The 72,089-nt window shown below is 36.8% G+C and overlaps 1 pseudogene across 1 annotated transcript; it reads left to right on the top strand.

Moving 5' to 3' along the window:
* Positions 1 to 24,458: 24,458 nt before the first annotated feature.
* Positions 24,459 to 71,574, top strand: LOC308622314 (developmentally-regulated GTP-binding protein 1-like; annotated as a pseudogene). The gene is made up of 6 exons: positions 24,459 to 24,464; positions 24,644 to 24,826; positions 65,388 to 65,456; positions 69,468 to 69,667; positions 70,256 to 70,355; positions 70,493 to 71,574. The product of its transcript is annotated as a developmentally-regulated GTP-binding protein 1-like (transcript).
* Positions 71,575 to 72,089: the final 515 nt, after the last annotated feature.

The raw sequence follows: 72,089 nt of genomic DNA, 5'->3' as shown, positions 1-72,089 counted from the left end.
AAATACTCACGTTATATTTTGCTGCCCTCACTCAGATATAAATCACTACTTACAATAGTAGTTCGTTCACACCATTTGTATAAGACCATTAACAGTGTATTATTAAATATTGGGCTCTTTCTAAACAGTTCCATTCACCCTTTTCAGAACAAAACTTACTTCCACTTTATTTTTTCCCTTGAGATATCAAATATGCAGTTTAGTGGATTTTTTCCCTGTCAGTATTTATTACGTATTTGTTTATGATTTTTATATGATACCACTACCTTTCTGGCATGAGGCAAGTGGTCTTTTCTGCCTTTTCTCCTTTCTTCAGAACATCTTGTGCATCGGGAGAGTGGAGGAAGAGAATGAAGTATAAATGCCGTCTTACTGACTGAACTGTAAACAGCATTCTCCTGACAGGTTTCAGACTGAATACCCCCCACTTCTAGGACTGCAGGGCATGATCACCCTGTGCAAGAAAGTCAAGTCTCCCATGATGAATAATAATCCCAAGTATAACAGACCAAAAGTAAGAATCGTCACTAAGGCAGCATTTCCACTGGTATAGGACTCCCTGAACATCTGGTCAGAAGGCTGGTTCAGAACTGAATCAAAGGTAGTCCTGCTGTTGAATTATTTCTTAAAATAGCTGTTCTACAGAAGGTGCTCCTTAGAGACATCAGCAAATACTGACCCAGTCTGTTCCTGCTTAGCTGAGTCTGACAGGTTCAGTATTTTAGTTACACTGCCTTAGCTGGGAAGAAAATCCTACCTGCTTTCTCTTAACATATGAGGAGGGTGGAAATAGACTCCTGTCACCTCTTCTTCTCAGCAGTTCAAGATGAAATTATTCTTTCAACAAGTTAGTGTTGACTGGTTGGCTTTTGTCAGGTTTTAGCTGCCAATCATAAAAGGAAAACTTTCCAAATGGATATTTATTCTTTCTCACTCCATATCAGATAATGGGGTAGATGGTCTTGCTTTCAATTTAATTGTGCAGACCATGCTTATAAGCCTTTACTACTTTGTGACTTATTCCTTCTGAAAGTTTCCTTCTAATCTCCCTTCCTTATGATCCTCTATCACAACCTGGACTTTCTTACATCTTATCTCTTACATATGAAACATCCAGCATCCCAGCCCCTCAGTTTCTGTTTTCCTTCAGTTTGAAGAAAACATCATATAAACAAAATAATGTTTAAACCATTTCTGTTCATTAAGAATAATATGATGAACACTCATGTACTTAACCTCCAGGTTAACAGCAATTTAAAGCCATTGTGTACCCATTCCCACCACATTCCCTGAGGAGCACCCCACCACCACCCTTGTACCTATGATTCCTATTCAATTTTTGTTATACCACTTTTGAGAACTTTATACACATTATACTACATGTATTCTTCTGTGAATGTCTTTTATATAAGAAATTTATGGCATAGGTCCAGGTTAAAATCTCAAAATATTCACACGCTGGCTGTGTTGGCTATTTTTCACTCATTTCATTACTATATGCTACTCAACTGTTTGACTACACCATAATTTAATAATCTGTTCTATTGTTGGTGTAGGAATGGTCAAAGGAAAAAATCCCAAACAAACAAATGGAAACAAAAAGATATTTTAAAAGTACAGTACCCCAACTAATTTTAAAAGTCATGATGGAAGAAAAATGGTATTCAAGAAATATAGTTGAGATACAGTTAAGGAAATCTTTGATAACTAGGGGGAAAAAGATGGCAAATAGAATGACAAGTGGATCAGTTTAGGATATGCAACATCTGAATAAGTATAGTTTCACAAAAAGGGAATAGAAAAAAATAAGAGTATATTATTAAGAACACAATTCTAAAAAAGATTCTCATAATGTGAGAAGGATATGAGATTTCTGATTAGAAAATGCACCAAGTGCCCGGTAAAAGAGATGACAAAAGATTGACGGCAAAGCATATTTTTATGGAAGTTCAAGAGAGAAATGCCATGGGATTCTTCCATAGCCACACTAGAAGAAAGACATTGGAGCATGTTTTCAATCATTTTAAGAAAATAATTTTCAACTTAGAATTCTATGCTGAACCACATTCTCAATCTAGTGTGAGAGTAAAATATATACATTTTTAAACATGCAGTTCTCATGTTTTCGAAATATTTACTTTCCTTGTGCTTAGGAAGTTCTTTTTAAAGGATACAATTCAATGAAATGAAAAAGTAAACCAAAAGAATATCCAGAACATCAGGGATGCCATAAAGGAGAGAAGAAAACAAAATCCCAGGATGATGAGAAAGGGAGGCTTCAAGGACATAACCTGAAAGTTAAAACATATTAACAAGAAATTATAGTTCTGGAAGAGAGTTCAGAGATGATTACATGATATCCACAGTGAAAATTATTCAAAGAAAAAAAAGACAATTACTGAACTCAAGGAAAACAAAAAGCTATACAAGAATGCAACAGTTCAGTAGCTCTGATGTGACTTACTCCTATATACCTAAATTATACCTACTTGCTGCTCTCATCCACCTCTAATTTCTTAACTACACCTGTGCTTCCGGCCTGTGAGTGGCTTTGCCAAAAGAAGAAGACTAAAAACACAGTGTAAAAATCTTAAACTCCAACAGCATCTCATTCTATGCTAGACTCTACTTTCAAGATAAACTTTCATGAGAGGACTTTCAAGATGGCGGAAGAGTAAGACATGGAGATCACCTTCCTCCCCACAAATACATCAAAAATACATCTACATGTGGAACAACTCCTACAGAACACCTACTGAACACTGGTGGAAGACCTCAAATTTCCCAAAAGGCAAGACACTCCCCACGTACCTGGGTAGGGCAAAAGAAAAAAAAGAGAGACAGAGGAATCAGGACAGGACCTGTGCCTCCTGGAGGCAGCTGTGAAGGAGGAAAAGTTTCCACACACTAGGAAGCCCCTTCACCAGCGGAGACTGTGGGTGGTGGATGGGGGAGGCTTCGGAGCCACAGAGGAGAGCGCAGCAACAGGGGTGCAGAGGGCAAAGCGGAGCAATTCCCTCACAGAGGATTGGTGCTGACCAGCACTCACCAGCCTGAGGGGCTTGTCTGCTCACCCGCCGGGGCAGGGGCTGGGAGCTGAGGCTCGGGCTTTGGAGGTCAGACCCCACAGAGAGGACTGGGGTTGGCTGCGTGAACACAGCCTGAAGGGGGCTAGTGCTCCATGGCTAGCCGGGAGGGAGTCTGGGAAAAACTCTGGACCTACCTCAGAGGCTTCAACAGACCACTGTTTCGGGCTGCACGAGGAGACAGGCTTCCTGCTCTGTGTGCCCACAGATGGCAGAGCACCACCTAAGCAAGCTCCAGAGACAGGCGTGAGCCGCAGCTACTATCTCAGACCCCAGAGGCGGGCACAGACCACCACCACTGCCGCCGCTGCCACCAAGGGTCCTGTGTGCAAACGCAGTTCACTATCCACACCCTCCTGGGAATCTGTGCAGCATGCTAATGTCAGGGTCCTGTGATCCAGGGCCAACTTCCCGGGAGAACACACGGCGCGACTCAGGCTGTTGCAACTTCAAGCCGGCCTCTGCAGCCACAGGCACTCCCTGCATCTCAACTGTGACTATTGTACCCCTCCCTCTCCCCAGCCTTAGTGAGCAAGAGAGCCCTAATAAGCTGCTGCTTTAACCCCCTCTTGTCTGGGTGGGGAATAGAGGCCTGAGGGCAGCCTACACACAGAGACTGGGCCAAAACCAAAGCTGAACCCCAGGAGCTCTGCGAACAAAGAAGAGAAAGGGAAATCTCTCTGTGCAGCCTCAGGAGCAGCAGATTAAATCCCTGCAATCAGCCTGGTAAACCATGCATCTGTGGAATACCTGAATAGACGAGTGTTCCCAAAATTAAAGCTGTGGACCTTGGGGGCAACTGTGGACTTGGGGTTTGCTTTCTGCATTTGATTTGTTTTTGGTTTTATGTTTATCTTAGTTTAGTTTTTAGTGTTTGTTTTCACTTGTGGGTTTGTTTATTGGTTTCGTTGCTCTTTTCCTCTTTTTTGCTTCTCTTTTTGTGAGTATGCGTTTGTATATTTCTTTGTGTGATACTGTCTGTTTAGTTTTCTTTTACAATTTGTCTTGCGGTTCTGTCTGCTTGGTTTGTTTTTTCTTCCTTTTCTTCCATGTCTTGCGGCTGGCGGGGTCTTGGTGCTCCAGTTGGGTGTTGGGCCTGAGGCTCCGAGATGGGAACGCCGAGTCCAGCACATTGGACAACCAGAGACCTCCCAGCCCCATGTAATATTAATTGGCTAGAGTTCTCCCAGAGATCTCTGTCTCAACACTAAGACCCAGCTCCACCCAACAGCCAGCAAGCTCCTGTGCTGGATGCCACATGCCAGACAACTAGCAAGACAGGAACACAACCCCATCCATTAGAACACAGGCTGCCTAAGATCATACTAAGTTCACAGACACCCCAAAACACACCACCAGACGTGGCCCTGCCCACCAGAGGGACAAGATCCAGCACCACCCACCAGAACACAGGCACCAGTCATGACACAAGGAAGTCTACACAAGCTACTGAACCAAGCTCACCCACTGGTGGCAGACACCAAAACTAAGAGGAGCTATGTACCTGCAGCCTGCAAAAAGGAGAGCTCAAACACAGTGAGCTAAACAAAATGAGAAGACAGAGAAATATGTAGCAGGTGAAGGAGCAAGGTAAAAACCCACCAGACCAAACAAATGAAGAGGAAATAGGCAGTCCACCTGAAACAATTCAGAGTAATGATAGTTAAGATGATACAAAATCTCAGTAATACAATGGAGAAAATACAAGAAACATTTAACAACAACTAAGAAGAACTAAAGAACAAACAAACAATGATGAACAGCACAATAAATGAAACTAAATATACTCTAGAAGGAATCAATAGTAGAATAACTGAGACAGAAGAATCGATAAGTGACATGAAAGATAGAAGAGGGGAAATAACAGGTGCAGAGGAGAATAAAGAAAAAGGAATGAAAAGAATTGAGGACAGTCCCAGACACCTCTGGGACAACATTAAAGGCACCAACATTTCAATTATAGGAGTATAAGAAGAAGAAGAGAAAAAGAAAGGGTCTCAAAAAATATTTGAAGAGATTATACTTGAAAACTTCCCTAACATGGGAAAGGAAATAGTCAATCAAGTCCAGGAAGCACAGAGAGTCCCATACAGGATAAACCTAAGGAGAAACAGGACAAGACACATATTAATCAAACTATCAAAAATTAAATACAAAGAAAAAATATTAAAAGCAGCAAGGGAAAAACAACAAATAACATACAAGGGAAACCCCATAGGTTAACAGCTGATCTTTCAGCAGAAACCCTGCAAGCCAGAAGGGAGTAGCAGGACATATTTAAAGTGATGAAAGGGAAAAACCTACAACCAAGATTACTCTTGGTTGTAGACTAACCAGCAAGGATCTCATTCAGATTTGATTGAGAAATTGAAACCTTTACAGACAAGCAAAAGTTAAGAGAACTCAGTACCAACAAACCAGCTTTACAACAAATGCTAAAGGAACTCCTCTAGGTGGGAACACAAGAGAAGGAAAACACCTACAAAAACAAACCCAAAAAAATTGAGAAAATGGTGAAAGGAACATACATATCAATAATCACCTTGAATGTAAATGGATTAAATGCTCCAACCAAAAGACACAGACTGGCTGAATGGATACAAAAACAAGGCCCAGGGGCTTCCCTGGTGGCGCAGTGGTTGAGAGTCCGCCTGCCGATGCAGGGGACACGGGTTCGTGCCCCGGTCCGGGAAGATCCCACATGCCGCGGAGCGGCTGGGCCCATGAGCCATGGCTGCTGAGCCTGCGCGTCCGGAGCCTGTGCTCCGCAATGGGAGAGGCCACAAAAGTGAGAGGCCCGTGTACCGCAAAAAAAAGAAAAAAAAACAAGGCCCATATATATGCTGTATACAAGAGACCCACTTCAGACCCAGGGACATATACTGACTGAAAGTGAGGGGATGGAAAAAGATATTCCATGCAAATGGAAATCAAAAGAAAGCTGGACTAGCAATTCTCGTATCAGACAAAATAGACTTTAAAATAAACATTATTCCAAGAGACAAAGAAGGACACTACATAATGATCAAGGGATCAATCGAAGAATAAGATATAACAATTGTAAATATTTATGCACCCAGCATAGGAGCACCTCAACACATAAGGCAAATGCTAACAGCCATAAAAGGAGAAATCGACAGTAACACAATAACAGTAGGGGACATTAACACCCCACTTTCACCAATGGACAGATCAACCAAAATGAAAATAATTAAGGAAACACAAGCTTTAAATGATACATTAAACAAGATGGACTTAATTGATATTTATAGGACATTCCATCCAAAAACAACAGAATACACCTTCTTCTCAAGTGCTCATGGAACACTCTCCAGGACAGATATCTTGGGTTACAAATCAAGCCTTGGTAAATTTTAAAAAGTTGAAATCGCATCAAGTATCTTTTCCGACCACAACACTATGAGACTAGATATCAATTACAGGAAAATATCTGTAAAAAATACAAACACATGGAGGCTAAACAATACACTACTTAATAGCCAAGAGATCACTGAAGAATTCAAAGAGGAAATCAGAAAATACCTAGAAACAAATGGCAATGAAAACACGATGGCCCGAAACCTATGGGATGCAGCAAAAGCAGTTCTAAGAGAGAAGTATAGAGCAATACAGTGCTACCTTAAGCAACAAGAAACATCTCAAATAAACAACCTAAACTTATGCCTAAAGCAATTAAAGAAAGAGGAACCAAAAAACCCAAAGTTAGCAGAAGGAAAGAAATCATAGAGATCAGATCAGAAATAAATGAAAAAGAAATGAAGGAAACATTAGGAAAGATCAGTAAAACTAAAAGCTGGTTCTTTGAGAAGATACACAAAATTGATAAACCATTAGCCAGACACATCAGAAAAAAAGGGAGAAGACTCAAATCAACAGAATTAGAAATGAAAAAGGAGAAGTAACAACTGACATTGCAGAAATACAAAGGATCATGGGAGACTACTACAAGCAACTCCATGCCAATAAAATGGACAACCTGGAAGAAATGGACAAATTCATAGAAAAATACAAGCTTCCAAGTCTGAAAAAGGAAAAAACAGAAAATATGAACAGACCAATCACAAGCACTGAAATTGAAACCGTGATTAAAAATCTTCCAGCAAACAAAAGCCCAGGACCAGACGGATTCACGGGTGAATTCTATCAAACATTTAGAGAAGAGCTAACACCTATCCTTCCCAAACTCTTCCAAAATACAGCAGAGAGAGGAACACTCCCAACTCATTTTACGAGGCCATTATCACCCTGATTCCAAAACCAGACAAAGTTGTCACAAAGAAAGAAAACTACAGGCCAATATCACTGATGAACATAGATGCAAAAATCCTCAACAAAATACTAGCATACAGAATCCAACAGCACATTAAAAGGATCATACACCATGATCAAGTGGGGTTTATCCCAGGAATGCAAGGATGCTTCAATATACGCAAATCAATCAATACGATACACAATATTAACAAAGTGAAGGATAAAAACCATATGATAATCTCAATAGATGCAGAGAAAGCTTTCGACAAAATTCAACACCCATTTATGATTAAAAACTCTCCAGAAAGTAGGCACAGAATGCACCTACCTCAACATAATAAAGGCCATATATGACAAACCCACAGCCAACATCATTCTCAATGGTGAAAAACTGAAACCACTTCCTCTAAGATCAGGAACAAAACAAGGGTGCCCACTCTCACCACTCTTATTCAACATAGTTTTGGAAGTTTTAGCCACAGCAATCTGAGAAGAAATAAAAAGAATCCAAATCGGAAAAGAAGAAGTAAAGCTGTCACTGTTTGCAGATGACATGATACTATACATAGAGAATCCTAAAGATGCTACCAGAAAACTACCAGAGCTAATCAATGAATTTGGTAAAGTAGCAGGACACAAAATTAATGCACAGAAATCTCTGGCATTCCTATACAGTAATGATGAAAAATCAGAAAGGAAAATTAAAGAAACACTCCCATTTACCACTGCAACACAAAGAATACAATACCTAGGAATAAACTTACTTAAAGAGACAAAATACGTGTATGCAGAAAACTAAAAAACACTGATGAAAGAAATCAAAGACCATACAAACAGATAGAGAGATATACCATGTTCTTGGATTGGAAGAATCAACATTGTGAAAATGACTATACTACTCAAAGCAATCTACAGATTCAGTGCAATCCCTATCAGATACCAATGGCATTTTTCACAGAACTAGAACAAAAAATTTCACAATTTGTATGGAAACACAAAAGACCCTGAATAGCCAAAGCAATCTTGAGAACGAAAAACAGAGCTGGAGGAATCAGGCTCTCTGGCTTCAGACTATACTACAAAGCTACAGTAATCAAGACAGTATGGTACTGGCACAAAAACAGAAAGATAGATCAATGGAACAGGATAGAAAGCCCAGAGATAAACCCATGCACATATGGTCACCTTATCTTTGATAAAGGAGGCAGGAATGTACAGTGGAGAAAGGACAGCCTCTTCAATAAGTGGTGCTGGGAAAACTGGACAGGTACATGTAAAAGTATGAGATTAGATCACTCCCTAACACCATACACAAAAAGAAGCTCAAAATGGATTAAAGACCTAAATGTAAGGCCAGACACTATCACACTCTTACAGGAAAACACAGGCAGAACACTCTATGACATAAATCACAGCAAGATCCTTTTGGACCCACCACCTAGAGTAATGGAAATAAAAACAAAAATAACCAAATGAGATCTAAGGAAACTTAAAAGCTTTTGCACAGCAAAGGAAACCATAAACAAGACAAAAAGTCAACCCTCAGAATGGGAGAAAATATTTGCAAAGGAAGCAACTGACAAAGGATTAATCTCCAAAATATACAAGTAGCTCATGCAGCTCAATATCAGAAAAACAAACAACCCAATCCAAAAATGGGCAGAAGACCTAAATAGACATTTCTCAAAGAAGGTATACAGATTGCCAACAAATACATTAAAAGATGCTCAACATCACTAATCGTTAGAGAAACGCAAATCAAAACCACAATGAGTTATCTATCACCTCACACCGGTCAGAATGGCCATCATCAAAAAATCTACAAACAATAAATGCTGAAGAGGGTGTGGAGAAAAGGGAACCCTCTTGCTCTGTTGGTGGGAATGTAAATTGATACAGCCACTATGGAGAACAGTATGGAGGTCCCTTAAAAAACTAAAAATAGAACTACCATATGACCTAGCAATACCACTACTGGGCACATACCCTTAGAGAACCATACTTCAAAAAGAGACATGTACCACAATGTTCATTGTAGCACTATGTACAATACCCAGGACATGGAAACAACCTAAATGTCCAGCAACAGATGAATGGATAAAGAAGATGTGGCACATATATACAATGGAATATTCCTCAGCCATAAAAAGCAATGAAATTGAGTTATCTGTAGTGAGGTGGATGGACCTAGAGTCTGTCATACCAAGTGAAGTAAGTCAGAAAGAGAAAAACAAATTCTATATGCTAACCCATATATATGTAATCTAAAAGAAAAAAATGGTTCTGATTAACCTAGTGGCAGGACAGGAATAAAGATGCAGATGTAGAGAATGAACTTGAGGTCACGGGGTGGGGGGTAGGGTAAGATGTAACAAAGTAAGAGAGTAGGACTGACATATATACAGTACCAAATGTAAAACAGATAGCTAGTGGGAAGCAGTTGCATAGCACAGGGAGATCAGCTAGGTGCTTTGTGACCATCTTGGGGGGGATAGGGAGGGTCAGAGGGAGGCTCAAGAGGGAGGGGATATGGGGATATATGTATATGTATAGCTGATTCACTTTGTTATACAGCAGAAACTAACACAACATTGTAAAGTAATTATACTCCAATAAAGATGTAAAAAAATAAACTTTCACAAACTCTATTTTTCCACAGTCTAATAAACTGCATCTATGTGGCATGTGTATAAAATGTCAATATGAGAATCTTTCTATCCTCATTATATTTATCTAACAATGATGGGGAAAACAAATAAAAGGTTGCAATAAGACAGATAAGACTCAGTCCCGTATAATTTATCCTTGCTAAACTAATATCATGTTTATACTTCTTATCAAGTTGTTTTTCTTTCCTGTTTAACATACTTCATAAAGCTTCACATAAAATGAGATTGATATAATGCTATAAATAAATGTGTTGTTTTAATATGCTCTGAATGAAATATAGGAAGAAAAATTCCTTTTGATGGCTTTGAGTATTAAAAATAGACAACTACAGGTAATAGGTAATCATTTCTGGTACCAATCTGTAATATATGAGAGAGGCAAAACTCTTGATTTTACACATTGAGATGACAGGCAAACTGCTGAGGACTAGAGAAAAACATATTACAACAAACAGCCAATATGACACGGATGTCAAGGGAGAATAGTGCCCAACAGAAAGTTTATATCTGTACAAAGTGACCTACTTCATATAAAATAAAATTAAGTTACTGCAAGAGAGGAGTGTCAGGCAATATGAAATGCCTATTCATCCTATGCCACCTACTTTTGCTTTGAGCTTCTCTAAGTGATTTCTTATAAGAGAAACTAGAGTACATAGTCACGCTCATTTAAATACATACGCTATACAAAGAATGTGTATAATTCTTTTTGTAATATTTAAGTGATGCATTTTTTTGCACTGAAGATCATATTTAACAGGCAGAATGTGGAAGAATGATTTCTAAGTAGTTTGTCATGTTTTAACAATTGTGAATGGTGTGAACCTTTATTTTTCTTCATCAGTTTAATCACAGAAATTCCAGATTAGCATTTGGTTGTAGATAGTGTATCCTTTCCCTTTATTAAAAAGTAACTTTCCCATTTGTTTCTGTAATTTTGTTACTATAATCTATGGGCTCCTATATAATAATTCTAATGACTTTACTGAATTAAATTATACCTGGTAATTGGAACATGTCTATTTCATGCCTCTATTACTCTGTTCATGGTCTTTCCACTGCCAGGAATGCCTCATACCACATTCCTGTGGCTCCACATCCTATCTACCTACCCCTTAGTAAAATGTCAGTTTCTCTACAACATCACCTCTGATGGCTCAGCTGGAAGGAATCTTTCCTAGTCCCTAAACTCCCATGGCATTTTAGCTATACCACTGCAACAACAGCATGCATCACCTGCCATCCTGTACTGAATAGTCACATGGCTGTCTCAGAACTCCACTTTGAAGAAGCTTTAGTTATTTGTATATTTAAGCAAAAAGTGTTCATTGCAGGGATAAATTAATAATATTTGCTTAATAACATCTCTAGGAAAACCTGAAAAAATCCATACATTTGTACCTGACCATGAAAAGCAGTGGCCAAAAATAAATAAGAATGTTTTCTTTCAATATATTTCTTAAATTAAGTGGTCAATCATAAAACCTCAGATGATCTGAACAACCTGACCAGTTTCAGACATCTGTCACACCTAAGGCCACACAAATGCTACAAAATCACCCTCTGTAATTCCCTGGACATAAAATGGGAGTACAAGCATGAAGGTGGCAGGCAACTTCTCTACATGCAATCAATACATTAACTTTAGAGACTTGTTTCTCTCAGACCTATCCAACTCTCACAACACAATCAATTAATTATACAATCTCAAGAAACAAAATCCTAACAAAATAGTTAGAGACTTCAATTTTCAGGTACTTCTTAAAGGTGAGACAGACAGACAGACAACCAGGTTGACTGACTCTAAAAGTTTCCAAAAGCTTTATTGTTTTAGCTTTCATATGAAATGTACAAACTATCTTGAACTGATCTTTTGTGTGTATGGTATAAGAGAGGAATCACAGTTTATTTTAATTTTCATTCAGGTTTTTAACCTAGCACCATGTGTTAAAATGACCATCCTTTTCCCTCCACTCAATTGTGTCATCTCTGTCATAAATCAGGAGATCATATGTGTGATTGCATCCTGAAAACTATTTTGTTTCATTGCTCTATTTATGTATCCTTCCATTAATACCTTGGTCTTAACTACTATTGTTAAGTAATAAAGTTTGTATCTGGTATATAAATCTTCCAGCTTTGTTCTTGTTCAAGATTGCCTCATTTATTCATAGCCTTTGATTTTCCATAAAAACATTAGAAATAGCTTGTTAATTTCCTGCAGAAAAAGCTGCTAGAAGTTTGACTGGAGTCTATTAGGGAAAATTTACTTCCTTAAAATACTGATTCTTCAATTCCATTGACATATAATTCCACTGACATATAATACCATGATCAAATTAAATTTATTATTTAGGCAAAAATTGTGGCCAATACTCCCTCCCGACCTCCTTGTTTGGCTCTAACTGTAAAGGTTTGGAAATATAAATGATTTCCCAGTGTCCTTTATAGCTGGGAATGCCAAGTGACATAGGTCTGGCCTATGAGACACAGGGGAAGACTAAGGAGGCTATTTTTTAAATTAATTTATTTTTCTATTGAAGTATGTTGATGTACAATATCATATTATTTACAGGTGTACAATATAGTGATTCACAATTTTTAAAGGTTATACTCCATTTATAGTTATTACAAAATATTGGCTATGTTCCCCATGTTGTACAGTATGTCCTTGTAGCTTAATTTATACCTAGTAGTTTTTACTTCTTCATCCCCTACCCCTATATTGCCTCTCCCTACTTCCCTCTCCCCACTGGTAAACACTAGTTTGTTCTCTATATCTGTGAGTCTGTTTCTTTTTTGTTATATTCAGTAGTTCATTGCATTTTTTAGATTCCACACAAAAGTGATACCATACAGCATTTGTCTTTCTTAGTCTGACATTTCTTTTAGCATAATACCCTCCAAGTCCATCCATGTTGTTGCAAATGGTAAAATTTCCTTCCTTTTTATGGCTGAGTAGTATTCCACTGTGTGTGTGTGTATATATATAAATATATATACATTTATATATATACACACCACATCTTCTTTAGCCATTTATCTTTTGATGGGTAAAGAGGCTTTTATATTCTTAATAAAGGGGGGAAATGTGACTGGTATTATATTTTCCTCTTTCTTATGCCTTAAATACAGAGTGATCCATCACTATCCAAAGAAATCACCAACTGAAACAAACCAAGGCCAGTTGCTGCCTGCTTTCAAGCTATTTTACATGAAAAAAAAACAACTCATTTTTTAAAGTTACTATTAGCTAAGGTTTTGGTTTCTCAAAGGAGAACCCATTGTTAAGCAAAATTATGATTTTTTTCAAAAGGAAAATCACTAGATTAGAATACTGTGCCTTCTTTCCATGTAGGAAGTCTCTGATAACTAGAAATGCTAATCGAAACGATGTGACTGACAAGGGATTAGTCTCCAAAATTTACAAACAGCTCATGCAGCTCAATATCCAAAAAACAAACAATCCAATCAAAAAATGAGCAGAAGCCATTTTGGAGAAATACACATCTCTCCAAAGAAGACATACAGAGAGCCAAGAGGTGCATGAAAAGTTGCCCAACATTGCTAGTTATTAGAGAAGTGGAAATCAAAACTACAGTGAGGTATCACATTACAACAGTCAGAATGCCCATAATCAAAAGATCTACAAACAATGAATGTTGAAGAGGGTGTGGAGGAAAAGGGAACCCTCCTACACTGTTGGTGGGAATGGAAATTGATACAGCCACTATGGAGAACAGTATGGAGGTTCCTTACCAAACTAAAAATAGAGCTACCATATGATCCTGCAATCCCACTCCTCGGCATTATCCAGAGAAAACCATGGTTCAAAAGGATACACGTACCCCAATGTTCATTGCAGCATTCTTCACAATAGCCAAGACATGGAAGCACCCTAAATGTCCATCAACAGAAGAATTGATTAAAAAGATGTGGTACATATATACAATGGAATATTACTCAGCCATTGAGAAGAATGAAATAATGCCATTTGCAGCAACATGGATGGACCTAGAGATTGTCATACTGAATGAATTAAGGCAGACAGAGAAAGAGAAATATTGTATCACTTTTATGTGGAATGTAAAAAGAAATGATACAAATGAACTTATCTACAAAACAGAAACAGAATCACAGACATAGAGAATGAACTTATGGTTACCAGGGAGGAAAGGTCAGGGGGAGGGATAAACTGGGAGTTTGGGATTGACATGTACACACTGCTATATTTAAAACAGATAACCAAAAAGGATCTACTGTAAAAGAAAGAAGGAGAGAGAAAGACAGAGAGAAAGAAAGAAACAAAGAAACAAAGATACAAAGAAAGAAAAAAAGGAAGGAAGGAAGGAAGGAAGGAAGGAAGAAAGAAAAATGAGCAAGGGAAATTACCAATTTCATGAAGACCTGCCACAAATAGCTAATAAGAGAGAGTACACCTCATTAATTATTAAATAAATAAAAATTAACCCCCCAATATTTAATTAGAACAGCAGAAATTAACACAACATTGTAAATCAACTATACTTCAATAAAAAATTAATTAGAAAGCTTTCAGTCCACTATAAATTAGAAATATTAAATAACTCATCTAAACAATAATATTATTTTTCTTGGTTATGTATGAAATCTGTATGCATTAAAATTTTAAAAACATGAATTCTGTTGCCACTTTAACCCCAAACTAACTTGCTTCTCCCCAAGTGTCATCATTTCTATAAATGACACCACATTCACCTAAGTGGATTCATCTGGTAAATCTACTCTTATCTAATACCCCACATCCAAACCAACAGCAAATCCTCTCAGCTCTACTTTCAAAATATATCTTGAATCTAACCATCATCCACCACTACTACCTTACTCCTTGTCCAGTATAACACTTTAATTGGCTTCCCTGTCTCCACTTTTTGTCACCCAGAACGATCTTTTTTTTTTTTTTTTTTTTTGCGGTATGCGGGCCTCTCACTGTTGTGGCCTCTCCCGTTGCGGAGCACAGGCTCTGGACCCACAGGCTCAGCGGCCATGGCTCACGGTCCCAGCTGCTCCGCGGCATGTGGGACCTTCCCAGACAGGGGCACGAACCCGTGTCCCCTGCATCGGCAGGCGGACTCTCAACCACTGTGCCACCAGGGAAGCCCATGTGACTGTCTTATTAAGACCACACAACTAAACCATACACCAAAAGTCTGGTGTGGGGATTCTCCCAAAAGGAACAGATATTCTCAGTCTTACAGAAATACTATATATTGGGGTACAAAAAATTGTGGTTATCACTTTTATCTTTAAACCTTGATAGTGAGTTCATCTTCACTAATGACGGCATAGGTAGTATCATAATCTTCCATGTTATTTCTCACTATAATTATATATATATGTATAAAGCTAAATACAATATATATAATTGTACACATATATGTTTATCATTGTAGTGGACAGATGTTTATATATATATATATATATTGTGTGTGTGTGTATATATATATATATATATATATACACACATATATATTCATCTATCCACTAGAGTGATTCCCACAGTAGACATTATTTTTTCTTATTTCGTTCCCTTATCCTCCTTAACTTGCCCAAAGAATCTGTACTGATTCCTCTTTTCCCAAAATCTACCTGTTCTTCAAAACTCTGAAATGTACTACTTCCTGACTTGGACTCTGGGAGAATCTTATCTGCAGTGGTGACACAGAGCTGTACTGCAGATATGACATGAGAGAATAACTGCTATCAAGATCTATTAGTCTGGATTGTAATATCATTTCACAAAAGAAAAGGTATTTGACAGATAAAGCAAACTATGTTGCCAGAGAATTAATTACTGTGGGCATAAGACCTGTAACTTTTTTGTTTATGCTCTCTGTACAAAACTTGTCTGTTTATTCAAAGAAAATGACGTGTGAAAATGTCAAAATAATATTAAGTGTCCAAATTTTAGGCTAATCATGATAATTATTGATAAATATCTAAATTCCATACAGGTTAAATGGATCTTTGCTTCAGAAGTTTAAGTCTTTCATAGTGCATCATGTAATTGATTTATTGTTAAATCATTAGAAAGGATCAGCCTCACATTTCAGGGATTTAAATGTTTTAAGATCTTCACCTAAAGAAGCTAGCAAATTGAATTTTTATTTCTTAATCTTAGTTACTTAATAAATAACTTGGTTGATTTTGTTTGCTTTTTTTTGTTTTATCCATCACATCCCTCAGTCTTACGGCATAGACTCAGGGACCAAGCCAAGAGCTGGTGCCCCATGTGTGAAATCTGTGAGATGTAAAGGGAAGGGAACATCCCCGTAGTCCCTGCCTTTAACTCTCTGTGAGCATGAAGTGGACGTGACTTGTGAAGACACACATTCATCAGGGGAACTTTGCCCTTTCTGTTGCTTTTGCCTAGAGCATATTCACCCTGCCCTGTTTCTTTCTGGTTAACACCTATACATTCTTTTTCTCTCAGTTCAGTCATAGCCCCTAATTAGGTCAACTTTCCAATTATATCCTTTCATAGCACCACTAAGCTCCCCTTTACTACACTTATCCCAGTTGTATATTACACGTTCATTATTAAATAATAATTTAATTTATTTAATTAATGCCTCCCTCACCACAGAGGGTGAGCTTCCTATAGGCAATAGTGTGTTTTTGCCCAGAAATAGTGTGTTTTTGTTCACGAACATATCCCTGATAGTAATAACATGCCTGACATCTAACAGGTACAAAATCTATATACATATACCTATGGATGTGTGCATGTATTAAATGGATGAATGTATGAAAATATCTTTCCTCTCTGTCCACCATTTGAATTGAAATTTCCAAAATTATAATCATTAATAATTATACAAATGAAATATGGACTTTGTCCACTTATTCCCAGATAAAATTAGAAATATTATCTAGAAGCCTTTTCCTAATAATATAGGCAACTTATCCTAAAGATATGGGTAGCTCATTAGATTAAATTTTAATTGAATGACAGTTAAAAGAGTACAGCAGTGTCCATCAAAGCATATTCAATTATGGCCTGAGCTGAGAGCTCAGGACAGCAAGCATGGGCAATGAAGGGAAAAGTTGACCATCTAATTTGGTACACAGAGCTCTGAAATGGCTGAGAGGACTCCTCACCATATAGTCTTGTTTAAGCCCCACTCTACTAGATGTTTGTTCTACTAGATTTTTATTCTTGTTGGTAGCAAGATGCTAAGTATTAAAGACTAATATAATAACTTAAAAAGGAAAATGAATGTGACAGGACTTTTGATCCCCATTATAAAATTCTTAGCAATTAATATTTGATTAGAATCCTCTGCAATTTTTAACTCTATTTCAACAAACAACAGAATACCCTGGCCTTGAGAAGTTTTGTACGGACTGCCAGATCTCACCTTGTGGTCTGCATAAGAATGGACATTGTATTGAAGGAGAAAAACCATATGATGATCTCAATAGATGCAGAGAAAGCTTTCGGCAAAATTCAACAACCATTTATGATAAAAACCCTGGAGAAAGTAGGCATAGAGGGAAATTTCCTCAACTTAATAAAGGCCATATATGACAAACCCACAGCCAACATCGTCCTCAATGGTGAAAAACTGAAACCATTTCCACTAAGATCAGGAACAAGACAAGGCTGCCCACTCTCACCACTCTTATTCAACATAGTTTTAGAAGTTTTAGCCACAGCAATCTGAGAAGAAAAATAAATAAAAGGAATCCAAATTGGAAAAGAAGTAAAAAGCTGTCACTGTTTGCAGATGACACGATACTATACATAGAGAATCCTAAAGATGCTACCAGAAAACTACTAGAGCTAATCAATGAATTTGGTAAAGTAGAGGATACAAAATTAATGCACAGAAATCTCTGGCATTCTTATACCAGATGAAAATGATGAAAAATCTGAAAGGAAATTAAGAAAACACTCCCATTTACCACTGCAACAAAAAGAATAAAATACCTAGGAATAAACCTACCTAAGGAGGCAAAAGACCTGTATGCAGAAAATTATAAGACACTGATGAAAGAAATTAAAGATGATACAAATAGATGGAGAAATCTACCATGTTCTTGGATTGGAAGAATCAACATTGTGAAAATGACTATACTACCCAAAGCAATCTACAGATTCAATGCAATCCCTATCAAACTACCACTGGCATTTTTCACAGAACTAGAACAAAAAATTTCACAATCTGTATGGAAACATAAAAGACCCCGAACAGCCAAAGCAATCTTGAGAACGAAAAACAGAGCTGGAGGAATCAGGCTCCCTGACTTCAGACTATACTACAAAGCTACCGTAATCAAGACAGTATGGTACTGGCACAAAAACAGAAAGATAGATCAATGGAACAGGAAGAAAGCCCAGAGATAAACCCATGCACATATGGTCACCTTATCTTTTATAAAGGAGGCAAGAATATACAGTGGAGAAAAGACAGCCTCTTCAATAAGTGGTGCTGGGAAAACCAGACAGGTACATGTAGAAGTATGAAATTAGAACACTCCCTAACACCATACACAAAACTAAACTCAAAATGGATTAAAGACCTAAATATAAGGCCAGACACTATTAAACTCTTAGAGGAAAACATAGGCAGAATGCTCTATGACATACACAGCAAGATCCTTTTGGACCCACCTCCTAGAGAAATGGAAATAAAAACAAAAATAAACAAATGGGACCTAATGAAACTTCAAAGCTTTTGCACAGCAAAGGAAACCATAAACAAGACAAAAAGACAACCCTCAGAATGGGAGAAAATATTTGCAAATGAAGCAACTGACAAAGGATTAATCTCCAAAATTTACAAGCAGCTCATGCAGCTCAATAACAAAAAAACAAACAACCCAATCCAAAAATGGGCAGAAGACCTAAATAGACATTTCTCCAAAGATTATACAGATTGTCAACAAACACATGAAAGAATGCTCAACATCATTAATCATTACAGAAATGCAAATCAAAACTACAATGTGATATCATCTCACACCAGTCAGAATGGCCATCATCAAAAAATCTAGAAACAAAAAATGATGGAGAGGGTGTGGAGAAAAGGGAATACTCTTGCACTGTTGGTGGGAATGTAAATTGATACAGCCACTATGGAGAACAGTATGGAGGTTCCTTAAAAAACTACAAATAGAACTACCATATGATCCAGCAATCCCACTACTGGGCATATACCCTGAGAAAACCATAATTCAAGAAGAGTCATGTACCAAAATGTTCACTGCAGCTCTATTTACAATAGCCAGGACATGGAAACAACCTACGTGTTCATCAACAGATGAATGGATAAAGAAGATATGGCACGTACATATAATGGAATATTACTCAGCCATAAAAAGAAACGAAATTGAGTTATTTGTAGTAAGGTGGATGGACCTAGAGTCTGTCATACAGAATGAAGTAAGTCAGAAAGAGAAAAACAAATACGGTATGCTAACACATATATATGGAATCTAAGAAAAAAATAAAGGTCATGAAGAACTTAGGGGCAAGACGGGAATAAAGACACAGACCTACTAGAGCATGGACTTGAGGATGTGGGGAGGGGGAAGGGTAAGCTGTGATAAAGTGAGAGAGTGGCACGGACATATATACACTACCAAACGTAAAATAGCTAGTGGGAAGCAGCCGCATAGCACAGGGACATCAGCTAGGTGGTTTGTGACCACCTAGAGGGGTGGGATAGGGAGGATGGGAGGGAGGGAGACACAAGAGGGAAGAGGTATGGGAACATATGTATATGTATAACTGATTCACTTTGTCTTAAAGCAGAAACTAACACATCATTGTAAAGCAATTATACTCCAATAAAGATGTTAAAAAAATAAAAATTAAAAAATTAAAAAAATAAAAAACGAATGGACATTGTTTTATTTTGATTAGTTTTCTAATACTGCAAAAGTAAATACTTATTTAAATTTCATAGTATAAGGCCTTTGGTGGCTCAGATTAGAGAGCTATGTTCATTTACAATACAATTTATTTATTTATTTTTTTTTTTTCCGTAAAACCTGTTTAAATACCCATTATTTTCCTATTTACTGAGTTTCAGTGATGAGTTTTCAAAAAATGTATAGAAAAAGTAGACTATATTCCTTGATATATTTAGAATATAACATATTTTATTTTCTTCTTTTGTTTTAGTACTTGAAACTTCAAAACATTCTATGTGTTTAGCATAAGTTTACGTATGACTGCTTTGCTGTGGTAAGTTAACCAGGGATGATGAGATGATACCAGAAATTAATAGTTACTTAAGAAAAGCAACAAATTATGATTTTGACCTCAATGATAATAATGAACATTAGTTCAATTATACCTGGGTTTAATTTGCTTAAAAGTTTACTTCTGTTAATTTAACTTCCCTATTTTTAAAAAATCTTGCTCAAAAGAGTAATTTAAATCAGATAGATTTTCAAAGAAATACAGGCTTGGCTATCAAATCTATTTGAAAATATTTAAATATCATGGCATCATCAATAGCTGCAGGTTCCATGGTTTTGCATAGCCAATAGTTATCTTGGAACTTTGTTAACTGTCTCTTGAAAAGTCAGTAATGCTGAGCAGCATCCTCAGCAGTAATGCTCTCTCTTGCTGCCTCCAAGTCTCATATTGTGAGCTCCAGATTCCTCTTATAAACCACCAAAGCAGTGCTATGAGTGTGCCCTCCCTGCAAGATCAGACTGGGGCTTGTTTCAAAGTCTGATACATCTATAGATGAAACTACAATCATAACTTGATAAAATCATACAGCTTCCCTGGAGGCGTGGAAGATGTTGATGGATGTAATGCACTGTGAATGACTGGAGTTGTTCTGGAAATTGTACCTGCGTGAATATTTTAATAGCATAAACACTGTAATTAAATAACTTCTCTTTCATTAAATTAATAAATATCAAATATTTCTATCCAGTTTTATAATTTTAAGTTTACAGACATACTTTTGTAAACATTCACATATCACCAACTGGATAAATGTATCCTAATAAGGTAATCCCCCAAAACCTCCAAACTCATCCAGTTTAAAGCTAGTCTCAGCTTTAAGACTGGGAAGAAATCTGAGAGTAAGAAAATCGATTTTTCAGATATTGATGGGAGACGTGGGAGGTTAGCTAAGAAGCCCTCAGCAGCCTGATTAGAACTCCCTTTGTAGCCTTTCTTTCCTTACGATATCCTTGGTGCCCTCTGTGGAGAATTACCACCTTAATGTTACTACTTAAATAAATGTTATGTGTTAATGCTACTACTTAAGTGTATTGTATAAATAATTAGTGACACTGTAATTCAAGTAATTAGTAGTTACATATATATTTTTTTAAAAATAATACAATCCTCCATAAAAATCATCCCTACATAATCACAAACAAGATGAAAAATTTTCTTATTCATTAATAAGAGCAAATATAAAATATCAGTCACAACTTTAAAAAAATAAAATGTACAAGTTTTCTTCTGATTGCAAAAGTAAACATTAAAAATATTTTAAAATATAAAAACACAAAGAAGGAAATAAATATCCTTAATAATCTAACCCTCAATGATAAACGCTAAGAGAATTTTTGTGTATAGCCTTCCAGGATTCTTCATATATATACGATATATTTGAATTTTTACAAAAACACAATTGTTCTGTCATATTCATAACAGAATGTTATGATTATGTCTCCCATGCCATTAAGTATTCTAAGCATAAGTTTTAATGGCTGTCCACTGCATTTGTGTAGCAGGATTCGTTTAACCAATTCCATGTTGCTTTATATTTAACCTATTTCCCCCAATTTTACTATTGTTCACAATTCTGTAATAAATGTCCTTATTTGTACATATTTAGAAACATCTTCAAGTATTTTGGCAGAGTAAATTATTACAAGTAGAATGTTAGGTCAAAAGACACAGGTATTTTTAAGCTTTAAACATATATCACCAAACCAAATTCTAACATGTTATATTAAAATCACCAGCAGTGTAGGAAATGGTACTAAAGTTGAGCTCCCCAAACCCTTAAAGGATAGTTAGGAATTCTCTTTGAAAATCACCAGAAATATATATCTCCACCCATTCTTAGCAACACTGACTACAAACATTTTTATATTTGTCAATTTTATCAATGAAAAATTTTAATCTCATTTCATATTACACTTCTTTATTTGTGAGCTTGAGCATTTTTCACATATAAAGATAATTTAAATATCTTCGTTATCATTTTTTCAACTGCTATTTCTTGTTTCCTAAGAAGTGAAGCCCCCTGGGTCTGTGCTCAATAAGAATGGGAGGGAAATTCCACATACAACTCTCCCTGTACTAAAATAAGATGGGAAGAGTCTATGAGTGAACCACTCTAAGCCAATGATGAATGGGACATGGTCACACAAAAGCAGAGTACCATCCAGCATCATTTTGTAGCAGCCTCCTACAACTTCCCTGTTGTCTTCAAAGAGAGTTCCTAACCCTTCACTGAGGTTTTGTGGAGCCCAACTTTTGTATCATCTGCCTAGTGCCTCTCTAGCTGACTCATCCTAGACTACCACATGTGTCCTGCAAAGAACTACATTTTTTGGTACTCGCCCTCCAAATGTGAGCTCATTTCCTGGATTTAGTCTCCAGCTTACCCGACTTACAGTAGCCATCTAATCCCTCCATCAATACCCGGTACACTTGGTCAGAATTACTTGTCAGGTCATTCTTCCCTTTCCTAGCTTACCTCCCCAACACTGTCTTATTGTCACCTAAAAATGACTGGAGTGAGATAAACATTTTTCCATTAGACATATAGTCCTCTCCAAGCCATCTAATAATCTGAGAGACAATTCGAGAAAGATGAGATAACCAATAATAAGACTACTTAAGACCATGCTAAAATGAAGAAATCGGGGATATTTATCTTGAAATGTTAACTGGAATCACTGTGCGTGAAAGACACTGAAAGACATAGGAACTAAAGACAAGAAAACCTGTCAGAAGGTTGTTTCTCATTCTAAAAGAAAGATAATGAGTCAGGACCAAAACAGTGGCAGGGACCATGGAGAAGAGGGAAAAAGAAAGGGATTTCACATGTAGATTAACAAACATACTGAGAAATTGGCACAGAGGGAGGAGGTAGAGGTAGGAGTGATGGAACCAAAGGAAGAGAGAAACCAAGGAGGATTCTGAGGTTTCAAAGGGACCTAGGTTAACATTTATCCTGTCAGTTTATATACTTCATATGCATCCAAGCCAATTACTTTTATTCTGTGTAAAGGTTATTTCATGTACTAGAAAACCTTTCAAAAAATGTCTCAGTGGGCTTCCCTGGTGGTGCAGTGGTTAAGAGTCCACCTGCCGAGGCAGGGTACACGGGTTCGTGCCTCGGTCCGGGAAGATCCCACATGCCGCGGAGCGGCTGGGCCCGTGAGCCATGGCCGCTGAGCCTGCGCGTCTGGAGCCTGTGCTCCACAACGGGAGAGGCCACAACAGTGAGAGGCCCGCGTATCGAAAAAAAGAAAAAAAGTCTCAGTGACTCAGGTGATATTAGACATCAGAACATCTAATAAAACTTGGAAAATACTGAGAACATGTTACAATTTTGAGGACACCAATCATTTCGATCTTCTAATTAGAAACATGGCCTAGAGTGTCTTGTTTTAAATGGATCTCATTTATTACTATATCCTTTAAATGAATCCTGTTCTAGTCCTGACATTTTAGCAAGAAGCTGAATGGAAAGTCAGTTAATTGGTTCATTCTGCTATGGGAGCATAGCTACCAATTAGAATATAGGCTCTGAAAGTTTAAGTCTGGCTACACTGCAGATGGAAAAGGGACTTCCAAGGTATTTTCTAGCTTACCTCTTATAATAATTACATATAAAATAGCTATGTCTCAAAACCATAGTTTCTGGCATGAGTTAATTTATTTGTATTTCTTCTGTATTAAATTGTTAATCTGTATTAAGTAAATCTTAATTGTATTAAGTAAAAATTACCTAATTGGTCAGTATTCCTTCCTTTGCTTCCCACCTTCCATCCCTCCCTCCTTCCCTCCCTCCTTCTTTCTTTCCTTTCTTCCTTCCTTCCTTCCTTCCTTCCTTCTGGCTGACACATACAAGAGTCAATAAATAATATTAGTGGAAGAGCATAGAAAGGCAATACTGCATAGCAGATTCTGTATTCCAACCATCCTGGATTCCAATCTGAGCTGTGCTGCTTATCAGCATCCTGACAATGAATAAATTATTTATTTCTCTCAGATTCATTATTTTCTAAAATAGAGATGATGATAATATTATAATAACATCTGCTTTGAAGGGTAGTTGTAAAATTTAAATAAGAAAATGAATGTAAAATGCCAATATGCCTGGCATATAGTATACAGTCAATAATGATTAGCTATTATAATTATAAATCGTAATTTGCACTGACATTAACTATGACGGTAAAAATCATGAGAACTTGAAAGTAAAAAATGCAAAATTGTCAAAAAGATATTAGCATCTTTTTGAAGAAGTCTCTTTTTTCTTAGCCACCTCATCTTTACGGTTGATTAATTGTAAAAAAAGGCCCCAATCTGCCACCTTTTCCTACATCCACAGCCTTTACCCCATGACTTTGCAGTTCCTTCCTTCTGAAGGTATAGACTTTGGCCACGAGAGTAAAGCAGAAGTGACAGAGTGCCAGTTCCAAGCCTGGGCCTCAATAACTTTGCATGCTTCCTCATGCTGTCTCTTGGAAAGGAACCAGTCCCGGGTGGTGCACTGTAGGATGAGAAATCATGTGGATCAGAGAGCAGATGGCCAGGTGAGATAATAGACGAGCCAGCCCCCAGCTGATTTGCAGCTGACCACTGATGGGGTTCAGGGTAGGCTGCCCCAAGATGTGCCATTCTGGCATTCAGATTATATGGAGCTGAAAACAAGCAAGGCCCCAAAGACTCAGGAAGAACCCCTGAACTTCCCCTGACTAAAAGAATGGAAGAATGGAAGATGGAAGGCCTGTTCCAAGGAGTTATAACCACAGATAACTGTGGTAAAGTATGAAATAGGTGTGGTAGACAGGGAGGAACCTAGCAAGGCCCCTTTGATCAGTCTTCTCTGGGTCCCATTGTCTGTAGATGACCCAGCAAACATTTGTTTACCAAACATTGACTTTTTTCAACTTCCTGTGAATTTCCTTACTTCCCTTTGAAGTCTCAGGCCCCTAACTCCTTTTCCTTAGTCCAAAATGACATATATACCTCATCTTTCCTTACTGTCTTGGGAATCCTTCATGTTTATGTGAATTCCCCATAGGTACATAATAAATTTTATTTTCTCGTTAATCTGCCTTATGTCATTTTAATTATTTGACCAGCCAAAAGAACTACAAGGGGAAGGGGTGGGAGTGGGGGAAATATTCCCTTCTGCCACACCACAGACACAGTAGAGAGTGGCCCAGCCAGGCCCAGACGAGCAGAAACACCAAACCATGAACTTATAAGCGAAAATAAATGTTTGTGTTGTGTATCACTGAGGACTTTACTTGTTTGTTATAAGGCATTTTTGTGGCAATAGATTATTGGTCATTCTCTGTGTATATAAGAAACTGAACACACCTTTGATGAAAGAAGTGGGGGAAAATGTCTGCTTTGTGAATAAAGACTTAAAAATCATCATAGGAAAAGGAAAAGGCAAAACATCGTAATTTAGTTACCATTTGAGCACTTACTGTCAGATAGTGTGCTAAATAATATATGTACATATAAATATATAATATATATCCATATAACATACATAATTTCATTTAATTCTTATGAGAACCTTTTGAAGAAACCGATCAGAAGAAACCAAAGCTGAAGGAGTTTAAGTAACTTAGCCAAGCTCTCACTGTGATTTCTGCTCAGGTTTGTCTGACTCCAAAAATGTACTTCAGTTCTTCTGTGATACTGTCTTCCAGTATAGATTTGTTCGTAACTCACAAGGCCTCTGCATTTGTTGACTGGTACCAGTCCGTGGCCTGTTAGGAACCAGGCCGCACAGCAGAAGGTGAGCGGCGGGCGAGCGAGCCATCACTCACATTACCTCCTGAGCCCCGCCTCCTGTCAGCATTATGGTGAGTTGTATAATTATTTCATTATATATTACAATGTAATAATAATAGAAATAAAGCGCACAATAAATGTAATGCACTTGAATCATCCCCAAACCACACCCCCGCCCCCCGGTCCATGGAAAAACTGTCTTCCACCAAAACTGGTCCCTGGTGCCAAAAGGGCTGGGGACCGCTGGACTAGGGCTTGATTAATACAGTTTTATCAATGACTTATAGATGCAATTTCCAAGGTGATCGTGAATTATTACCCTAAACTTTTTGGCTCTATTTACTAGAACTGAAGGACCAAAATCAATAATCCAGACAAGTGCAAATAAGGAAAAACACTTTCTAGTAAATACATCCTTTTTTTATAGTTAGCAAAGTAATAAATTCTAAAGAATTTCAAAGCACATATACAATCTGAGGAAAACTGAGAACTAATCTAATCAGTAGATTTATAGGGACTGGAACAAACCAAGTGAAGGAATACTTAATTGTTCTGCCTTCAGAGCCTTCAGAGAGCAACTTCTCTTTTCTAAAGACCTGAATATAAATACATAAGATAATTTTCTGGAAATCATTAGAAGAGAAGCAGACAATGTAAACAGTTGAAAAAAGAGAATACACTCCCCTTTGGAAGAGATGATCTTGCAATTTTATAACATGGGAATATTACTGTACAGTGATTCTGAAAGAATTTGGGTATCCAACTTAAAGAAAAATTGTCATCAGCTTTACTGAATGAAATGTCCTCACGCTGTTTACTCATCAAAGGAAAGGAAAAATCTGTTTTTATGTTCTAGAAGCTGCCAGTCATGCAGCAGTGAACATGAGCCATCATATGAGTCACTTTACTTTCAGCTATAATCTCTTTTCACAGTTGACAGATGAATCACAGAAATCAATCTCAACTCTGACTCTGAAAAATCTTCTGTGGAGAATTTTATTTGAAAAGAGTAAAGATGGGCAACCTAAAATTTCACATTAGGAGGCAGACAAAATGAGTGTGAGCCTAAGCTGGTGCAGGTGTGTATGGAAAAGGTTTCAGAGCTCTGTTTGGCATTTTGGAGAGAGTTCAGGCTCTGGGATAGAACAGATGAGTCCACATCCTGTCCCATGGCCTATTGGCTGATTGAGTAGCTAAATTAGTCAACCTCTGCCAGACTTAGTTTCCTCATTCATCAAAAAGAGAAGACAATAACATCTACATAGCAAGACTGTGATGAGTGTTGAAGAGCATATTTAGGCTTTTTCCCCCACATTCTACTAAAAGCACTGATCAGGAATCATATAAGCACTAATCAATCCCACCATCATTTTACACTATATTACTCAGTGCTATAAATTTTTTTTGCCATTTTCTGCATGAATGTTTATTCCTTCTCCCTAATTAAATGGCTATTTCCAAAAAGCATTGCTTTCTGTTTCTTTAATGTACCCTTCAGTTCTGAATACCTTGAAGACCCTATCTCTGCCCATAGAAGGAACTCAATAAGTGTGGTGTCTAACTATCGAGCTACATGTTACAAAGAAAAGAGTGAGATGTTGCTGATCATGTTTTTATACGGATTCAGAAGGCAATACAGGAACCATACCAAAAACAAAACAAAACATGTACCAATGCTATTTCTGCTCATTAGTAAAGTTTTATATTATCTCTGTGGTTCTTTCTCCTGAACCAGTGCCTTACGGATGATCCCAAGGCATACAATTTGTTTCCCAGTCATTAGTAAGAATTAGTGAGGTAATACTGAGTACCTCAATGGAACTTTTGCTGAATACTCTTGTCTGTCTACTTATTAGACAAAATTACTGTCAGGTTAAGAAACCTCTTAGTGGTTGCTGAGATCCCGTTGCTACTCATTAGAAAATTCTGGAGCCAGGAGCAATACAAAAGGAAGGTGTTTATTAAAGTTCACTTTTTATGCTGAACAAACGTTCCATTATTAGCACACATTGAGGCATTTCAGTTTATACTAAATTAGATGCCTTTTAAAAAAACACCCATATTTAATGGCATTAAATGAAAGCAGTGGTTGAAGGGATCCTTGCTCTGTTATAAAACCTCTGATGAATGATTCTGTCTTGCTATAAATAAAATGCAATGTAAACATGCCCCCAACTTTGGCTTTGGTTTCTTTTATTCCATTTTTTCAGTCTCAGCACAGTAGTGTGTGTGCGTGTGTGTGTGTGTGTGTGTGTTGTGAGGACACAACTTTCAAATGATCCCAGATATGTTACATATTTTTAGTTTAAAAATCCACTAATTAGCAGCCTTTTTATACCTAAGATGTTCTTATAACGTGAAAAGAAGAGTGAAGACATGAGGAAAACAGTTATACTGAGTAAAACATTTTTAAGCCCTCCCCCTCCAGATGCACAGCAAACTTTTCATTTTAATATACAGGCATTAAAGATAAGACAAGCATATCATTAGACAGTTATTTGCCAAGCCCTAGGAATTGTTTTTATTTTAATACTTTGACAATATTTATCTGCATTTCCTAAAATACAGAGATCTCAGTTTATTAATATAGTGCCATCTTCTGGTAAGTATTATGAAAGGCAGTTGGTTTCACACCAAAATAGTAGTATTGAAATCATTTAAAGAATTTAATGAAAAATTGATCCGTTGTAACAAATGTCTAGAATTGCATTCTACAGGGCTTTCTTAACATTTTAGTGTTACATTAATTTACTACTAGTTAACCTTGACTTTTAACCTTTTCCAAGAAGTTTAAAGTTATTGCCAAATTGCTACAACATGGCATAAATTCAATTAATCCAAACTGTAAGATGAAGTTACATATGTATGTTTTTATATATAATATATAACTTTATAAATTCATTTTATATGTAATATAAGATACATGCCTATATAAAAACCAAAATTTTCTTGGATAATCATAAAAAATAGAGTGTATTCCACTGTACAATGGAATATAATAATATATATACACACATACATACATTCACACATGCATGCATGCACGCACATGCACACACACACACATCTATATAATTCGACATATATAAGACCCAAAGCATAGGAACTGGCCAGCATTAATAGAAAAGCAACACATGAAGAATGGACTGCTTTTCTAAATATACCTTACCAAAAATTAAAAATTAAAATGCAAACATAAAACTGAACAAAATTTCTTAGCATGTATGAAAGAAAAAGGGCCAATAACTCTAAAATATAATCATTATAATTATCATCAATGACAAATGCTAACCTCCTTAATATGTTAATAATTCTAATGAACCAATTAAAAGAAGGCAGTGAGCACAGAGAAAAATGAGATTAATAAAATTTTATAAGTGAGGAAATAAAAACTTAACAAAGAATAAGTTTAATAAACCAAAAAATATTTTTATCCTCATATACAATGAACTGTAAGCTAAAAAATAAAACATCAGTTTTTAACTACAATTTGAGGAAAAAATTAAAACTGTAAATTCATTACTTTAGGAGTATAAATGTGTACCATATTTCTGAAGTTATTTGGCAATATCCACCAAAAGTTCATTTTAATGTATATATCCTCAGATAATAACCAAATGTGTGAGAAATATGTAAAAAAGAAAATTTAAAAATTTTAGTTTTGGGAATTCCCTGGTGGTCCAGTGGTTAGGACTCTGCGCTTCCACCACATGGGCCATGGGCTTGATCCCTGGTCAGGGAACTAAGGTCCCACATGCTGCGTGGAACGGCCAAAACAAAAACAAAAACAAACAAAAAAAATTTTAGTTTTGTTTGGTTTGTTTGTGTTATACATCGGGAATATTTGGAAACAATCTAGATATCTTAAGATAGAGCATTATTTATATTCACTGCAGTGGCTTTAACATGATAGAAAGATACTATTGACAGAATGATGTTCACAATATAGTATTTGAAAAAAGAAAATAAAATGAACACATAATATGTACATTATGATCCATGAAAAATGATCACTGGAGTATATCAGTTTCTCACAGGTCATCTCTGGGTATTGAAATTACAGATAAATTTATCTTTATACTAATCTCTATTTTCTATATTCTACATAGTAACTTATTTAGAACAAAAGAACTTTTTAAAATGACAGCTGTTGGAATTCTTTAATTTTCAAGCACATAGAAAATGACATAAATCAGTAAATAATTATTAAGAGTCTGTATTCTGTGGAGTTACACAAAGTATAACGTATACACAGTACAACAAGAATTAAGATTACAAATCAATAACATAGCAGGGTAGATGAAAAGTGCTATCTGAGTGAATATATCAGTCAGGACATTTTGGCTTTCAGACTTTAAGAAACTGAAACCTTGTTGAATGTGCAAACAAACAACAACAACAAAAAACCGTGGGGTGGGGTGGGAGGCAAATTATTTGCTTACACAACTGGGATGAGCAAAAGTCAGGCTGACCTTAAAGATGACTGAAAAGAAGGACTTAAAAGCAGATAGATCTGGCCTCTGCTTCTGTTCATGTGACATCCTCATTATTTCGTGTCAGCTTCTCCATATGGTGGTAGCAGGGAATGGTCCTGAGCAGCTTAGGGCTCATACCCATGTAATTCCATTTAGAGGACAGTAGTTAAAAAAACTTTTGGGGGCTTCCCTGGTGGCGCAGTGGTTGAGAGTCCGCCTGCCGATGCAGGGGACACGGGTTCGTGCCCCGGTCTGGGAGGATCCCACATGCCGCAGAGCGGCTGGGCCTGTGAGCCATGGCCGCTGAGCCTGCGCGTCCGGAGCCTGTGCTCCGCAACGGGAAAGGCCGCAAAGGGAGAGGCCGCAACGGTGAGAGGTCCACGTACTGCAAAAAAAAAAAAAAAAAAAAAAAAAAAAAAACTTTTGACTGGTTGAGCTTGTGTTATATCCATACCCTATAGCCCAGGGTGTAGGTTAACATGATTGACACTCCCCATTGCTAAAAAATAATACTTGACACTTGTTAAAATGGTAAGGAAGACTTCATTCAGGACTGTTGTGATAGATATCGAGAATATCATAATAGAGAAGAGAGATCAGCCTCAACTCTGAATACAGAAAAGACAACTGGAGATTTATAGTCAATAATCAGAGTGAGGGGTCACTGGATGAAAATTACAAAGAGGAGACATCAAGGGTAGGGGAATTCTTGCTAAACCCACTTAACAGGATTCTTGCTGAAGGCAGATCACGGTGATCAGATATCAAGGGTGGAAGGATTCTTAATAAGCAGACTTATCAGGATTCTTGCTACAACTGAACTAGGCAGGTTGCAGACAGGACCCAAGGACAAGGCCAAAAAGTGGGCTCTGAAGACCCTGACTAAAGTTTGGTCAAGGAGAGAGTCTTTGTTACCACGAAAATCAAATTTTTGAAGGAGGAAGCAGGGTATGGGAACAGAGTTCTATTCAAAACAAAGAATAAGAATTTAAATATCACGGTACAACTCACCGGATGCTTGTAAGAAATTAGTTGTGGGAAAGAATGCTTCCAGCTTAAAGACAGTTAAAGAAGAGTATAAATTTGATACTGACAATTAATCAGCATTTTATAGGCAGAGATGAGAACAGGAAGGAAGCTACTGCTAAGTTGTGAACAAAGACAAGAAAGTAGGAAAGGACAGGTGAACCTGTATAAGTTCAACAGTTTGGCTGGAGTGTAGGATTCATGTAGAGAATTAATGGAAGATAGTCTATAAGTCTATTAAACCTAGATTGTGGAATATCTTGAAATTCCAGGAAAAGAGTCTGAAGTCAATCTGACTTCTCATATCAGGGTACTTCTACCTCCAAGAAAATGTGGTAGAGCCAGGGATACTTGGAGCCATAGGACTAATATGGCAAATCTTCCTGGACATCAAAATTACCTCAAGATTTGGAATGAAATATTAGGTAATTTAATCAGGAAGTATTTTTAATTACATTAAAACAAATACTGACAGTAATATGGTTAAGAATGAAAAATTAACTTGCATTTTAAAGCTACAAGATAAGATTTGAGGAAGATTGATAAATTCTTTGCCCCCAGGATCTTCCAGTCCCCTTCCATCTTCCATTTGGGTGGAAATTCTTGAGAACTCTGCTGCAATTCAAGGATGTGTAAGCATGAAAGTGGAATGAAGAAAAAATGGTATTATATAAAGATTAATATAGTAGCAATATATAGAATGAGTAAAGGGGGGTAAGAATAAAGAAATGGAAGCTAGTGAGAAAAATATTTTTATAATTCAGGCATAAGGTACAAAAATATATATCTGAATGTTGGCAATGGGAATGGAAAAAAAGGGATGATTCAAGAAACACTGTAAAGGAATAATAAATATGTACCATGTTTTTAAATAAAATTCTAATCACTTTAATAAAAATAATTTTAATACTATGTTGTTAAATCAAACTGACACTAAGGTCATGCCTTCATGAACAATGCCTGTTTAAGTCCACTCGGTTATCTGGCCCAATGAACCTTTTTCTCACCTCTTTTTGCTTATTTGCCACAATACAGGAGAGAATAGGGCAGACGGTTAAGAAGATAACACCCATGAACTGTCACAGACATTGATCTCATCCCACTGCAAGTCTTACATGGCAAGAGAAGCCACATTTGACTAATGAGTAATTCTTCATTCTCTCCAGTTTCAACAAGATTTCACTTTCCCTTTGGGATGCTAAAAAAAAAAAAAAAAAGAAGCTGATTATAAGAGGTGATCAAAAATCTGAACTCTTGGGTAGAATTCTGGTGCCGTGCCTGAAGAAAGACAATATAAAGTTTAAAGAAGAGACAAGAAAAGGTAGCTAAAATCAAGAATATGTGGAAATTTTCATATGAGGAAGTGGGATTCATGAATCAAAAAAGTAAATTTGAAAGGGAACGCAACTAAATTCTATAAAAGAATGAGAACGATAGAGATAATAGATTCTGGAACAAAATAGCACCTCCTATGTACTAAGAAATTGTATTTGCTATAATCCATTCTATTTTGAGAATAAAATTGGTTATTATTATTCTGACATTTCAAATCAAGAAACTCAGGCTCAAAGAATTTGAGGATTATCCCATAATGACTGAATGAAATAGTGCCAGGTGATATAAAAGAAAGTTATCACTCTATACCCTAGTGGATGAAGACAAGAAGTATTAGAGGCTAAAAATAAAATTAAATGTAAGTAAATAAAAATTCAAGGGGAACTCAGATTCGTGAATGACAGCTGTGCCATGAATAGTACGTATACGTCATGTAGGTTTTTGGAGTAGAAGGCTAACCTTCTGAGATTGTGGCACGGAAAATAATTGCGAAGGCTTTGTAACACCACTGTCTTGGCTCTCTCAGAAACAGAATTCTGAATGTGCTATAGCCTCGAAGTTGTTAATGTGTGACAGATATTTATCAAGTATCAAGCTTAGGATATCTTAATTCTATCAACATTCCTAATAAGACATTACTATGAATAATCAAACACCTATGTTCTCAAAGATTGTTTTTCTTTTTTTTTTTTTATAAAGTCAGACACAGCATCGTAGCTCAGTTATTATTTTTTTTTTAGAAGATGCTGTGGGTAGGAGTTTTATTAATTAATTAACTTATTTTTGCTTTGTTGGGTCTTCGTTTCTGTGTGAGGGGTTTCTCTAGTTGTGGCGAGCACGGGCCACTCTTCATCGTGGTGCGCGGGCCTCTCACTATCGTGGCCTCTCTTGTTGCGGAGCACAGGCTCCAGACGCGCAGGCTCAGTAGTTGTGGCTCACGGGCCCAGTTGCTCCACGGCATGTGGGATCCTCCCAGACCAGGGCTCGAACCCACGTCCCCTGCATTAGCAGGAAGACTCTCAACCACTGCGCCACCAGGGAAGCCCCATGTTTTTCTTTTATACATACTTGGTTTTCTTTGTCCTAGAGACCTAAAACTATACTGTAATACTATCCACAGGATCCATGCCGTGGGACTCTATTATAAATGAAGCCTTGGCACAATGAGATCCTTTTGGTATTTCCAGTAATAAATCCCCTTGGATAGGGTCAAAAACGCATCCACTTTATACTGAACTCTGCATTCTCCACAGTAGTGCTGTGAGGCTCCGGCCTTACATCATAAATGTGAAGGTAAACCCTCAAAAAATGTTGATTTGGATGGAAAACCTAAGAATTATCTTTAATATGACCATGTAATGCTATACAGAATTCTGAGTAGCTATTGCATAATAGCATTCTTCTGTCTCATGAGATCTATGTACCAAATAATAGCTGCCAACCAAGTTGAATCCAAAGCCAATTTCTAATTCATGACTTCATAGGGAGCTGTGACATATGCTCATTTAAAAATCTGTTACATAACAGCAAGTTCTGTACCACTCTTCTGTAATGTCAGTACAATACTGCCAAGCACGAGAGTGAAGCATGAGTGTCGACACTTAATTATGAATATTAAATTCAGTCTCCCATTTCAGATCTGTGTCAGATGTCACCACCTTCAAGAACTCATAAATGAGCAACTCTCTTCCTCTAGTCAATGTAATATGAACTATAGGATGAGAAATATGTTAAACCACTCTTCTCTGGTTACACACCTGTAAAAAATTCTTTTGCAACCCAGAAGCTCCGGATCACAGAAATGTCTCAAATACTTCATCCATCACCACAATGTAGGTACCTCTAGGGTGTGATTTCAATAGTCAAAGGTGAAATGGAGCATAAGAGATCATCACTTCCTACTAATTGATGATTTAAATTGTTATGCCTGGTAAGCTTGAGCATTTTTCAAAATGAGAATTGCGGTGGCCAATTTTTAGAAGCAGCACAGTCTAAATTACTGCTATATATCTGTATATGCGTGACTCTGCAAAATGGAAAAATATGAAAGGATATGCTGGTATTAACAGGGATATTTAAGGTCATCTTTTTGTTATTACCCTTGTTTATCTGCAGAAACAAAAAAAAATAAGGCTTTATATTCAGCCTTCTTTGACCACTTAAATTGTGCGCTGAAAGGTTAAAAGTTGTATCAAAGATTAAAGTTTTGCAATCAATGTGTGTCTTAAACTCTAACATTAGAGCTCAGCTGCTGCAAACATTTTACTTCTTCTCTAGAGACTTAGTGTTCATGGCATTCATGCTGTGAAATCATATTATAGCTGAGGCATTTGTACAACTTTCTGTAATAAATGGCTTCAGACAATGGCCCCCGATCTAGAGCAGATTTCCTAACAGAGAATTCTATAGTGGTTTATGGTATAGTGAGGGCCAAGATAATCAAACAAACGTGGTCCTCTTTCAAGAGAAAGTTAAAACATTTTAGTCCCTAAATCAAATGTCATCTGCTTTGACCAGTCATGATTACATTTAATAACCAGTAGGCTATGAAACATTTTAAGAAATGTATGTTATCATACAGTGATGACATATATTGCCAATTCATTACTCCTCTTTTATTGCCATTTTATCATTCCTGACTAATTGCATGTTCTGACAGTTTCTATGAAATTTGTGATACTGAATAATAATTACTGACTATTCATCCAGCACTGGTGGGAAACACAGCCAGGGGAAAATGTGTCCCAGATGATATATCAGCAAATGCTATTTAGACTTTAAAATTTCATGTTAATTTGGGTTTCAGCAGTTAATTAGGGAATTCATGCCTTAAAAATTTTTACTTTCATTGACATCCTTAATACTTTTCAGTGGTTAATTTTTTTTAAGTTCCTTATTGAACATTTAAACAGAGTTAGCTTATCAGTATAATAAACTTATAAGCTTTGGTTTTTTAAGGGAAATTTTCTACCAATAAAGAATGGCTTGGGGGCTTCCCTGGTGGCGCAGTGGTTGAGAATCCGCCTGCCGATGCAGGGGACACGGATTCGTGCCGCGGTCTGGGAAGATCCCACATGCCGCGGAGCGGCTGGGCCTGTGAGCCGCTGAGCCTGCACGTCCGGAGCCTGTGCTCCGCAATGGGAGAGGCCACAACAGTGAGAGGCCCGCGTACCGCAAAAAAAAAAAAAAAAAAAAGAATGGCTTGGGATTTGTTTTATCATAAAAGTTTTATTAGCAGTTAGTTCCTTCTTCAAAACAATTCAATCTTATTTCCTAGATTAATTTTCCGTTTGAGTGTGAGATATATATATAAAGGGACAGTCTTCATGTGGACAAACATCAAAACCAAACTGTAACCTGAAAATGCCATACCAGTGACTTGTCCATCGTTAGCGACGTATCTCAACAGAGTTGCAATTCAATCACAAGCGACCACTTCAGTGGGTACACTTGAAATCCCAACAAAGTCTGGTTTTACCTATGGCTGCTCAGTGAAACTGCAAATACAATCCACTAAGCTTTTACATGCATTCTAGCGCTTTAACTCAGTCATGCAAAGAACCCAAAGGCATCTGACCTGCGAAGTTGCCTGAAAATATGGAACTGTCTTTCTGAATAGTTTTTCTCTGAAATAAGTCAAGTATGGCTTTGGTTTTATTATAGATTTCACTTGGAGGCAGTGAAGAAAATAACATGCTTCACAGGCTGTCCTTGCTAATCTAGGACACCTAGTCTGAGACTAAGGATAGAGTGGACACTTAGGAAATACTTGTTAAATAAAAGAGCATTTGCATAGTAAAATCGAGTTTCAGTGATAGAGAAGTATCTGTATAACTCAAAACTCTGTAATGTCTACATAAATAGATATTTTCTTACCTTAGACCTTCACAAAATTAAACAAGATGGAAAACTGATGGCATAAAATAATTGATGTGCTCATAACTGGTTGATCTATTTAGCAAATAAATAATGAGAATCTGTAATGTGTTAGGTACAAGGGATACTAAAGAAGCAAAACTAGCCCCTGATATCAATGGTTGCCCAGGTTTATAAGAAGAATACTAACATTCTAAATGTTACGTGGAAGACAATTGCACTTAATATGTTGTAATAACATTTCAATTTCTGCTGTTAGACATTTGGAGAATATGAATCTAGAGAGTGGCCTGTGTTACCTTTAGTATACCAGAAAGACATAAATAATAAGCAATAAAATTTAAATGGGGGCAAGAAAAGAGAAATGCAAGCAAACAACTCTATTTTGTTATAAATATAGCTATTCATGCTCAGGCATATTAAATGCAGAGTGAAAATGATAGACAGTGTCAGACTCTAGTATAAACAGCTAGGAATGGGAATTAGAGCATGAAAGGTCTCTGAGCCTCAGTTTCATCTGTAAAGTGAAAGTGGTGTTTCTATATGATTTCTCAATACATTCTCAGATATGCATGTATTGAAAACTGTTAAGGACAGGGTAAAGTGATTTCATACCCCTAAATATCCAGAGCTACAGAGATACCATGAAGAGAAAAAAAAAAAAAAACTCTGAAAACCGGACAATAAAATTTCTCATTGATTTACTGCCATACACGTCCCATCATAAGTAAGACTATATTTGTTTTACAAACTATATGTTTGACGCTTTTACTATGTAGGATGAAATTATTTCATGTCATTTCCTTCCCAAGAATCATAAACTTGGTTTTTTCTGTTTATCTGAATATGAGCTAGAAAATCACCCCACTAATCACAGCCAGAGTCTTTCTTAACATTTAGATAATGGAGAAATATCACCAAATTAGCACATACTATGCACAAAACCACCTACAGAGAAATTTCCTGCAGTCTTGTAAATGTGCAACAATCATTTAAGCAGTAGTCCCCAGATGGACAGGGAAATGAACAGTGTTATTTCTGAATCAACAGGAATTTTTTTCTTTTTAAAGCGTCCTTTCACTCAGAATGATACCTTTATGATCAGAAAGGGGTGTGGGGGAGCATTTGTAATTTGGAAGAATACATCATCATATGCGAATCTTCCCTCTTCTGCTCACCCACAGAAGGATCAACACAAGCACCCAGGAATTTTTGAAAAAATTCTCACTGGCAGGAGAACGGAAAGCCATAGGTTAAATCAATGTGGGGTGGTGTTGGGGGAGTTTTCTGAAGCATGAGTACTTTTCCCAGATTCCATTTAGCCCCACCCTGATAGGATTCATAGTCTCAAAACAGAAGTGGAAATAAGGTGTGTGTAAGTTCAAAGACTGCAATCACCTAGTACATTCCAATCTCCCTATCTGTATCCCTCCCCCTCCCCAGGTAGAACTAAGTAAGAATTTTCAGGAAAGGACTGGAGTCCATATTTTGAGAAAACTACAGATTCACTTTTATTTACCAATGTTTTAATCTCATTTTTCATCTTCATTTACATGAAAAATTGGCATCTCTTAGGCAGAATGATATTTTAAAATACACAGATGCTGCAAATAAAACATCTTGTGGCTGTTCAACAGAAACATAAGGCCACTGAAATATATTAATTTTTCAGTACACGTGTAAATGTGGCTAAGCAAAAATTTGGCAGAAGGACAAATATTCTCACAAAGAAAATACAACACAGTAAAACATAAACACAATTAAATGAACCAAATTATACCCCATCAATAGATGAGAGAGGCGTGCCATTGACTATGTCTGCATGGTAACTATACAGTCAATTTTCTGGATTGTTAGACAAAATGTGCACAAAAGCTTTTGGATGATTAACTGTGTATATTAGAATCCTATTAACTTAGCCAACATTTATTGAACACCTATCATATTTCATGCACTATGATAACCACTGGGATTACAAAGATGAAAAGAGGCATGGTCCACATACTTAAAAACCTGACTTCTTAAGTCTTTTCTTTACTGCATAGGTTTAGGTGTATTATAGAGCAGCTTATACTTCTTGAACATCAACAAAAGTCTGATACAACATGACGTGTCAATGTTCTGCAATGCTCTTGCCTTACATGAACGTGTAAAGGTGGAATTCACTTTACACTCTATGATATTTTAGCAATATATAGACAGTAAAAAATATTTCATTTAAAAATGTCTTGTTCGTTCATTCAACAAATATTTATCAAGGGCTTATTCTGTGCCACATTCTATGTTAGTAACTGGAGACAGAGCAATGAAGTATCAGCATACTCCTTGTTTTTCAGAACCATAATTGTATATTTATTCTTTTCCCAATAACAAAGCTCCTACAGCCTTCCATCTGGACAGATTCTTTGTTTTCCTGCTGTTAGCGTTTGCCCTCCTCCTGAGAATATCTAAACGTCTTCATCTCCACTCAACTTATTTGGCTTGATTTCTATTTCCTTGCATATCTAATCTGACACACTAATATATGCTAATGAACCAATAAAATATCTGCCCCCTTCTGTATGACAGTTGTGCATTCGTGCAATGTCCTTCTAGAGACCATGTATTTAAAACCAAAGTGACTCTAATGGTAGGCATTTCAAACTCTGAGATACACAGTTTGAAGAAATGGTTGGACTGCATTCAAAAGTAGTTACCTATATACCTATGCAGGGATTATACCACAGCCTCTTGGTGTTAAATGCTGTGAAAAGTATTTTGGTATTTACCTGCATTGCCCATATCACAGTGAGGTGCTCCCAATACGACGCTCACACCTTCTGTTTTGGAGACTCAGGCACAGATCTTTGATTGAGGAATGTTATCACTTCATTACAGGAGTTTTTTTCCATCCTTCACCCTGTTGTGTCCTGCTAATCATGTACTAAAATGAGCACAGGACATCCATCCTCAAGAGTCTGTTTTAACAGTCTCTAGTTCAAACACACTTTATCAATCAAGTCTGCAGTCAGGGTAAACCAGTAATCGAAAATTCTTTCTACTACCTGTGATGAATTTCAGTGTTCTAAATGCAGTTCATTTCAAGGCCACTCCTTAAGGAAAAATTAACATTTATGTACAAGGAACTGTGCTACTTTTCTACATTTGCCATTTCATGTAGTCCTCTTTACAGTTCTATGAGGTAGATTATGTATCTCCATTTCAAAGATGAGGAAATTGAGATTAAAAGAGGCTAAATCTACTAGTGAGTGTAACAGCTAAGATTGGAGCAAGCAGAACAGATTTCAATGGTGCCAGAAATAGACCCTGACCAAAAATACATCTGCCACTACCTACCACCATGATTGAAAGTCTACCTTTAGTAAATGGTTCTTTGGAGTTCTGAAGTTATTTTTTTTGACTTGATTGTTTTGCTTCATTTTAGAAGCTTATTAAATACGTGTGTAGCCCTAAGAGGAATAATGTCTAAAAGATTTTCACCTAAGTATTATTGGACATTCAGATGTATCTACAGGAAGACACTGTCTTATGAATCCTATGCCTTGTATCTTAATTCCACTAAAACTAAGATGTCATTAACTGGACAATGCATCAATTTTCTGTGTACTACTAAAAAAATGCCAATTAATCATGACAGTGATGATTTTTTTATCATGTCGACTTAAAAGTCACATCTCAATTTCTGAGATGTTAAAATGTGAAAAATACACTTATGCTTGACAAAATAACGTAGACCCTTTGAACATGAAGAAAGTAAAATAAGATGGAATTTAACTTTACCTGCTTCAACATTTTAATGAAGATTACTGAAATTGCTGATTAATTCCTTCAACTGGTTTGGGAGACCATAACTTAAATAGTTTTGTGTTATTGCAGAGTTAGACTATGCACAATCATTATAGTCAGGGGAATGTAGTTGCTATAGTTAAGAGTTTAATTAAGAAAATACTAATTTAATATCTATTACTTAATATTACTTTGTTCTCTACGATGTAAAGGCAAAACAGAAGAGACACAATGTTCTCTACTTCTTGGAATTTTCACTGAGGCCAAGATGAGGAACTGTTTGAGTTTAAGTGGGTAAATAAATATACCATGACTGCATCCTAATCTCATTTATAAAGTGCTTCTGAGAACATTTCTGTATTCAGCTCAGACACAAACATCACTGCCAACCTTGTCCCAAGAATACCCCATCACTGCTTGTATAACTTGAATTCATCTTCTATATGTCCTCTCCTATAATTGTAGCCTTTACTATATCAACTATCTGAGAAAATTTTCAAATTACTTAGTTGAGAAATTTATTTACTGTTTTAAAATATTATCCATTTATTATTAACAATTAAGTAAACATCAGAGTAGCTAGTAATAGAAATATCAAAAACCTCAGAGGTGTAGTTGAATTTGGACCACCTTTTTCAGACTTGATTTCTTTAGTTGTAAAACATAAGAATTAAAAGAGATAACATAAGTGTCTGGTACTAGGTACCAATAATATTAGTTTCCCACATCTACATGCTTTGTAAAGAGTAAGTTGTGTTGACTTTTTTAAGGAGTCCCTATGATGTGACATTTTGGTGCACCAGCAGTGAGTATGAGAGGACACAATAATGGTGGCTGAGATTGAAAAGAAAATAAATACACCTAAATTCTGTGGGATGCCTAAGTTATATTTTACATTTCTCAAATGGGTGTAAAAGCTACTTATTAATATATACAATCTACTTCAAAAGACTCCTACTTAATGCTCACATTTTTAAAAAATTTGTTCATTTTTCCCTCCCACTTTTCTTTCCCCACTTTTCTTACTTTTACTTTTACTTCCTAACTCTGCTCCAAAGTCCCTATTACTGAATAGTTGTGGGTTTATTGACTAGTGCCTAGAAGAAGCCTTTCCAATTACTTTGTCCCCTCACCTAAATCTTTGGATGAAAATCAAATATGCAGAAAATAGACTCCAATGGACGTTTAGTTCTTATCCCTGTAATGGGAAAAACTAGAAGGTGTTTTTCTTAAAACTGTCACTCACCTAAGCTTTTCTATTCATATTTAACATAACTACCTTGGATTCAATGGGTTGCAAAATTCCAGACAAGTTTCAGTGCCTGTTTAAAATTAGTTTAGATGAACAAAAATTCTTATTTGTTATTTTCTGGTCCCTGAATTAATTTTTCAAAGAGTTATCACTTGAAGTCTTCCATAGTAATCAGGATCTTAGGTACAAGTTAGTAGCTGTTTAGTGACAATCCTCAAGCAGCAATCTGATGAGGATCCCTCCCCCCTCATCATACTGGAAATGTATCTGCAAATATTCAATCTCAATTTCACACTGAATTTTTATTATGATTTCTTATTTTGGTTTTAGACTACTTCTTATAATTTGGTAAATAAATATCCACACTTTATTTTTCCATATTTTAACTATTTCATGCATCTCCCTACTTTGTACTTAGAATACAGGAAAAAAATCAGTACTGATTAGTGAAAATTCATAGTTATGAAAAATTTTAAAAGAAGCAACATCTGTACTTTTTGTTTTGCTTTCAGTATTTCAAAACAGGCAGAACTTTATTTAATAATTAGTTTTAGGAAACAAGTTTTAACAAGTAGACAAAAAATTGAAACACATCAAATTCATTTTTCTGATATGTAATGATTAGCAAAATCCCTACAACTGTTTTTGCATGATTCATTTCTCAGCACAACACATCTACTTTTAGAAAGAACAGTGAAAGTCTTCTTTATATTAGTCCTTTCCAGAATTCTCGCATAACAAGGTTGTACTATACAGTCACCTAGCTCCATGGTTCCTGCTCTACTTTCTTCATATTATATTTATATTCTCAGCAAGGAGTGCTACTATTTCCTAAAATAATAATAAAGTGTTATCAGCTGGCAGTCAAGTTAGTTATATACTTGAAGCTATTATATTTGAAGCAACTTGGCAATTAATACCAAATTACATCGACAGGTTGTATTAAATATATTATTCAACATAAACCCTTCTGGCTCAATTAACTGTTGTATAACAGAACTTTTAACTTTAAGGATTCCCATACTGAGAAGCCAACAATATTTTGTTTCAAATGAATAATTTTTTTCCTTTTAAGCAAGTAACAGAATATTTCCTATGGTTAGATTTACAATAGCACTCTTAGATAAGCTCTTATCTTTCCAATGTTCTAATCTCAGCATAGATCTCACACACTAATGGGCAGGGTTGGCAGGTTGGTGAGGACCCCATCTCTACACCCCTAGTTCCTGAGCACTACCTAAGACACTACAGTGGGGAAAGCTGATCTCACAGAAGTATTTTCAAAGCAAAACAAAGTACTTTAGAAGCACTGACTCTTGTCCAACCACCTATTTTACAAATGAGGAAACTGAAGACCCTCCCTCTTGTCCACAGAGACTTCTGTCCTGTTGGCTTCTCTTTACCTAAGGAAAAACATTTTTTGAAATCACATCTTTTATGTACAATAAATATTTCTTTTCTCAGAGAAAAAAATGTTCAACTTTCATACATGGGAACTTATAATAGCTTGAAAAATTTTAAGGATTTTGATCCAGTTTAAAATTAAAATTATTTTACTACTTATGAAAATGACCATTTCCAGCCAATAATAAAAGGAATTCCTAATGTACGCCAAGTATTTCATTAGACATTGAGGACCTAGAGGTGAATAAATATGGTTCTCTCATATGAAAGATCTTGCAGTCTAGTGAAGGAGGCAAAATGACAACGTAATCCACTATAGTAATGTCATAATAAAGGTGCATGTAATGTGCCAAAAAGCACAGAAGGTGGAAAGAATAGCTGTCAAACAATTTAGAGTAACTTTTATAGCTGAACATTCTTCCTTCTAACCCTGCTTGCTTTTTAAATAAATACCATGTAAATCCCAGTATTTTTAAATTGATGGTTTTGGAACTATGCTATATGGCATTTCATCAAACAACGTATTATATCCATAATATATAACACATTGATCCCCAGTATTCCCTTATTTAATAAATCCATCATTACATTAAAGAAGATAAGAGCAGGTTTTTAAAATAACTTTTCTTTAATAAATTTGTGATGTTGATTACTTTTCAAACATTCTGTTCTCAAGTATTCACATATCATTAGTATTTACTGGGTCATAAATTTAAATCAGTCAGTAAATCATATGACTCAACTTTGTAAAAACTTTCTAGACTTCTGAATGATACCCATCCCAGAGTGGAAAAGCTTCACTCCAAACTATGTAGGGCATTGAAACTAAAAAAGAAGTTGAATAGGCTTTCATAACTTCATTTCTATTAAAAGTATGATTAGGCAACTCTCAGGTAAGCTCCTTCTCCAAGGAGGAGGGCTATGATAAATACTTAAGACTTTCAGTTGAGATTCCCAAAGGGCTACACTGTAGTGTAAAGGCAAACTGGAATTAGAACAGAACTCAAAAATTCTGAAATGGTTTAAATCCATGTATGGATAAAGGTGGTTTCTTTGCTAACAAAAGGAAATTAAATTCTCTCAGGAAAAAGAAAACATCATCTAGTGCCTCTATAACTTTTCCTACAAATTTGTGGTATTCATCAAATGACAAAAAAAGCAACATCAAAAGCCAGATCACAGAAAAAGATCCACAGGTAGTCCATTTATATATTATAGTAATCAAATAGGAACTTTACAATAACTTGATTAATGTGTCCAAGAAAACAAATAAGATGGAAAATTTTACTAGGAAAATGAAAACCATTAAAAATAATCAAGTGGAAACTCTAGAAAATGAAACATACAATAAATTCAATTATGAATTTAATAGATATGCTTAATGAATGATTAGATGCTGCAGAAAAGAAAATTATTAACTAGGAATCAGAGGAGCAGAAAAATAAAGTCGGAAAAAGAATTAAAAATATAGAAAAGAGAATGAGAGTCATATGGGAACACTGAAAATATCTAACATGTATGAAATTGGAGTCCAAGAAGCAATGGAAAGAAAGAATATTTGGAGAGATATTGGACGGGGATTCCAAGATGGATAAAAACTAGCTGGAAACTTCAAACATAAAAGATATCAAAAAGCTCTGAGATCTAAGAGCATAGGCACCTGAGCTATACAACTGCTAAAAAAGAAGAACTTAAAAGAAGATAGAGGGGCAAAAAGGACACATAACCTTCAAATGAATGACAAACAATAAGACTGAGAGCTCACTGAGAAGACATTATGCAAGTCAGAAGACAATGAAACGACAGCTTTAAAGTACTGAAAAAAATAAATGCCAACCTAGACTCCTTTGGCCAGTGAAAACATCATTAAAAGGATGGTGAGATGAATAAATTTTCAGATAAACAACATATGAGAAAAGTCATTTCAAGGACAATTATACTAAAAGATATAACAAAGTTGTTCTTCAGGAAGTAGAACTTCACAAAGTAGAAGCACAGTAATGCAAAAGGATGGATAAGTTTTGAAAGTATAGACCTGAGAGTAAATCTAAATGAATATTGACTGCTCTAAATAAGAATGTCTCGTGGAGCTTGAAGTGTGTGTGTGTACACATATGTGTATTTGTATATATACATATACACATACATACATACATAAATGTATGTGTATTTGTACATGTTTATATATATATATCATTAAAATATATGACAATAGCACAAAGTTTAGGAGGTAGACAAATGAACTTAAAAAGTGTAAAGTCTTTGTAAAGTCCAGGAATTGATAAAAATATTAATAAAAAGCAGACTGTTGAAACCTCTAGAGATATCACTTAAAGAATAATAAATATACGTATATAATTAAAAATCTAATAGAATAAAGAAAACACAATTATTCTAAAAGAAAAAAGAGTGGAGGGGGAAAAAATAAACAAAACCAAATAGAAAAACAGAAAAAATAAAGTAAGATAATAGATTTAAATTCCACATGTAACATTACTTGTATGTATTATATGAAATTTAAATTGAATAAATACTCCAAAGTTTTAAAAAATTGTCAGACTGAATAGAAAAACAAAATCAAACTATACACTGCTTACAATGGATATGCATTAAATATGAAAAGACATAGAAGTTTGAAAGAAAAAGGATGAAAAAACATGCCATGGAAAACCAGACATAAAGAGAAATATCTCGTAATAATTGTATTAGGGTTCTCCAGAGAAACAGAACCAACAGAACATATAGATATAGACATAGATATAGACATAGATATAGATATAGATATATAGATACAGACATAGACATAGACATAGATATAGATATAGATATAGAAAGAGACATTATAAGGAACTGGTTCATGCAATTATGGAGGAAGATAAATCCCAAGTCCTCAAGGCAATTAGGCAGAAGGAGTGCTCTATTACTCTGGGAAAAGTCAGCCTTTCTATTCGATTGAGACCTTCAACTAACTGAGTGAGGTCCACCCACACTGAAGAGACCAATCTGCTTTACTCAGTTTACCAATTCAAATATTAACCTCATCCAAAAACATTCTCACAGACACACCCAGAATAATATTTGACCAAATAACTTGGCACCCATGGCCCAGTAAGGTTGATATGTAAAATTAATCATCAAAACAATGAACAAATAAATTCAATTTAAAGATATAATGATCCTAAATTTGTATGGACTTAGTAGTATAGCACCAAAAGAGATGAAGCAAAGTCTTACAGAACTGAAAGGAAAAATAGACAAATTCCAAAAAATACTGAAAAACTTTAAAATAAATTCTTTTGTAACTAGTAGAAAAGAAAGCCAAATGACCAACAGAAAAATACAATTGACAAAAGACATAATTAACAGATATGGAACACTGTCCCTAACAATAAAACAATACATTCTATTTCCACCTACTCAGAAATATTTTATATAGAAGGCCATATATGGGCCATAAAACAAGGCTCTACAAATTTCTAATGATGAAATTGATATCTTTGATTACAGTGGAATTAGTCAGAAATCATTAATATATATAATAAAAATTACCTAATTTTGGATAGTCAGGTAGCACATATCCAAACACCCAAAAAACCAGAGAATTAGCCAGAATGGAAATTAGAAAATATTTTAAACATGGGAAATACAAAAAGCAATGCTTAGAAGGAATTATGCAGCCTTACTTCTAAGTATTAGAAAAGAAGAAAGGCGGAATAGTAATACTTTATTAGCTTACACCAAGAATCAAGGAAAGGAGGACCTTCAAGATGGTGGAGGAGTAAGATGTGGAGATCACCTTCCTCCCCACAAATACATCAAAAATACATCTACATGTGGAACACCTCCTACAGAACACCTACGGAATGCTGGCAGAACACCTCAGACTTCCCAAAAGGCAAGAAACTCCCCATGTACCTGGGTAGGGCAAAAGAAAAAAGAAAAAACAGAGACAAAAAAATAGGGATGGGACCTGCACGTCTGGGAGGGACCTTGGAAGGAGGAAAGGTTTCCACACACTAGGAAGCCCCTTCGCGGGCGGAGACTGCTGGTGGCGGAGGGGGGAAGCTTCGGAGCCACAGAAGAGAGCGCAGCAACAGGGGTGCAGAGGGCAAAGTGGAGAGATCCCCGCATGGAGGATCAGTGCCGACCAGCACTCACCAGCCCGAGAGGCTTGTCTGCTCACCTGTCGGGCGGGCGGGGGCTGGGAGCTGAGGCTCAGGCTTCGGAGATCAGATCCCAGGGAGAGGGACAGCCTCTTCAATAAGTGACAGGCTCTTCAATAAGTGGTGCTGGGAAAACTGGACAGCTACATGTAAAAGAATGAAATTAGAACACTCCCTAACACCACACACAAAAATAAACTCAAAATGGATTAAAGGCCTAAATGTAAGGCCAGACACTATCAAACTCTTAGAGGAAAACATAGGCAGAACACTCTATGACATAAATCACAGCAAGATCCTTTTGGACCCACCTCCTAGAGAAATGGAAATAAAGACAAAAATAAACAAATGGGGCCTAATGAAACTTAAAAGCTTTTGCATAGCAAAGGAAACCATAAACAAGATGAAAAGACAACCCTCAGAATGGGAGAAAATATTTGCAAAGGAAGCAACTGACAAAGGATTAATCTCCAAAATATACAAGCAGCTCATGCAGCTCAATATCAAAAAAAAAAACAACCCAATCCAAAAATGGGCAGAAGACCTAAATAGACATTTCTCCAAAGAAGATATACAGACTGCCAACAAACACATTAAAGGATGCTCAACATCACTAATCATTAGAGAAATACAAATCAAAACTACAATGAGGTATCACCTCACATCGGTCAGAACGGCCATCATCAAAAAATCTACAAACAATAAATGCTGGAGAGGGTGTGGAGAAAAGGGAACCCTCTTGCACTATTGGTGGGAATGTAAATTGATACAGCCACTATGGAGAACAGTATGGAGTTTCCTTAAAAAACTAAAAATAGAACTACCATACGAACCAGTAATCCTACTACTGGGCATATACTCTGAGAAAACCGTAATTCGAAAGGAGTCATGCTCCACAGTGTTCATTGCAGCACTATTTACAATAGCCAGGAAATGGAAGCAACCTAAGTGTCCATCGACAGATTAATGGATAAAGAAGATGTGACACATATATACAATGGAATATAAAGAAACGAAACTGAGTTATTTGTCGTGAGGTGGATGGACCTAGAGTCTGTCATACAGAGTGAAGTAAGTCAGAAAGAGAAAAACAAACACCGTATGCTAACACATATATATGGACTCTTAAAAAAAAACCCATTGGTTCTGAAAGCCTAGGGGCAGGACAGGAATAAAGATGCAGACATAGAAAATGGACTTGAGGACATGGCGAGGGGGAAGGGTAAGCGGGGACAAAGTGAGAGTGGCATTGACATATATACAGTACCAAATGTAAAACAGACAGCTAGTGGGAAGCAGCCGCATAGCACAGGGAGATCAGCTCAGTGCTTTGAGTCCACCCAGAGGGGTGGGACAGGGAGGGTGGGAGGGAGACATAAGAGGGAGGGGATATGGGGATATATGTATACATATAGATGGTTCACTTTGTTATACAGCAGAAACTAACACAACAATGTAAAGCAATTATACTCTAATAAAGAATTTTTAAAAAAAAGAATCAAGGAAAGGAACGACATAGTAAAACTCACCAATAAAAAATAAATACAACTAAAAACAGAAATCAATGATATGGAAAATAAACATACAATAGAGAAAATCAAAAACATTAAAACCATCTTCTTTAAAAAGACTAATAAAATGATGAGCCTCACGCAACACTACTCAAGGGAAAAAAAACAAGGAAGATATAGAATAACAACATCACAAAGGAAAAAGGACAGCATCACATACCCCACAAACATTTAAAAAACAGTAAAAACTACTTTATGTCAACAAATTTAAAAACTTAAGAGGAACTGACTGGACAATTTGTTTAAAAACTCAACTTCCAAAACATCAATAGGCCTTTCACTGTTAAAGTAGATTAATCCATAATTTTATAGTTAAAAAAAAAAAGGTCTAGGTGGAATATAACATCGAACAAGGATGTTCACGATCACCACATCTACTCAACATGGCACTGGATGGTCCAGCCAGTGGAATAAAACAACAAACAGTAAATATACTTCTCAATTCAATATTTTGTTTGTTTGGATTTTTCTGTACAAAATCATGCCATTTGGTAATAACGACAGATTTCTCTTTTTCCTTTCTAATATTTGTAACTTATGGCATCTTCCACTAGCTTCCAGTACCATGTAGGACCCGCTTCTAACCTTAAGCCTAGTTAAAGGGTCTTCTACAGGACTTCCCAGAAAACAGTATGTGTCTCCTGAGGTTAGAGGTAGAACAGTTGACTGGAAAGTCTAAAAGGCAGAGACAGCAGATAGCTGGGCCAAAGGAGCAAAATGAGCAAAGCAGAGGTTGCTGCCATGTTAGGCATCACTTACATCTCTAGAGTTTGCACCTGGTAAAGAAGGCAGGAGCTCTTCCTGTGGATCAATAGAGGAACATGTGAGAGAAAGGTAGACTGAAGCTATTGGAAATTTTCTTACAGTGAAAATAATAATGATAATGAATATTACAATATGTTTACCATGGGATTAGTGGACGGATATATGGAGGGATAGATAGGCAGGTAGGCAGGCAGGCAGGCAGGCAAACACATAGGTATATACATATAATTCCCTCTCAGCAGCTCTATGACGTTACTTCTATTTATTATCATCCCACTTTCAGATGAGAAAACTGAAGCAAGAGATGTTAAGTAACCTGTCCAAGGTCACACAGCTAGCAAGTAGTAGAACCAGGATTTGAACTCAGGCAGCCAAGTTCAATGTTTCTTTAGCACCACACTGCACAACATAAACAGAAAAAGTCTAGGTAGAGTACATCCCCAGAAAACCAGGAGAAGGTAGGAGGAAAGGTAGGAGCCAGAGAAAATTATACCCCTACATCACAGAAACCTATGAAAGTGCCCATGAGAGAAAGAGCGTAAACACCTACCAGTTCAGAAACAGAAAGTTAACTTGGCAGTATCAAATGAGTACATTTATTTGACCCCCCCTTTTATCCCTCTGTCTTTCCCCAGTTTGACCCTAGAGGACTTTGGAACTTACAGTTCCGGGAATAAAATACTACCTTCTTTAACTTTCCCTTATTCACTCAAAACACTTTAAAACAGAATCACAGTTTTAAAAACAGCTTAATTCATATTTTTCAGATTATTCTCTTATTCTGATTTCTCTCTAAGAAGAATTCACACCATTTATTTTAGTCCATTATAATTTGCAAATTTCTAGTCTCTGCGGGTGTGTGTCCTCAGCTATAAAAAGGATCAAATGCTTCTATTTGGAAATATAGCATAAATAAGAAGAGACCTTGGATTAGTTGTTCTGTTTTTCGCCTAACAGTTTTTTTCTTGCCAAACCAATTAAGTAAACAAGCTGTAGTTTCTACACTAAAAATAAAAAACTCATTTACAGTTGCCCAAATATGTTTTCCATTTCTTACATAAAAGGAAATACTCGGAGGATTTAATTATAACAAGACTTTGACATTTGTGGCATAAATATGATAGGTTGGTTAATGTTTATGTACTTTCTTTAAACACAGAAACAAAGGATCTAGCAAGCCAGCCTGAATGCTGTACTGCAGCTGACAAGCTGGAAATTTGCGACAATGTAATTGTTGCAACTGGCTGACAACTCCTGGACAAAAATGTTGTCTTTCCTTATAGGATTTTTTAGTGCAGTGGAGAAATACTGGAAAAATTAATATAGTCTTATGGAAGTGATAACTGTTAAAGGGAAAGAAAGATTAATAGCAGCCTATGTTGTGAAACGGCAAGAATCTACAAATGAGGGCCTAAAACACTACTTTCAAAGGAATGATACTGAAGGCCCTCAACAGCTGCTTTCACATTATCCTAGAGTTATGTTAAAGTCCAATTGGGGCGGGTGCTAGGCAGACAAAGACTGAAAGGATCCTGTTGAGAAATGATCACAATGGGATAGTTACTAAGAATAAGAGCAAGAACATTAACCAACAAGGATTTTCCAAAGAAAGAAGTTTCCAAATCCTAATGGAACATCAGCCAAAGTATCATATTTACCTGCTAACTCTAAATTTAATATAACTATTTAATCTAAGGTTTCTCATAGAATATTTTCTAAAAGCATTTCCCACTTTTTCCTGCTTCTGAAGACAGTTCTACAAGGGGCTAACAAATCCTATTTAAAATCCAAATAGCGCCTCTAAAATAAAAAGCTTCATAGATTTACTCTATTGATGGATTCACAAAATGGTAAGAGAGCAACAAAACTCATTCATCCACCAATATTATGCTCTTTTGCACTCTCTCTTGCCTTTATATACTATCATGAACAGTTACTTCAGCTTAGAATTAGAACACTCTTAGTTCGAGCTGAGTCTCAGTTTAGATGTTCCTTCCTCTAGGAATCTTTTCATGACTCCTCCAAATACTAGAAACTTATGAGAGAATCCTTAACTCTCCCCCAAATATAGGACTTGTGCAACTTGTGCAAGGCCTATCGGAAGAATCTAAATGATTAATGTTCGTAATATGTTTCCATAGTATCCTATATTTCTCCTCTCATAGTACATACTTAGCATGCACTGTATTGAATTCACTTATTTTTTTCCTTTGCTAATCTTATAAACGCTATGAAAGAGGAAGACCTGCCTTTACTGTTCACTGTTACATCCCCAAAGCTCAGCGCAAAGCCTGACACACAATGAGAACACTGTAAAGATATGGATGGAAATGACAGATAAGCTCAAATAGAGCATACACAAAAACTCTCATAGTGAAGTTCTGACTCAGGACAAATACTTGAATTTTGGAGAGCACTATAAAAACAAGAGTAAGCCAGCAAAAGTACCAGAAATCAGGGAGGTGTAGCATATCTAAACTGAGTATTTAGAGGATACCATTAAAAAATGTGAGAAATAACAGCAAAACTTACAAAGACAGTTCACTAGCAAGTAAATCCATAAGCAAGATGAAAGTTGTACCAGTTGTCGGGCTTCCCGGGTGGTGCAGTGGTTGAGAGTCCACCTGCCGATGCAGGGGACACGGGTTCGTGCCCCAGTCCAGGAAGATCCCACATGCCGTGGAGTGGCTGGGACCGTGAGCATGGCCGCTGAGCCTGAGTGTCCGGAGCCTGTGCTCCGCAACGGGAGAGGCCACAACAGTGAGAGGCCCGCATACCGCCAAAAAAAAAAAAAAAAAGTTGTATGAGTTGTCCCAATTAAAAAAAAATTAATAAAGCCATCTCTTTTGTGAAGGAAGTCATAAAGCAGAAATACAAGAACTCAGAACAAAGATGGTGAGGTAGCAGAGGAAATAATGTGTGAGCTGTTAGAACGTGGGAAAGAAGTTAGAAGGAATATAAACAATCCCAGAAATGAAGACAGATTTTGAAGGAACACAAAGAACAGAAACTGATGAAAATATAGTAAGTGACAGAGTAAGTACAAATTTGTGTCAAACGTGAAGAAATGGAGTTAAAGAAAGTTGAGAAGAGTCAGAGAGGCTATATTTAAAAAGACAAGCAAAACAAGCTAATACATGCATAACTGGTCTCCAAAGGAAAAAAAAGACAAAAATCTATAATATTTAAATATTCCATTCCAGAAAATTTTCATTTTCTGAAACTGGGAGAGCACATCATAGCTAGCTAAAAGTGAGCCAGAATGACCAACACTAAGCTATATCCCCGTCAAGTTATTAAACCTTAACAATACAGAAACACGTAGGAGAAAGGGGGTGGGGGAGAACAAGGCAGGCTTCAAATTTCTCTGCAGCAGCAGATAATAACAGAATAGAGTGGAGCAACATCCAAAAGATCATCAGAGAAAGAAAGAAAAGCGCAGGGTTTATTATCCAGACAAATGTAACATATAATAATTCTAGAAGTATTGTTTCCATGAACTTTCTTGAGGATCTACTTAGAAAACTGTCAGAGAAATCATTAAAAAATAACAGTCAGTTAGACTGAAATCATCTAATTATAGAATTTAGACTAAAATAAAAATGGAGATTAAAGTGGTTTGACCACACAATTTCTATTTTCACTGCTCTTTATTTCCTCTTGCATCTTTGAGTTTCCATCTGGAAAAGTTTTTCTGCTGCCTGAATAAAACCCTTTAGCATTTTATTTGGTGTCATGTTACTGATGACAAATGTTCACAGTTTTTGTTCATCCGAAAATTTATTAACTTCGCTTTCATTCTCAGTGAATTTTTTCACTCAGTAAAGGATTTCCAGTTGGCATTTTGAAGTTACTATTCCATTAGCTTTAAGAACACATTTTTTTTCCTAGCAAGAAATCTCTTGCCAGTGATTATTGCTGCTTTCAAGATAATCTTTTTTTTTTTAATTCATCTTCACTTGACATTTTCTTACATCTTTTTTTTTTTTTTTTTTTTTTTGCGGTATGCAGGCCTCTCACTGTTGTGGCTTCTCCCACTGTGGAGCACAGGCTCTGGACGCACAGGCTCAGCGGCCATGGCTCACAGGCCCAGCCACTCCGCGGCATGTGGGACCTTCCCGGACTGGGGCACGAACCCGTGTCCCCTGCATTGGCAGACGGACTCTCAACCACTGCGCCACCAGGGAAGCCCACATCTTTTTTAATATTATGTTCTTTCTCTCAACAATCCTACTTAAATTAGAATGCCTCACTTGTGTACCTCACACTCTCTTACTTATTTTCAGTCTTGACCTGTCCATGCTCATTCTGGGTATTTTCTTCTGACCCATATATTACTTCACAAATGCTGTCATCATCTACATCTAATGTACTGAGAAATCTTTACCAATTATTTCTAAATTTGGTTATTATATTTGTTGGTCCTAAAATTTCTATTTTTAATGGTGTCTAGTTCCCTATCAAATTTTTAAGTTCATATTTTATCTTCTTTAACACAGTAAACTTGTTATTTGGGGGTCTCTGATGGCTCCATTATCTGGAGCCCCACAAGTCTTTTCCATGGCTTATTTCTGCTGGGTTTATTTCACTCAATCTCTTCTCCTTATGCACCATGATAACTTGAGTATTTTTTATTATGTTACCACTGTATTTGCAAAATTGATTATATAAATAATTTTATTTGAGGCTTAAACTGATGTCAGCTTTTACCAGAGGTGATTTATCTTTAGTTTCTGCTAGGGGCAGCATAAACATGGGATTATCTTTACCCACTCCTAGAAACTGAAATGTTCCAGAGTTGACATCAGTCTCTATGACGGCCTTTCTATATCCATTTCATCCTTCCTCCTAGGCTGTAGCCCTCTGAGAACCCTCTTCAAGGATATTGGCATTCACCAGGGCCCAATCTCCTACACAGGCTTTGGACTCCAATTTCTCCTCCCACAGAAATCTGGAATAAATTTAGAGTGGATTCTTTTCTGACACACTGCACAAGTAATGATTATAAGCAAAAATTTTAATGTAAAAAAATAAAGAAACTATAGAAGTACTGGAGGAAACTATGGTGAATTCACATATAAACTTGGAGTGGGAAAGGATGTTCGAACCATGATTCAAAATCCAGAGTTCTCCAAAAAATTTCACAATTTGTATGGAAACACAAAAGACCCCGAATAGCCAAAGCAATCTTGGGAAAGAAAAATGGAGCTGGAGGAATCAGGCTCCCTGACTTCAGACAATACTACAAAGCTACAGTAATCAAGACAGCACGGTACTGGCACAAAAACAGAAATATAGATAAATGGAACAGGATAGAAAGCACAGACATAAACCCACGCACATATGGTCACCTTATCTTTGATAAAGGAGGCAAGAATATACAGTGGAGAAAAGACAGCCTCTTCAATAAGTGGTGCTGGGAAAACCAGACAGGTACATGTAAAAGTATGAAATTAGAACACTCCCTAACACCATACACAAAAATAAACTCAAAATGGATTAAAGACCTAAATGTAAGGCCAGACACTATCAAACTCTTAGAGGAAAACATAGGCAGAACACTCTATGACATAAATCACAGCAAGAGCCTTTTTGACCCACCTCCTAGAGAAATGGAAATAAAAACAAAAATAAACAGATGGGACCTAATGAAACTTCAAAGCTTTTGAATAGCAAAGGAAAACATAAACAAGACGAAAAGACAACCCTCAGAATGGGAGAAAATATTTGCAAAGGAAGCAACTGACAAAGGATTAATCTCCAAAATTTGTAAGCAGCTCATGTAGTTCAATATCAAAAAAACAAACAACCCAATCCAAAAATGGGCAGAAGACCTAAATAGACATTTCCCCAAAGAATATATACAGATTGCCAACAAACACATGAAAGGATGCTCAACATCACTAATCATTAGAGAAATGCAAATCAAAACTACAATGCGATATCATCTCACACAGGTCAGAATGGCCATCATCAAAAAATCTACAAACAATAAATGCTGGAGAGGGTGTGGAGAAAAGGGAACCCTCTTGCACTGTTGGTGGGAATGTAAATTGATACAGCCACTATGGAGAACAGTATGGAGGTTCCTTAAAAAACTAAAAACAGAACTACCATATGAACCAGCAACCCACTGCTGGGCATATACCCTGAGAAAACCATAATTCAAAAAGAGTCATGTACCAAAATGTTCATTGCAGCTCTATTTACAATAGCCAGGACATGGAAGCAACCTAAGTGTTCATCAACAGATGAATGGATAAAGAAGATGTGGCACATATATACAATGGAATATTACTCAGCCATAAAAAGAAACGAAATTGAGTTATTTGTAGTGAGGTGGATGGACCTGGAGTCTGTCATACAGAGTGAAGTAAGTCAGAAAGAGAAAAACAAATACCGTACGCTAACACATATATATGGAATCTAAAAAAAGAAAAAAAATGGTCATGAGGAACCTTGGGGCAAGACGGGAATAAAGACGCAGACCTACTAGAGAATGGACCTGAGGATACGGGGAGGGGAAAGGGTAAGCTGAGACAAAGTGAGATAGTGGCATGGACATATATACACAACCAAATGTAAAATAGATGGCTAGTGGGAAGCAGCCGCATAGCACAGGGAGATCAGCTCAGTGCTTTGTGACCATCTAGAGGAGTGGAAGGGAGGGAGACGCAAGAGGGAAGAGATATGGGGACATACGTGTATGTATAACTGATTCACTTTGTTATAAAGCAGAAACTAACACACCATTGTAAAGCAATTATACTCCAATAAAGATACTAAGAAAAAAAAATTCCAGAGTTCTCGAAGATTGATAACTTTCACTACCAAAACAAAAAAATGTGCATGTCAAGATATGTCATAAGTGAACTCAAAAGGCAATCCAGGGGCTTCCCTGGTGGCGCAGTGGTTGAGAGTCCGCCTGCTGATGCAGGGGACACGGGTTCGTGCCCCGGTCCGGGAAGATCCCACATGCCGCAGAGCGGCTGGGCCCGTGAGCCATGGCCGCTGAGCCTGCGTGTCCGGAGCCTGTGCTCCGCAATGGGAGAGGCCACAACAGTGAGAGGCCCGCGTACCGCAAAAAAAAAAAAAAAAAAAAAAAAAAAAAGGCAAACCAGGAAAAATATTTGTGATTCTAATACAAACGAAGAACAACTCTTGCTAGAATATATAAATTGCTAAAACTAAATTACAAAAATAAAGATGGGTAAAGGTTATGAAAGGAAAAGGAAATGCAAGTAGCTGTTAAACTCATAAACAGATGCTCAAACTTATCTATAATGAAAAAAAATAAACTTACTTTGAAATGCCATGTGATCTTATCATATTTGCAAAAACTGAAAATTTGAGAAAACAGACTATGATGAAACAGGCATCCTTATATATTGCTGATTGTAATATGTATTGGTGCAATTCTTATGAACAAAAATTTGGCAATAACTATCAAAATTACAGAACTTTGACACCACAATCCCACATATGACATATTTTTCAGATATGCTTCCAGAAGTAAAAAAATGATATAGATGTATGTACTTATTCATTGCAGCATATTGTCTTATAGCAAAAGCTTACCTTTGTAATATCAAAATATGCATCAACATGAGACATATCAAATAAATGATGATATGAGGACTTAAATAATTGTTTTTATTTTCATAGATATACCACAAGCCTAATATCTGTAATGTATATTATTATTATATATAAAATTTAAATGATTAATAATACACACTAAAATCAAAAGCACAGTCGCATAAATTAACACAAACCCTATAAAGTAAGAAATGAAATAAAGTAAACAAAGATTTGTGTTCCAAAATGCAACTGGATAAGCATTCCAATTGACTTTGTAGATTTCTGTAAGGACAGGAATAACAAGGGCTTTGTCAAGAAAAGAGAATGAGAAAGTTATTCTACTGGAATACGTCATCCAACAATGTGTTTTAGAATATATGAGTGGTATATTTTATAAGCCTTTCAATAACAGAAAATAACTCTTGGTTGCCTTCAGAACTGAATGACAAATTGGCTGGAAATAAAATTCTTAGATCAAAATCTTTTTCCTTCAAACTTCCACTGAAAGGGCCTTTGTCACACCTTACTATAGACTAGGTTATACACACACACAAATACATCTTGCACTTTACCTTTTGTTTTAATATCATATATGTAATTATTTCACTAGTAAATTTTCCCCACCATCCTATAAACTCCATGATAATAGCAACCGTGATTATTTTATTTGCCTCTTATTCACCTAGGTTTGTGTCTAATATAGAATAAGTGTAAAATAAATATATTTTAAATGAATAAATGAGCAAATGAGTAATGCAAAGAAATACAGAAAGCCCCTATCTGTACTGCTTCATTTTCTTCCAGCTCAAATTTACCATTTGAGCAAAGGCATCTAAGGAAAGGCAAACTGTGCTCTGTAGTAAATAAGCTGTGTATTCTAAGTTCATGTTTAAAGGATTTTTTAATCCTCTTTTGAATTTGGTAAAAATATGTCTATGCATGAGACTTTATTTATAGTCTGTACCATAGAACTTTTTTCAGTTGAAATCAGTTGGATTCAAAATTTAAATACCCCTATTAAAATGTAATTATGTCAGTCAGTGATGCAAGATCTTGGGCAAAAATGTGAACACAATAGCTAACACAGAGTATTTCCCTTGTACCAGATACTCTTCCAGGGGATTCATGCATAATAACCAATTTATCCCAAATTTACTCTATGAAGGTGGGTTAATTATATAGATGAAGCATCTGAGATAACAAAGGTGAAGTTGTCCGAAGGAAAGAACCATTTGGGAGTGAAGAGATTCTTCTTGATGCTTAAGGTAAACATCATCTACATGTATGTAGAATATGTATGCATATGCATAGAACAGACATGTAGAAAAAAGTTAGCAGAGGTTACTTCCAGGGGGCACTGGAGGAATAAGGATCTACAGTGAGAGGGGGATTGATGTTTTACCATAAACGCCTTTGTACTGTCTGAAAGGTTTACTATGTGCATATGTTACACTTTCAGTTTAAAAATAAAAAGAGGGGGCTTCCCTGGTGGTGCGGTGGTTGGGAGTCCGCCTGCTGATGCAGGGGACACGGGTTCGTGCCCGGGTCTGGGAAGATCCCACATGCCGCGGAGCAGCTGGGCCCATGAGCCATGGCCGCTGAGCCTGCGCGTTTGGAGCCTGTGCTCCGGAACGGGAGAGGCCACAACAGTGAGAGACCCGTGTACCGCAAAAAAATAAAAAATAAAAAAATTAAAGGAGGGAAAATACTAGCTATCCTGAATTTGAGTTATTTATGCTCCACTTGGCAAGGGATGTCAAATGAAGGGAGGAAAGCTAAGGCCCAAACTGTCAATATCACAGTCTTGCTCATGGTCTGTCCTGTTTAACAGAGTATTTAGGGTACTTTATAAACATAAAAAATATGTAGTTTATATATGTTATAAATATACCTTTGGGAAAAAATATATTACAAATATAGCTTGTTCCCCTTTATTTGAATTGTTTTATGTATTAATCCATTTCAAAAGGCCATTGTTAAATATATGTAATATATCAGTATATCTATGCATTAGTTGCTTTATTTATTAATAGAATAATTTCACTAGCTACATGTACTGAGATGCAGAAGCATTTCTTTGAAAACAGCACTGGCTTTTTTTTTTTTAAGGTAGAGTTTATTAATTAATTTATTTATTTTTGCTGTGTTGGGTCTTCGTTTCTGTGTGAGGGATTTCTCTAGTTGCGGCGAGCAGGGGCCACTCTTCATCGCGGTGCACGGGCCACTCACTATCGTGGCCTCTCTTGTTGAAGAGCACAGGCTCCAGATGCGCAGGCTCAGCAGTTGTGGCTCACGGGCCCAGTTGCTCCGCAGCATGTGGGATCCTCCCAGACCAGGGCTCGAACCCATGTCCCCTGCATTAGCAGGCAGATTCTCAACCACTGAGCCACCAGGGAAGCCCAGCACTGGCTTTTTGATCCCCATAATTCCAGTCTTGTAATCATTCAACATCAAATCAGTAGCAAATCTCATCATTTTCAAAGCTATGCTGAGGTGGTATGATGAGATATCAGTCTAAGATATTGTTACAGTTGTCAGGAAAAACACTTGTAAAGAGAACTAGTCTATTTGTTTCAAAATGAGCTTTTGTAAAAAAGGCTGTAATCTGAAAGATGAGAAACGAATGACAGAAGACAAGACTGATAGTAGGATGAGCCACAACTGTTATTTTGCCTTCAGCTCAATCAGACTCACCAAAGAAATAATAATTCAGACACAGGATAGGATGGGGTAGGATTGGCAGTGCTTTCTTCACTTTTGAGATAAATACAAGCAAGCAAAGACCTTGAACCTTAAGGAAAGCACTTAATCTCTATTTAGAAATACATTTTAAGTAAATATCTATTTGATGTAAAAAGGATCACATCACTTGGAGAGAAATGTCAGCAATAATGGCTGACATGTAATAACACATTCCAACCAACCTTGCACTCTACATTCATTATCCCACTTAATATCCCATTTTCTATAGGTTCAAAATGATGAAACAAGTGCCACAAGGGTAAGTGACTTATTCAAAATAAAACACCCTAGAAACAGAAGAGGAGAAACTCAAATCCAGGACTGTCAATTCTAAGTCCAAAGTTGAGCACACAAAGCACTTATTCACCAAATATTTATTTCACTCCTTTCTGCCAGGTGCTCTACTAAGACCTTGGGATTCAATTCTCTGAAGGAGTTTACTTGTTAGTGGGAGAGATTAATGGTATCAAGTTAACTAACATTTTTTTAAAGTTACATTTTGTAATAAACTGTATGATGGAAATGAAGAGTGAGCTGTGGTTAAGACTGAGGTGAGGTCTTTCAGTGGAGGGTCAGGGAAGGGTCTCAGAGTTTGTGGCATTGAGCGGAGCACCGAAGATCAGAAGAAGCTGCTTGTGTAGGGCAGGAGAAAGGACATTAGAAACAGAAGAAAAACCAAAGTCCAAGGTTCTAAGAAAAAACTTCACCTGTCTGTGGAACAGAAAGCAGGCCAGTGTTATGGACTGTGCAACCAGAGAGAGAAGTCTACAGAGAAGGGAACGGGGCCAGATTATTTAAGACTTTGTAGATCATGAAAGGAGTTTGAATTTTATGCTTAATAAAACAGGAATTCACTTAAGGAGTTTAAACCAGAAAATAACTCTTATCTAATTTTAGTTTACATTTTTAAATGTAAAATTTGCTTGGCAAATGACTAGATAGTGGTACTATTTACTTAAAGTGATTGTATAACTTATACTTGAACAAGGATAGTTTTGAGAATGAAAGGAGGCCTTACTAATAATTACACCAGGACAACAGATCTAAACTAGTACTGTTCCAGGTGTATCAGTTGGCTTTTGCTACATAGCATTCTACCCATTGGATTTAAGCAACGTTTATTTAGCTCATGATTCTATAGTCAGTTAGGAGCATTCTGTGGTCTGGGTCTGCTTAGCTTAATCCCTCTGGACTCAGGGAGAATGAAGAAGGGCAGTTGGTGGCCAAATGATCTAACACGGCCTCTGGATCACTCTAGACTCACATATCTGGCTGTTTTCCATCAGGGGTATGGGTGCAAATGTGCCACTGGTCTCTACTTATCCACCAGGCTGGCACACCCACATGGTGGCAACAGGGTTCTACAAGCCACAAAGTTGAAGCTACAAGGCCACTTGAGGTCTAGGCTCATAACTCATATGACTTGTAACCTCATCATTTGTACTACATTCAGTGTATCAAAGGTCACAAGGCAAGTCCCAGATTTAAGGGATGGGGAACCAGACTCCACGTTTTGGTGAGAGTTACTGTAAAGCACTGTAGCCATTTTGAACATTTGTCAGCTCTTAAGTTGATAGTTTCAGAGGTTGTGTAAGCTGGATATTCTGTGTTAGAATAATCCTTTAAACCCTCCATAAACCATCCATATACTCAGAATGAAGTAGGCATCTTTAAAGCAGATGCTTAAATCAGATATAGTCACTGAGAATACTGGTCAAACATAGAAGATATTTGCCCATTCATGGTTCTATGCCTCCCGGGTCACTCAAGCTGCCTCTGAGGCAAAATACTCTCACAGCCCAAGGATTCTTACCCTTGAGGGGACATGTTGATGGCACTTGAAAAATTAATGACCACAACTGGACAATTAACTGTCTATAGCTTTGCCAAATTAAGGAAATTCAAAGGACTCATGGTAGGGCTTCCCTGGTGGCGCAGTGGTTGAGAGTCCACCTGCCGATGCAGGGGACATGGGTTCGTGCCCCGGTCCGGGAAGATCCCACATGCCGTGGAGCGGCTGGGCCTGTGAGCCATGGCCGCTGAGCCTGCGCGTCCAGAGCCTGTGCTCCGCAACGGGAGAGGCCACAACAGTGAGAGGCCCGCGTACCGCAAAAAAAAAAAAAGAAAAAAGAAAAAAAAAAGGACTCACAGTAAAACTCAGAGCAATAGGAAGGATGCGCAGGTCTCATAATAACCTCACGTGTTCTTAGCTTTAGTCCTCTTCTGGTATACTCATTCCCTCCTGCCTAGGTGCAAGATCTCCACTGGTCCACACTGCAACCAGACCCCCACCTTCTCCTACATCAAGTGAACTCCCAGTGGACCAAGATTTTATATAAGTCTTTATTTTAAAAAGCTTCCCAGAGTATCTTGATAAGCTGCCAGGTTTGGGAACCACTGATGTTATCAACAAGTTTATAGTTAAACCTAGATTCTCACTTAATCTTGCTCCAAATGATATCTGTGTTTTCCTGGAACTAAAGAAATCATAACTTAGAAAACTTAGAAAATCATTATTTTCTAAGAAGAGACAAAATATTATTTCGATTTCTTTGAAATAATTTACTAGAAAATTTTGCATCACTAAATAAAGAAATCCTTCTTAAGGGCACTATATCTCAAATTTCAGACACCTTGTTCCGTAAATTAGAACAGTTTCTTAGGGATATGGTTGGCAGATGCTACTTTTATGAGTTAATTTTCAAGACTGGTACATTATTCTCCTGAAAAAATTTCTGAAATGCATAAAAATGAACAACAGCAACCACAGACCACATAGAAAATTCTGCTCAATCACACCTAAACTAATGGAGAGCAGAATCAGTGCAAAGAGCAAGGTTTGCTATTTCTTCCCCTTATGTACACCAGACATTGTTAATGGCTATAATCATTAAGTCCTACACTACAGCCTCCACAATGCCTTTCACTAAGCACTGTACTTGCATTAGTCTATTTAATCTTCACAAAATCATGAGGTAGGAGTATTATCACTCTTTTAAAGATAAAGAATCCAGAACGTAAGAATGTTAAGTAACTTGTCCAAGTCACACAGCTGGTGATAGAGCTGGAATGGGACCAAGGTCATCATATTCCAAAACCCAAAAATTCAGCCATTACTACAACCTGCCATAAAGTAAGACAAAGGGGTAGAGCAAAGGCAGAGACGGTGATAAGAAAGCTGAAAACATGGTGATGATTTCTCAACATATGCTGAGTAATAACTACAAATTTGACTCCAAACTTGAGATTCTTCCAATCCACAATTTAGGTAAATATATAACTACTCCCAGGGGAAAATGAACAGAGCATTATGTTCTATTACTATGTTCATCTTCTAGTCCTTTGCTCTTAAGAGAACACTACTAAACTAAAATGTGGGTTTTTTTTCTTTTTTAGGGGGAGTATTGTTTGCTTTTGTTTCTATATCATATTCATAATTGTCAGTGAGATGAAAGTTTATTTTGTGCTTAATCAATAAAAAATAATAGCATTCAAGGGCTGCCCACCAAGAGAACAAAAGTCACTGGTGGAAATTAAGTGGTAAGTCCAACTGAATGGGTCCCATACAAAGGGGCAAATAGGAAGCAGTGCAAGTCCTCTCCCATATACCATTATATGCATCTTCGTACAAGAAAAAAGGACATTTCACCAATTTGCCAAGTAGGTCAGTAATTTTCACAACTACTAAAGTAAAAGTTAGCCATATATGGATTATTCCTAGGAATAATTTTGCTTGAAAGCGATTTATGTCTCAACTAGTAGCAAATAGTCAGTGCAGATCATTTGAACATAGTTTCCACTGTAAATTTTTGCTGAAAAGGCTTTCCAAATGATTAGTGAAGACTTTTAAATATAGCATACATTCATATATATCTTTACTTCTTTTTTCTTCTGTTATTATTTATCTTCTAAGTGAGAATTTGTCTTTCTAAATTTGCACAGCAAATACTTTGTTTTATTAGATATATTCCAAAGAGACATTGTTTCCAGTAAATGGAATATTTAATATATTTATCTATCATGTATCTTTGTTTTCTCCTGAATGTTATACACAGTTTCTCTGCTATTATTATTGTGTAAGATTTTGATTGAATTACGTTATTAAGAACTGCCTAAATTCATTTTAGGTACAGTTTAACAAATCAAATTTAAATGTTTTATAGATAACATAAAATTCCCCTATGACTCAGTGCTGCATGTTGGGTTCAATTATTGAACTGTATCTAGATGTGAGTCAAGAGAATAGAACCATGTATTTTCCGCGAGTATGCTCTCAATTTTATAACCCCTCCAATCTCCTTCTATTTTCAAGATCAAAGGGGAGGTGTGAAGGGAGGTGCAGGAGCATTTGACCCAAATATTAGGTGTGTAGAGAGACACCTGTGCCTATGTCTTAGCAAAGTAAGGAAGGTTGACAGTTTATCATAAACAAAGAACTCCTGAAATTCATCAATGCTGTGAAATCTGAGAGTGAGATGGCAGTGCCAGAGGTGATAGGAAAACTACATGGGTCTTAACAAAACTTCTAAGAGGACATTATCTTTCTTTCCAAATGCTCAGTTTAAATTAGTTCCTCATAATTGGTGTAGAAAATAAAGAGAAATATATCTTTACCCTTCAAATAGCTTGATAAAATCTTACATCTGTAGCTAACCAGAGTGTTCAGGTATGTCAGGAACCCCACTTAAAAGAAGTAAATCAGAAGCGTATCTACACAGCCCATCTAAACAAAATCCTAAAAATTTGCTTTGTGGAGCTGAATGGCTAAGATGAGCTGTTATATTAATCAAATTACATAAGAAATGGCCAAATGTGTATTTTGTGCTGTGTGGAGACAGACACTAGCAATCAGAGCTAGGGAGTTTTAATGAGGAGACTTAATTAAGACACACGTCTTCAGAAACACGAGTCTGAGAAAAATTACTGCCAAACTCAGTGCTAATTAGCAAAGACTGGGAATTCAGAAACTCTGGCTGTTAGAAAAAAGTATGCTAAAGAGTAACTATAGAGTACTGCCCACAGAGTATATTGTTGGGGTTCTGATCCTATGACAGAAACTTGTAGATCAGGACAGCAACAAGTCTGAATGGTTCCCAGCCAGACTTCGCAACTAAGAGCAGAGTTCTTCCAAAAACATCCTGACACCTGGGAACCTCAAAACCAGAGACCAAGGACTCATTACATTCTTTGGCTATCCTTTCAATTTTTGAATAGCTCAATTTAATTGGAAGTATTGCCTTCAACTGAGCCAAATCTGTCTCTTTGAGGTTTTCATTTATTGTTTAATTCTGGCTCTCTGAAATTATCCAGATGAAGTCTAATCCCACTTCTCCATACCTCTATCTGTTATGTTTTCTCTTTTCTAGCACGACAGGATTCCCTGTTGTTTCTACCGTCCCTCATATAACCCTGCTTCAGACCTTACCACCATCTGGGTCAGTCTCTTCTGAAAAAGATCCAGTTGCTGTTTTTCTTAAAACTGTCGTGCCTCAAAATGTAATCTATTCAGTGTGTCTCCAGTCCTCTGGACTCTAGAATTTTGTAATTGCTACCTAAGTTTGCATTAACATTTGGCAGTTACAACACACTGTTGGCTGATTTTGAACTTGTAATCAACTAAAACACCTGTCTTTTACTTATGACCAGCTATTGAGCCAGGTTCCTCTATATTTTGTACTCCACCAGTTGATTTTTAAGTCCAAATTTGTTTCATTCTTATTGAACAAATGATCAATGTCCACTTGTAGAAAAATTAGAAAACGCAGCAAGATAACCAAGATAAGCAAGAATATAAATTAAGTATAAATCATCCCTTTATTCCAAACATTTGAAGACAACTGCTATCTACATTTTGGTAAATACTTTCCCAACTGCCTTTTCTATGCATACATATGCTGACTGTTGGATATTTATGTGAATTTTTGTATACACACACAAAATATAATTACATATACTCTTATGATCTACTCTTTTTCTAAGGTGCACTCTGTAAATATCTTTAAAATTTTAAGATACATATTTATTCATCTATATTTTCCTTTGAAATAGCTTCACAATACTCCAGTTTTGGATGTAACATTGTTCCAGGTACTATAGCTATGTAACAAACCACTTTAAACTGTAGTGACTTAAAACAACATTTATTTTGCTCACAAATCTGCAATTTGGAAGCGCTCAACAACTTGTCTGCTCTAGTTAGAATCAGCTGTAGTGGCTGAAAGGCTGGAGGCTGGAATTATCTGAAATCTCATTCACTTATATGACTAGTAGACGCTGGCTGTCGGTGTCTTAACAAAACTTATAAGAGGACATTATCTTTCTTTCCAAATGCAATCTTAACTGGGGCTTTCTGCTAGAACACCTAAAGATGACCTTGCCATGTGGTCTGGGCTTCCTTACAAGCTGGGTTTCAAGGAAGAAAAATCCCAAAGGAGAGAGAATCAGGTGGAAAGTCATATTGCCTTTAAAAGTCATCCAATTTCACTTTCATCATATGTTATTCAGTGAGGGAGCCACAAAGTCCTGCCTAGGTTCAGGGGAGGGGAAACTGTAAATGGGGGAGTGACAAAGTTAAGGAAGAGCATGTGGGACTGGAAATATTGTTATGGCTATCACTATTGCCACAGCCAGAATTCATTTCACCTACTTAATACTGTTTAAAATGTCCACCATTATAAAAAATGCTTCAACACAATTCTCAAATAGACATTTGTATTTACACAATTATTTCTGTAGGATATTCTGAGAACAGTGATTACAAAGTTTAAGCACATTTTTAAGGCTTTTGATAGATATTGGCAAATTGCCATTCAGGAACATGAATGGCAATTTAGACCCCAATCATCAGTGTACGAATGGAAAAGCCCATTTCTTAACTCTAGCTTAAACACTGCATATTATCAGACTTCTTAGTATTAGCCAGTGCTATAGTATTGTTATATAAATTTGAGTTTCTTTGATTACTAGTGCATTTGAACATTTTATACGTCTACTGATTATTTCTTCTTAGAAATTGCTTTTTTCTTGGCCTTTGATCACTTTCCTTTTGATCTCTCTTTGAAGTATTTTTTAGAGAATTTTATGTATTAACATTAAACCTTGTCAAATATATTGCAATGCTTTTCCCAATTTCTTATTTGCCTATTATACTCTATGTAAAGTTCTGATGTTTTCCTGTTTTCAAAAGAATATTCAGTTCTTAATAATGGTTTACTTGAGGTCTTCTTCAAGACCCACACTTACACAAAAATTCACCTATACTTTCTTCTAGTACCTTTTTTAAGATTTAATTTTTATATAAAATCCTTAATAAATCTGAAATTTGGGTGTATGGGAAGAAGTAGAAAACTACATTTTTTTTCAAAATATCTTTTCTTGAAAACTATTTAAAAATTAATCATTTCTCCTATTCTTTATTTATTATTTACCATACACCAAATACATAAATATACTAGTTCCTAGTTTTTTTATTTTCTTTATGATTCCATTTATCTGTCTATTCCAACTTGTCTATCAAGCTATTCTACCTATTTATCAATGTATTCTTATGACACTATTCTAGATACTGCTGCTTTATGGGCAATGATATGTAAACTTTTTTGTTTTTTAAAGCCACTTGAGAATCTGATGGATTGTTTGGATTCTATACCTAGAAAAATGCACGTATGGGCATACAGAAAACTGTTTTCATTCAGTTTCCTACAATTATCCATCTCTGAGACCCATATAAGGGGACTTCATCTTTGCATATATCTCATGAATTTAACTCTGAGTATTTTATTCTTTAGACTGTTATTGTGAATGAGTTCTTTTTTCCATTTCATTTTGTTATATTTGTTTGTTGATAGCATATAGGAAAGCTGTTGATTTTGTTAAACAATTCTTCTTGTCCAGTCACCTTTTTGAATTCTTTCAAATCTAATTGTTTTCATTTTAAATCCTTTGTGTGTTCTATTTAGACAATCAAACCATCTGCACTGAATATAATTGGGTCTTCTCTTTCCCGGCATTTAAATATGTTAGAATATTTAAAACATATATCTTAGCTAGAATATCTAAAACAAGGCTTAATAATAATGGAGATAAAATACTTCTATTTTTATTCATTTTTTTAATGCATGAGTTAATGAGAATGCAACTAGAGTTTCACCTGGCTACATGTGCAAGATAAAAATTCTTCATTGTGTTCAATTTCCTTCTGTTTTTCATAAGTTTTTCTTCTATTCCCAGTTTATTAAATATAAATGCCTTTTAAAGTTTTTATTTAGATATAATTCACTTACCAAAAAATTCATCCTTTTAAAGTGTACAATTTAGTGGGTTTTAGCATAGACACAAAATTATGCAACCATTACCATTATCTAATTCCAAAACATTTTGTCACTCCAAAAGGAAATCATTCCTTAGTAGTCACTCCCCATTTCCCACTTAGCCCAGGCCCTGGTAACCACTAACCTATCTCCCGTCTCTATGAATTTGCCTATTCTGGATATCTCATATAAATACTTTCTTAGTGAATTCAACCCATTATTTCAAGTCTAATGATATTTCTGAATTCTGATTCTACTCCATATCATATTAGCTATTAATTCTGTACTGCTACATGAATGTTGATCAATTTTATAAGTATGCCTCTGCATCTTAAGTCATTAAAAAATGTCACAGAAATGTGCCAATTATTTGTGCAACTTCTATGTAGGAATCTCCTGTTACATTGGTATAACAAGCTAAAAATTTACTCATCTTTAGAATCATCTTGTCTGCACACCTGTATTTTGCCTAAAAAACTGTTAAGTGATTAGCTAAAAATATAACATATTGTTTCTGCTGTACCAGCCAAACCCTGCCAAATGCTGAAATTAGAGTTCTGGGAGCAAAGTTTACTCTAAGTCACTACGTATTACTCCTAATCAATGCACCTTGTTCTGTATGTGAATAAACTATCTCTTTCATAAAAAAAGCCAAACTCTTTTCTAGTATTAACTACAAACCTAATGACCCACAGTTTTTAAAACAAAACTTTAAAAAAAATCAAATTGTTACAGTTTTTCCGTACTCTAAATTCTGTAAGTTTTCCCTTTTCCATAATACCTAAAAATCATAGACAATGGGCCAATTGCTAAATATCCACTTTAGTGTCTGCTTTGTAAACACCACAGCCTAGATGGATAAATGGTGAAAGGGAAAACAGTATAATCCACATCAATCTGCCAAGTTGCTAGTGGTTCTTGACCCACAGTTTATGAAACCTTCCATATTGAATTTTATTATATTCAGTATATCATTCCTCCCTCAAACATTTGATCACTATAAATTATTATGAAAGTCATGGACTCTGACATGCATGGCATGAGCATAGGGAAGGGCCAAGGAATGGTCCCATGTAGCACTTCGGATCTTCAGGCCCCCTACCCTCAGACGGGGCCCAATGTCTGCTTCTGGGGCAGGGCTGGACCTGCCACCAGTCCCGGAGCGGGTATGGAGGCTCCTCTGTCCACTCAAGCTCCTCTCACAGCCCAGCGCTTCAGGCCCCCAGTGCTGTCAGCTGCAACCTGGCATTTGGACAGAACTGGCTTCCCACCAGAGTGGGGCCTCAGACTCAGAAGCTCTCCATCTTCTGGAATCGGTCTCTTTCTAATTCCTTCTTGTAAAAGAGCTTGACCTCCCAGCTCACCAGGCCTTTGGTCTTGTGTGGATGTGTGTATACATACATGTGTACCGTAGAACCAAAACAAAAATGGAATCACTTTTGTTGGGGACAAAATGGAGTTGGCTAATACAGGCACATTAACGAAAAAAATGAAGCTTAACCTTACCTAATACTGGCTACAGGAATTTACAGCTCTTCTCAGAAATTAGCAGAGGACGCCAGCCAATCCGCAGATGCCAAATCTGTTCACACCATCTTTGGCATTCCTTGTTCCTGACTCAGCTACTCTGAGCCAAATTAGGAAGAAGGCCACCAGGCCTCAGCTGAAAAAGACAAATTCCGCATTTACCCCTTTAGTCCTTACGGTGTTCTGTATTTTGGTTATGTATTAAAATATAATCATGTAGTGTTTAAAAACAAACAAAACACCTTGAGTCAATAACTAACAGGGAACTTATTAATCCCGCAGTCTTGGGTTTCCCGGTTTTGCAGGTCGTAAGCCTTGCAAACAAACTGATCTTTCTGCTTTGTTTTACTCTGTGTGCAGAATTCGGTTTTTGACAATACATACCTGTGTGCACATAGGGGCCAGAACAGAGGTCCAAACTCACTGACGCAGCCCAGGAGCCAAAAAAGAAATGACAGAAAAGCTTCCTCCAAAAACGGGGGAATTGGAAGGGCGTCGGTGAGAAGACTTTTCCGCGCGCTGGATTATCGCGGTGAATAGAACCCTGAACTTTCGCGAGAAGTAGGAAGTATCGCGCCTGCGCACTGCAGTAGCTCCGGCTGGCTTTGGCAGGTTCGCTGGCGGGTGTGTGACAGAGGCAGACAGTGTGGAGGCCACTGTACCCCCGGGGACTCGCCACTAGGAGCAGCACCTTAGCCAGCACCTCGGAGATCGAAGCCGAGATGGCTCGGACTAAAAGAACAAGACCATAGCACACCACTTAGGGCTGCTTAAGTCTCGCTCTGGTAAGCTTCGTGGAGAACTCATTACTCGAACAGGTGGTGGTGCTGGTGAGCCGGAAGGTTTTGTTGTAGCCAAGACAGGTGGTGCTCGAATTGGGTTTGTGGGCTTTCTTTCTAACTATGAGGAAGTCAGCCCAGCTCAGTAACTTGGCAGGGGTATATTCTGAGGTGGCAGCCTGAATTCACTACTCTAACCACTGTGCCCCGTGTCATCAGATACAAAGGGGCCAAGATCCAGCTCCTGGATCTCCCAGGTATCATTGAGGGTGCCAAGGATGGGAGAGTCAGAGGCCGTCAAGTCGTTGCAGTGGCCCGAACATGTAACTTGATCCTGGTTGTTCTGGATGTCCTGAACTGTTGAGTCATAAGAAGATAATTGAAAACGAGCTGGAAGGCTTTGGCATTCACTTGAGCAACAAGCCCTCTAATATTGGTTTTAAGAAGAAGATAAGAGGCGCATTCATCTGAAAGCCTCTTGCCCTCAGAGTGAGCTGGATGCTGAAACTGTGAAGAGCTTTCTGGCTGAGAACGAATGCCGATGTGACCGTCGCGATACCACAGCTAGTGACTTCATTGAAGTGGTGGAAGGAAACAGAGTTTATATCCCCTGATATCTATGTGTTAGTTAAATAAGATTGATCAGATCTACACTGAGAAATTGCGTATCGTCTATAAGATGCCTCATTGTACCCACCTCTGCCCATCACTGCTGGAATTTTGATGACTTGTTGGAAAATATCTGGGAGTATCCGAAACTAGTGAGGACTTAGCCAGACGCAAAGGCCAGTACCCAGATTACACATCCCCAGTGTTGTTCTGCCTTACCCCAGAACCACGGTGGAGGATTTCTGCTGAAAATTCACGAAAATCTTATCAAAGAATTTAAATACGTTCCAGCCTGTGGTTTCTCTGTGAAACACAAAAAAAATGGTTAAAGCCATATGTTGGGGGATGAGGATGTCATTCAGACATGGAAACCTTCCCCTTTCTCCATCTGCGAGGCCAACGACTGCAGCTTTCCAAATGACCAAGCATCCTACCCCAAACCCCTTCTGGCTTTGGATCAAGATTCAGGAGGGAGATGGAGGCACCCAAACTGGCACTTCACGTATCTTCATGTCACCTTGTACTTTGAACTGCATAAAGGACCAGGTAAGAAAAAAAAAAATGACCACATTCATTAGGATTTGTTTATTTATTTATTTATTTATTATTTATCTATTTGGGAATTCATAATTAAGGTGGTCATAGGATCATAAACATTTTTGAAATCTTGTTCAGGGCATGAGAATGCAAATCTGCAAATATGTTAACAAGGACACCTTTACCCGAGGTGAGGCTAATGAATGTTTAATGAATTCTTGAGCGACATAACCTTTCAGTGACAGTGCTCGCTCTGCTTTTCATGCTTGCATATAGGACACATCAGTAATTATTTAAACTTTTATCT

The sequence above is a fragment of the Mesoplodon bidens genome, assembly GCF_964165515.1.
Source record: "Mesoplodon bidens genome assembly, chromosome: 9".
In the NCBI taxonomy this organism is placed as follows: domain Eukaryota; kingdom Metazoa; phylum Chordata; class Mammalia; order Artiodactyla; family Ziphiidae; genus Mesoplodon; species Mesoplodon bidens.
This window is presented reverse-complemented; position numbering and strand designations above follow the sequence as displayed.